Below are 72,089 nucleotides of genomic sequence, written 5' to 3'. Positions count from 1 at the left end.
AGTCAGTAGCTCGATGAATTCAAGTAGATACTGGCATTAAGTCAGTAATGGTTATTAAAGAAAAATACGGATTGACTTTATGAAAGGGAAGGAAAAAAAAATAAAAATGGATAGAGAGAAAAATTGACATTAATAGAACTGGAAATATTCGCTATGTTTTACGTCGATAGCGCGGCGACTCAGGAGTGTAAGTACTCATGGTGGTTCTTTCGAGGATGAATCCTCGATCAAACTTTTAATTATCCTTGATTTCCATGGCCACTTATCAATCCATCTCTCATATCCGTCACTTTTTCTTCTTTTTCTTCTGCGAGGTAGTTTATCCTCCTGAACTTGTGGTGGTGGTTCTGGCTCTATTCTGGGAGCTAGCTTTTCAGGTTTAGGTTCAATTTTTGAAAACACCACCTCAAAGTCTGGTTTGCCCCTTTTTATACTAATTAGTTCCCTAATTTCATGGGCTTCAAATTCTCTCTTCTTGTTCAGGGTGGCAAATAAAGGTGCATTGGTGTGGATATTTTCTGATAGCTCCTCATTTCTTTCGGATTTGGGGTCTACCTTAACTTCCACAGACCTTCGCGGGAAAGGAATTGGTGATTTATAGGGAGGAGGGACAACACATAGCTCTTCCTTCTCTACCTTTTTGACAACCTCCCTTTCGGGTGGTGTTTGTGGAACTTTCTCAATCTCTAGTTTTTTCTCACCTGAACCCTCCTCATTATCACTATCCTTAGGATTTTCGGTAAATCTTTCACTGGTGGTTGTTACCATATCCGCATGTTTCTCAGGGAAAGGTCCTAGAGGTGTCTGCGCAAGTAGGGAGATTTGAGTTTCCAATGCCTCGTTGTGAGTGACGAGGGACTCGACCACAATGTTCAGTTGCGTAAGGGTTTCATTAGTATAGAGACTTTGTTTTCTAAATTCTTCATTCTGAAGAGTTTGTGTAGCCACAAAGCGTTCCATCATAGATTCTATCCTTGAGTGAGTTTGCGTCTCAATGAAATCCTCCATTAATATTTCCAGGTTGGATTTATAGGAATCTTGCGATTCCTCAAAATACTGGGAGTGATAATCGTAGAGAAAGTTTGGGTGATACATAGTAATAGGAAAAAAAATTGCCTTAGTCTCTACAACGTAACAGAAGAGTTACGATATCGACTAAATAAAAGTCCCCGGCAACGGCGCCAAAAACTTGATCGCGACTTTATGAGTCGAATTTAGGGTACAAACTGCAAGTGCACAGTTCTATCGCGTAGTTTTAAAAGATATCGATCCCACAGGGACTTATGAATCGATATACCGTTATCTAAGGTTACTTCGTAAAGCTAAGGTGAATAATGTTTGATTGTTTGGGGGAAAGCTAAAAACTAAACTAAGATCTAGATTAAATATTAATAAAGCGGATATCGGTATGTAGTTCGTCGTAATTAGGGAATCAATCCTTTGTCGGTCTCTTGGTTTTAAAATAAATCTTTTCAGTTGACTTTATTGATTAAAAGTTTTATCTCAAACTCTCGCTCTGTTGAATAAACCATGATTTTATGTTAATGTAGCTGTCACTTATAATTAAGTCAAAAAACCATTTTTTGAAAGCAATACAGTCCATAGAAACTCTTTTCAAGAAAACACTGACCGTTTAAACACCCTTATCTCAAACTCTCGCTCTGTTGACTTAGGTTATATAATTAAATTCGAATGCTTAACTCTCGTCCTCACATTCAATCTTTAAAAATACTTTTTGGAAAAGATCGGAATTTAATTAACTCTAAAACTTGCTCTCGCCCTGATCTAGAATTAATGTCTAATTTACACTGTCCAGTTAAAACCTCAAACTCTAACTCTATTGATTTTAACTTCTTTATGTCTTTTACTTTCATAAAAACCTTTGTTATTAAACCTGTAAATTGAGACCGTAAAAAGAGTGATTTTAATTTTAAACTTAATTTAACCGACTTAGTCTTGATTCCTTATTCCGCTTACTTTACATACCGATATCTAAGCGAATTAGCCAGACATGCTAAACAAACTAAAATACTTATCATGCATAAACAGACTCATCCCAGGCAGATAATATAAATAAATAATAAAACAAAGCATTAAATAATAATTAAAGAACCTGAATGAGTTAAACAATAGTCTTGAACACTCCACCACAAGCCGGTAGGATTTGTTCTTGGATTCTTCAATTAAACAACAAATTAAAACGAAGGAAATAAAGCTAGATTCTAACGTAAGGTTAGATCCGGTAAAAAGGTGCACAATAGTTTCCGGTGTAGAAACTATTGTGCGAAAAGAATTAACTAAATGCTAAAAAGGAAAAAGGAAAATAGAAATTGCAAGGGAGATAGTGTAGAACTCGTAAAAATAATAAAGAAACAATACTACTTAAGTTGCTGGAAAAGAAAATGTGCAAAAGCGAAAACGGCAAAGGAAAAAATGTGGAAAAGCTTCGGGACCCTCTTTTTGGTTTTGCAAGTGGCTATTTATATATGCTTGAGTAACCGCTTCCGCTGCCAAAAAGGTCTTCAACGTGCATAAAAGCATGGCGTGGATATAGGGCTCAACACTCCCTCAACGCTCAACGTCTCTGAGGCGTTCCTTGCGCCAAAAATGTAGGGGAATGGTGTGACGTTCGTCACACCATGTGTGACGTCCGTCACAGGAGTGTGCAAGGCGTGACGCTCGTCACGCCCTCTGTGACGTCTGTCACATGCACGGCACCTGCGTTTTGTGCTTTGGGCTGGGCTTTGACATTTGGTTCATTTTCTCTCTTTTTTGCACCTCCTTTTCTTCCATTTTTACTTGTGCTTCAAATAAACCACCTGAGACAAATAGGAAGAAAATACCGCGTAATATCTAATAAAATGAAATAAATTGAAATAAGTAATAATATAATTTAATTAAATTGAGTCCAAAAATATGATATAATTTCATGTTATCATCAAGCCTCTCTCTCGAAGTCTTTCTACCTCAAAATCGCTCATCAACGAACCCTCTCACGCTCTCAAACTCAATCAATCATTCTCTATCAAACTCAAAGAATCTCTCTCTCTCAACTCTCACGATATCTCCATCAACAAGCATATGAAAAGGATAAAAGGAAGAAAGAGAAGTTCTTACAAAGTGTCACGGCGGTGGTGAAAGGCGTGAAGAAGCTGGCCTCCCAATCCAGGTAATCGATTTTGGGATTTTAAGGTTTTGTTTGAGATTTTCCGCCTCCAAGTTTTTCTCGTCGTTAATTCCTCCTCTTACTGATTTGCTCTCCCTCTCTATTTATGTTCTCCTGATTAGGGTTTCCAAGGGGGTCTTTGATGTTCAAAAGAGTATCTCTGTAAAATTCTTTTTGATGTGCTCAGTTGGGTTGACCTCTTTGATGTTAGGTTCGAAAATGGTAATCTGAGCCTACTTACTTTCTTGCTCTGTTTTGACTTCATGCCAATTTGGGATATTTCTTGAATTTTTACTGCTTGGACTAATTAACTTGTGTTTTTTGTTTTACCGGAGTGAAGATTGGAGCATTGGTTTGATTTTCTCATTCCCGCTGAGTCCGCGATAGCAGCAGCAACATAAAGTTGGTTGGTGGGAATTTCACGAATGTAGTCGTTTGCGACATTCAACAGGTGAGAAATCTGTTCCTTCCATTGATATAACTCTTGCGTTGTGAACTTTGATTTTCTGCTACTGTTGGTTCTGGTTTGGATTTTCACAGGGAAATAGGACCAGGAGTGCAACTGTTACAAGTATTGGTGGTCACAACCGCTTCTGATATTGATCCAGGGATGTTTCGATTTAGAGGTCTGATGTAGTTTTAGGAAAAGCTGAGACGAGATTAAGATAGAAGATGTTAAGAGGTTTATTTTGATGGAATTATGGTTTGTTTTAGCTCAGCTCTGTTGCCTCCGGTTCCGGCGCGACAAAGCAAGGTTCTGGCGAGTGGACTGCTTGTGGATGTGTGTTTCTTGCAGGTCACAGGTTCCTTTACTTGGTTACCAAACTGGAATCCATTGTTGCTTGCAAGTTGTTCAATCCCTGCCTTGTATCACCATCAGTTAGTGGATACAAGTACGTAGTACTAGAAGCATAATGACCATCATTGTCGGTAACAATACGACTCCTTTGCAAAATCAAACCAACAATAGATGCACTTAAACTCTTTAGCTTCTCATTAACCTCCTTTCTAGTTCAAATACTCTTTCACATAATCATATTATGGACTTCCGCAGGAACAGAAGCAGACATGTAGAGGTACCATTTTGAGCACATTTCACGAGTTTTCATAGGCATAATCCAAGGCAAAACCAATACAACTATAACAGTAGTAAATGTCAGAGTGGCATAAAAAACTTGAACTGAAAAGGTGGCATCCTGAAATCTCCAGATGAAAGCATCTTGAAGCCTCCAATCACAATTTTGTAATCCGTTAATCTGTCAAAGAACAAGTCCCTGGACAAAACTGTAGTACTCGGGATGCTCAAGTCTACAACTCTCAATTGGTGCAAATGTTTTAACTGAGAAAGAAATGAAATTTGACTTTGGTTTGGTGCAGATTTGGCTTTGCAACAAGTTGGTGCAGCAGGGTAAATGCAGTAGGATGGTTAATTGGAAAAGCAAGATTCCAAAGGTTCAAGGCATAACCAAGCATGAAGAAACAAGTCCACATGGTTAAATCAAAGAGCATATGGAAATGGATAATGGAATGAGAGTTATGGCCAGCCATTTAGTGATTAGGGATGACCAATGGCATAGGGTTGACTTTGGTCAAAGTTGACCAAAAAGTCAACTGTTGACCAAAGTCAACAATTGGTTAAAATTCAATTTTATTTGCATTTTTCTTGTAAATGGGCAAATGATTGATGATTGTGGTGAAAATTAGGGCTTTTGGATTTTGGATTGACTTTGGTCAAAGTTGACCGAAAAGTCAACTATTGACCAAAATCAACATTTGCTCAAAAATGTCAAGACTTGTATTTTCTTGTGTAGAATCAAATGTAATGGTTTAAAATGACATGAAATGGATTGAAATGGTTTGAAAAATGATTTGAAATTTGGTTTTACCATTGGTTTATTTATGACTTGGATGCCTGACTTTGAAAAAGAAAATAACTTGACTGACAATATAGGTTAACAAGGCCATGAAATGAGGGCACAAGATTAGGGTTTGAAAGGAATATTCATGAATCAAGTGGCATGATTGGCAATTGGCTTGTGACACAAGAAGGTTGGTTGTTTGGATGACCAAGACCATATGAGTATTAACAATCACATGAACAACACCATGACTTTGGACCAAGACCAATCCTCATATAAGACCAAAGTAAGGTTAGGCCAAACATGCTAAACAAAAATAAAAACATAAAAAATTCAGGACCAAAATCGGGGTATGACAGTTGCCCCTATTTAAGCGTCTTCAACTAGAGAATATGAAGCAGGACGTTCTTCATATGATCATAGTGGGAGATGGTTAAATACTAAGAAGACCCGGATTTTGATCCTGAATCCCTATGAAATAATTAACAATGCCTGTCAGAATCGGCAAAGAAGCAATCTCAAAAGAAGAATCCGTCTGGTACAATGAAAATCGGCCTGAGTACCGAAACAGAAAGTTGACCTGGATACCAAAATAAATGGTAACACAGGAATACCCATGGCCTGAACGCCGCACATTAGTCTGAACACTAAGCATCGGAATATGAGAGTATCAATGTTGGTCTGATCACCGGAAATCTGGTCTGAACACCACTTCGATCTGAAAATCGGAAAACTGGCCTGAATGCCACAAGTACTTCGACTTGATCGTCGGAAACTTCTTCGATCTGAAAATCGGAAACTGGCCTGAATGCCACAAGTACTTCGACCTGATTGTCGGAAACTTCTTCGATCTGAATATCGGAAAAAACTGGCCTGAATGCCACAAGTACTTCGACCTGATTGTCGGAAACTTCTTCGATCTGAAAATCGGAAAAACTGGCCTGAATGCTACAAGTACTTCGACCTGATTGTCGGAAACTTCTTCGATCTGAATATCAGAAACTGGCCTGAATGCCACAAGTACTTCGACCTGATTGTCGGAAACTTCTTCGATCTGAATATCGGAAAAAACTGGCATGAATGCCACAAGTACTTCGACCTGATTGTCGGAAACTTCTTCGATCTGAAAATCGGAAAAACTGGCCTGAATGCCACAAGTACTTCGACCTGATTGTCGGAAACTTCTTCGATCTGAAAATCGGAAAAACTGGCCTGAATGCCACAAGTACTTCGACCTGATTGTCGGAAACTTCTTCGATCTGAATATCGGAAAAACTGGCCTGAATGCCACTTCAATCTGGATACCGGAAACTTCATGCCTATCAGCCTCGGCAGAAATAGGGAAAATGATAATTGAGGCGGCACGTGGGCCAATGGCCCATGCTAGGGATAATAAGTCATGAACAAACTTTCAGTCTGAGCACCGGAAACAAACTTCTGGCTTATCACTTGGGATACCGAGAATGTTTTATGCTTACATGCGTATGTTTGAATTTTGCGATGGCGTAATGCTCCATGAAAATGGAAATGCTACGCGATTTGGGAGGATGCAATGCAATATGATTCTACATGCAGGGATGCGAAATGCTGGGGAAAATGCCAAGCTGAAGCAAGGAATCCTGTTGGGGAAATGATCACAATCTTCTGGACCCTGACACTATTGTTGGAGATGCACATCATAATGAACTATGTGGGGAAATGACCGGCCACGCGGTGTTCTGGCAATGACGAGATACCGAGACTCTGACTGGGGAGAGAATGGCGCTGCAAACCTGTTATTGGGGGAAGCGATAGTGGTTCTGGCAACCATAATCTACGAGAGATGACTCAGCAGGGGGGAGCAAACACCGATACGCTACCGAGGTTATGCTTCCAGGAAAGAGATCATCGATCTGGGATTGAAATCCTCGATCTGGCATCGAACTCTGAGGAGCAACTGCTTCTGCTGGGAAGATACAGTCTGGTACTGTCAACTTCGCTGGGGAATGTATAGTCTGGCACTGTCAACTCTACTGGGGAGTGTATGTCCTGAAACAAACGCTTGGGGAAGTACAGTGGTGAGAACCTGCTGGGGATTGAAGAATCCAACACTCTGATCAGCTCTACAAGGATAAGACACCGGATTCGTCTGTTGGCGACTTCACTGGGGAAGATATTCACGATCATCTGCAGGGGATTTTAAGGAAATGCCCCGAGGGTATCTGTTCTGAATAGACGATCCAAAGCACTTAAAATTTACAGCAATTTTAAATGTTTATTAAGCATGTACCTGTAAAGCCCTTATGTGTCATGATGCAATGTTTATCAAAAATTCGGACGTCATTTTTGCAAACAAAACAGTAAAATAAAAATGAAAACAGAGATATACTGAATAACATGATTTTATTGATTGAATGGCCTCTGAATAGGCATTTACATCAGGAAGCAATCCCTGGAAAGAGGTAATCGCAAAACAAGAATTAATCTAATGGCAATGTGAAATGGATTTCTATTGGGTTCCAATTCTGCTATGACTTGCCCGTCTTCAAGATCTTCCAGATGATCAGCCTTCTGAAAAGGTGATTAGATTGTTTTCTTCCTTTTGAAAGTTTCCAGTCATCGGCATGAGATGAGATTCAGAACTAACTCAGAACGCAGTCATTCGCTTAATCCCTAACTTTTACCTGGATCGCCCTTTCGGGTTTTCAATCCACCGGGATACCCATTTTTGCCTAAGTTGCCTTTTCAGGTTTTCAACTTACCGGGTGTACAATCTTTTCATTTTTAATCCCTAATTTTTGCCCAACCTTTTTCCTTTTCTTGGTTCGTCGGGATGCCCATTTTTTGCCTGGACTATTCTTTTTATTGTCCAGCGGGTCTATTTTATGCGAAGTATTTTTTAACTGCGTCTGAGTTCACAGGGGAAGTGAAGTCTTCACCATCCATTGTTGCAAGCATTAAGGCCCCAACATCAAAAACTTTGGTGACAATATAAGGTCCCTCATAGTTAGGAGTCCACTTGCCCCTGTGATCTGTTTGAGGAGGAAGGATCCTTTTCAACACTAAATCTCCAACTTGGAAACATCGAGGACGCACTTTCCGATCAAAGGCTCTCTTCATCCGACTTTGATACAACTGCCCATGACAAACGGCCGCCATTCGCTTCTCTTAGATAAGACTCAACTTGTTGAACCTTGTTCGGATCCATTCAGCTTCGTCTAGCTTGACATCTAATAGGACCCTTAGAGAAGGAATCTCCACTTCAACAGGTAGGACTGCTTCCATACCATACACAAGGGAGTAAGGGGTTGCCCCGGTCGACGTGCGTACTGAAGTGCGGTACCCATGCAAGGCGAAGGGTAGCATCTCATGCCAATCTCTGTACGTGACGACCATTTTCTGCACAATCTTCTTTATGTTCTTATTTGCCGCCTCAACAGCGCCGTTCATCTTAAGGCGATAGGGGGAAGAATTATGATGCTGAATGTTGAAGTTCTGGCACAACTCCTTCATCATTTTGTTATTGAGATTGGAACCATTATCAATAATGATTCTCTCGGGAATCCCATGGCGACAAATGATTTCCTTCTTAATGAAACGGGCAACCACATGTCTGGTGACATTCGCGAACGATGCTGCTTCGACCCATTTGGTGAAATAGTCGATGGCAACAAGGATGAAGCGATGCCCATTGGAAGCAGTCGGCTCAATCTTGCAAACGGCCACGGCGAAGACATCACATTCAGAGGATTCGGCGGTACATGCACCTTATCAGCATAAATCTGGCATTTATGGCACTTCCGAGCATACTTGAAACAATTTGATTCCATGGTCATCCAGTAATAACCCGCCCTTAACAATTTCTTAGCCATTGCATGTCCGCCGGCATGAGTACCGAAGGAACCTTCATGAACTTCCTGCATTAACATGTCCGCCTCGTGTTTGTCCACGCATCTGAGCAAAACCATGTCGAAGTTCCTCTTATACAACACATCGTCTTTGTTCAAGAAGAAACTGCCTACCAATCTTCTCAAAGTCTTTCTGTCATTGTTGGATGCCCCTGCAGGGTACTCTTGATTCTTCAGAAATCACTTGATATCGTGATACCAGGGCTTGTCATCAACCATTAGTTCAGCGGCAAACACATACGCGGCCCTATCAAGACGCATAACATCGATCCTAGGAGCATGGTTCCACCGAACCACCTTTATCATGGAGGATAGAGTAGCAAGAGCATCTGCCATCTGGTTCTCATCACGAGGTATATGATACAGCTTTACTGTTGTGAAGAAAGTCAACAATCTTCTCGTGTAATCTCTGTAGGGGACCAGAGTGGGCTGGAGAGTATTCCAATCACCATTCACTTGATTGATCACTAGAGCTGAATCTCCGAAGATGTCCAGAGTCTTGATTCTCAAATCAATGGCTTGCTTAATACCCAAGATACAAGCCTCGTACTCAGCTTCATTATTGGTGCACTCGAAGGTCAGACGAGCGGTGAAAGGCATGTGGGCACCTTTCGGAGTGGTAATGACAGCGCCAATTCCACTTCCTTTGGCGTTGACGGCCCCATCAAACGTTAAAATTCACTTTTCATCTGGATCAGGTCCCTCCCCAACAACTGGCTCTTCGCAGTCTTTCATCTTGAGGAACATGATGTCTTCATCTGGAAAATCAAACTTCATTGGCTCATAATCATCAATCGGTTGCTGAGCAAGATAGTCTGACAGAATACTCCCTTTGATGGCTTTCTGGGATGTATACTGGATATCATACTCTGTCAGTACCATTTGCCAACGAGCATCCCTTCCGGTGAGAGTTGGCTTCTCGAATATATACTTGACTGGATCCATCTTGGAGATCAGTAAGGTTGTGTGAGTCAGCATGTATTGTCTCAATCGCTTAGCAGCCCATGCAAGTGCACAACATGTCTTTTCAAGCATTGAGTATCTCGACTCGCACTCTGTGAATTTTTTACTCAGGTAGTAGATGGCATGCTCTTTTCTACCTGTCTCGTCGTGTTGACCGAGAACACAACCCATGGAATTGTCGAGTACTGTCAAGTACATAATCAGCGGCCTCCCTGGGACTGGAGGCATGAGGATAGGGGGATTCTGCAAATACTCTTTTATCTTTTCAAAAGCCCTTTGACAATCGTCATTCCACCTGATAGCCTGATCTTTCCTCAGCAATTTGAAAATTGGCTCACACCTGGGTGTTAGGTGAGAGATGAACCTTGCAATGTAGTTCAACCTCCCTAAGAAACCACGGACTTGCTTCTTCGTTCTTGGCTCAGGCATTTCCTGTATTGCTTTCACTTTGTCAGGATCCACCTCAATCCCTTTTCCGCTAACAATAAAACCCAGCAATTTTCCAGATCTCACCCCAAAAGTGCACTTGTTCGGATTAAGCCTCAACTTGAATTTCCTTAACCGTTCAAACAATTTTTGCAGATTCACCAAATGTTTTTCTTCTGTCTGAGATTTGGCAATCATATCGTCCACATAAACCTCGATTTCATGATGAATCATATCATGGAACAGAGTCACCATAGCTCGTTGATATGTTGCCCCAGCGTTTTTCAGACCAAACGGCATCACCTTATAGCAGAAGGTGCCCCATGGGGTTATGAAAGTTTTCTTCTCCATGTCTTCTGGTGCCATCTTGATTTGGTTATAGCCAGAAAAGCCATCCATGAAGGAGAATACCGAGAACTGAGCTGTGTTATCCACCAAAACGTCGATGTGAGGTAATGGGAAATCATCTTTAGGACTGGCTCTATTCAGATCCCGGTAGTCGACACACATCCGTACCTTTCTATCCTTCTTAGGTACTGGAACGACATTTGCGACCCATGGCGGATAATTGGTAACCGCTAGAAACCCTGCATCCAACTGTTTCTGCACTTCTTCCTTTATCTTTACAGCCATCTCTGGTCTTGTTCTTCTGAGCTTCTGCTTGACCGGAGGACAACCCTCTTTGAGAGGTAAATGGTGTACCACAATGTCTGTGTCAAGCCCTGGCATATCCTGATAAGACCAAGCGAAGACGTCAACATACTCTTGCAACAGTTCAATCAACCCCTTCTTTACATCGTCTTCCAAAGCAACCCCTATCTTGATTTCTCTCTTGGCGTCCTCGGTGCCGAGATTAATCACTTCAGTAGCCTCTTGATGTGGTTGAATGACCCTTTCCTCTTGCTTTAACAGCCTGGCAAGTTCTTCAGGGAGTTCACAGTCTTCATCACCCTCTTCTTCAGCTTGGAAGATTGGGTTTTCGAAGTCGAAGCGAGCCATAGAAGAATCGTTATCAATAGGATCTGGTGATGTGCATCTGCATGAGGGATGGTATGTGCTTATGAGTGTGAACAGTGAGTGAAAACTAAACAAAACATTGCCAAATATTTTTATTCTTTTGAAATTTTGAAAACTGCAAAAAATAGAAAGACAGTGAACAAAATATTTGAATGCAAAAGACGTCCTTCATTTATGATAAACAATGCAGGTATCCACATAGATGAGCCCTACAATGAGTCATTACGCCCTAGGCGGAACGTAAGACTTGTACATGCATGAATAAACAAAGAAAAATTACTCCTCTAGAAGAGTGACTTGGACAATTTCCTCGGAAGACCAATTGTTGATGACTTCAGGGATCCTCGGACGCACCCAGTTGTCGATGTCGGAATCACTATCTCCATTTTCATCGTTGATCGCAGAGATCTGGCCATATTGGATGACGCCAGCACTGGAGAAAGTAATCGGCCCCTGACGAGTCTGAAGTGCTGAAGTTGTAGAAGTCAACGCTGGTTGATACCCAATCCCGAACTTGTCGTCCTTCATTGGTAATTCCAACAGACGTCCCCAACCGGGAGCAACACCTGAATCCACCAAGGCTTACGCCTGCTTGAAAGATTGTAAGGGCAAAGTGTCAGACAACATACAATCGCAAGTTTCGATGATGACAAATGACCACCATGCATGTCTACAAACAAATGCAACACATCACCTATCATATCCTTTCCTATGCTTATCTAAATCTGTTATAATTCTTAAAAACATATGTGGACAAAGTGTGATCATGACGAAATGCATGAAAATCACAAAATACGAATTTTTGCAGGTTTGCAGGCTTTGAGTCGACCGCAAGGGTCAGCGCATAAGCCTCGGGTCAGCTCATGGAACCTTTGAGTCGACCATAAGGGTCAGCTCAAAGCTCACGAGTCATTGCATGATGCTTTGAGTCAACCACAGGTCAGCTCATGGAACCTTTGAGTCGACCATAAGGGTCAGCTCAAAGCTCACGGGTCAGCGCATGATGCTTTGAGTCAACCACAGGTCAGCTCATGGAAGCTTTGAGTCGACCATAAGGGTCAGCTCAAAGCTCACGGGTCAGCGCATGATGCTTTGAGTCAACCACAGGTCAGGTCATGGAAGCTTTGAGTCGACCATAAGGGTCAGCTCAAAGCTCACAGGTCAGCACACGCCGACCTATGGTCGACCGCTCGCGCGTAAACTCAGTTTTCTGAGTTATTTCCACTGTTTGAAATTCTGTTATGTTTGATCGGTTTTGTCAGTTACTATATATACAAGTCAAAACACTTGTATCAACTAACATTTGCTAATTGAGTTCAAGTGTTCAAGGAAACAAGAAAGTGTGAAAAAGGTGTCCAAGACTCATCATCTTCATCTTCAACATTTCACAACTCATCATCTGCAAACAACTACTTTTGATGTGGTTCGTGATCGAGCAAAGGTGATAAGGTTCGAAGCTGTGATCGAAGAATCCAGTTCGGGTTGATTCTTGTGGCAGGTTCTTTCTTGAATAAAACCATTAGGGTTTTGTCCTCCAATACGGGTTTGTGTTTGGGGGTTTTTGGACGAATCGTTCTTCAACATTCAGCCGAGCGAAGGTGATTGAGAAGAGGGAAGTCTTCATCAGTCTAGTAGCGGATTCGGTGGCATTAAATTGAAGGATTCGGGTTCGACTCGTTGTGTTTGAGATCAGCCGGGCCGAGGGTTTGAAGAACGGAAGATTCTTCAACAAAGGGGCTGGAATCGGAGGTCTAGCATCAACGATCGAAGGTCTTGATTCATCTTGAATCAAGGAGCAAGGATAGGAAGCATCATTCAACACATTGGAAGTTCTGTTGTTTACGTGCTTTGCAATCCTTGTATAAACGATTAAATTTCACAGGTGATATCTAATTAATCATCTCAATTCTATTTTTAGAATTGAGGGCAGACGTACCCCGAAGCGAGGACGGCGGGGGAACTGCCTCATCAAATCTCTGTCTTCGTTAATTTTCTGCATAATCTGTTTTTCAGCTTAAAAATTAAGTGATTTTAGTTTAAGCAATTTTCCCAAACTTTGATATAAGTTGAGTAAGAAACTAAAACTGTTGTTTGAATACAAAGTACAGTAGTTTATTGTACTAGATAAAATTGAACTACTTACTCAACTCAAATATCTCTTGGAGTGTATGCACACCAAGTGTTTGTGAATTTGCATAAGCCAAAGTTGTCTTAAGTTTACATTCAGTTTAATTTGGTATTTTGTATCATTGGAACTAGGCTTGCTAGTTAGTGAAATATATCAATTGAGTGTGGAAATAGTGTAGTAATTAGTATTTCATTTTATCTCTACTCCATTAGCTTAACGCATATCCGGTTTTCCAATAACGGTTCGTTTTAGACTAAATTTTCCTCGGCTGCTTCCGCACTTAAAAACAATTTTTAAAACCAATTTTCTTTTAAATTGGTAGCGCCGACTCAAGATTTTAATTGGGATCTATTCAACCCCCCCTTCTAGATCCGTGCCATAGTCTAACAAAGATGAGATAGGGGCACCTGCATTAACCTCTTCCACCGGAGCTGCATCCTTGATCTGAACTGACTCAAAGGCCTGACAGAGAGTCTCATGGATTTCACCTTCTACTTCTACATACTTGAAAGTAGACAGGTTACTTACCAGGATGTCCTCCTCACCACAGACAGTGATAACTCTTCCATTGACCGGGAATTTAACCTTCTGATGTAAAGTTGAAGAGACTGCCCCAGCATTGTGACATGTTATGGGATATGCAAATGCACTGACATGTTTATCAATTCCAAAGGGCATTCTACCCCCTTGATTCCAGTCTCACATTTGATAAACAGTGTAAGAAGAAAACCCCGATTAGAATCAAGAAGAAGATATGAACCCCTGGGAATAGATAAACATGTGTTAAGTGATATGAATGCAAAATGATGTGATGCAATGCAGTGACATGGGAATCAGGACTGCTGTATCTGCTTGAACATCTGTCGGGTTGCACTGTCTGAAGAAAAACCCACTGAAGAATATAATACAAGATCAAAGCTCTGCTCCAGAAAACCGGGTTGGTTGGAGGTTAAGGTTCCCTGAATTTAGCCCGCCCCTTACTGGTAGGTTCTAAGAACAGAAGTTTGTCAGCTTTAGCTCTTCAGTCAAGAATAATACGTTTACCACTGAAGGTTTGGCATTATTACGGGATAAAAGACCTCTGCTGACTCCCCTCAACAGGATATCCTAAAGCAAGTTCCCAGTCTCGGGGTCCTCGGATTGAGCAGCGAGAATGCGCCCACCAGAGCTAACATAAACGCGTCTCGGAGGAGAGGCCTCGACTGAGTTCTCGGGAAATGGTCACCAGAGTCGACGATTTCTAAATGAACGTTTGTCGTTATGGAACACCCATAGGAAAAAACATATCCAAAGAAACCTCGTCTGGATGTGGGTCTTCATGAATGACTTAACGCAGCAACATGCCACGCAAGCCTCATGACTATCCACTCTAAAACCTATATGTACGCTCAAGCCTGGGTAGTGGGCTTATCTCTCATAAAACATCCCACCCCAACAAACAAACAACCCGCGGAACCCACAGATACAACAAACATATGTACATGAATGCAATAAGGTAAAGCAGGTAAATGCTGAAAATAAATAACTGTACAAAAGAATAAACATCCAACAAACAAGAAACCTACAAAAGCTAGGAGGGACTCGCTTAGGGAAACCAGAGATTTTGGGTTTGTTTCCCAGTGGAGTCACCAGCTGTCGCAACCTGAAAAATACAGTATGCGAAAAAACAACCGGCGAAGAAAGAATGACAGAAGAGTCGCCACCGTGCGTTATTTATCCCAAAAGAGGGAAAGGAAACGCTCGAAGTAAACCTAAAGAGAGGAAAGGAAAAGACAAGGTCTCGCAACCAAATCTTGGGTTCGGGAGTCGATTATGCGAAGGGAAGGTATTAGCACCCCTACGCATCCGTAGTACTCTACGGGATCCACTCTTGTTGTTCTTGTCTAAAGGGTGTATGTTTATCTAATGTACTATTCACTAAAAGGGTCAAGAGAAAAATGACTCGCACAGATATCGCATCCATTGCATACGTATCTCATCTGAATATGAGAATCAGAGTCTTCGTAGCTCGGCTACCTATGGGTGAAGGATAAGTGTGCTCGCTAAGACATCGCGTCTTATGCCTACGTATCTCATCTGGAATAAGAATCAGAGCAAAACGTAGTTCAAATAACTACGGGAATAAGGGTCTCGATTGCAACTAGGGCAAGAGAAAGGGAATGTCTCGATCGCAACGAGGGCGAGAGAAAGGATCGCAACAAGGGCGAAAGCAAACAAGGATTAGTTGTTAGTCGTTAGTCAAACTCGGCAAGACATCGCATCTTGTGCCTACGTATCTCATCTGAACATGAGAATCAGAGTTGCCGTAGTTCGGCTACATAGGGATTGCCATCTGAATATGGACTTACAAAAGGAGGACACCAGTTGTGTCAAAGGAGAGTAGGCGATGTGTTCACGTCCTAGCAGTAGGTGTCGCAGCTCGCTGAATCGAGTCTTAGGCAGTTACCTCTTTGCAATAGAATGGACTACATGCCACAAGATCGGAGACGCTCGGAAAGGTCTAGAAGTGGGGGAAGCTCTGCCCTAGAGTTGTCATGCAATATGTATTTAAGTGTTTAGGATTTACAAATGGGAATATCTACCTAATGTTAGCATGCAAAGAATATGGGAATTCTACCTATGTTATCATACAAAAGGGTTCTATCTAATGGGTGCTACCTAATCAGAACAAGAATTGACGAGTGGAGCAAGGAGAAGTGTTAGGGATAAGGGTAGATGGCGATGCATGAAGCAATCGACTTACAAGGTTGATGGCGATGCATAAAGCAATCGACTTACAAAAGGGTGGATGAATACGTGCTGGTTCTGTTAGGTTTTGAAAAATGATTACTCGACGTTGGATCGAGGTTTTGATCTTGCTTTGAAATGGTTATCGAATGTTCATTTTAATTCTTGTATTAACAGATGAATAAAGAATGAAAGAATAAATATTATACATTTCATGGGAGAGGGATACATTTGTTATGAATGGGGGTTGTCAAAAATCATGAAATAATTAAATCGGGCCCAAACAACAAAATGACTCGAAATATGAGTGTAAGTGCAAGAGAACCGGCTCATTGTAAGAAAGCCCAAGAGTAAACTATGTGAGGTTGATGGCGATGCTTAAAAAGCAATCGACTTACAAGGGTATGGAAAATGGGCTCGACATTGAATCGAGAAAAATATGATTTTTATAGTTTTAAAATGGTTTTGAATGAATGATGAAATTAAAAGAAAACAAATTTGCATAATTAACAAATGAAACTATGAGTATAATAAAGGCATAAACATAAAAAGAAATGAAAATGCTAAAAGAAAAGTAAAATACTAAAAATGCTACATATGAGTATTGAACCCACTCCACTCAAGACTATGGAAACCACCCCTCTCCACCAGGCCACTTATGACTAGTTATTATTTTGGTGCTAGTTTGGATAAATAAACTAAGATAGAATAAAAATTAGAATAAAAACTAAAATAAATAAAAAGTCTGTTGGACTACCAGTAGTTAAACCCAGCCGCCTGGCTGTTGGGTTTACAATGGGGTATAAGTTGAAAACATAAAAACAATTATTAACTGATATCTTGGGAATTTTAAGCAAAATCTTTAATATTTTCAAAAACCTATTCTATTTAAAATGAATTAAAGAAAAGAAAAAAATAAATTGGAAAAGATACAGATTGCCCTCAACCTCACTCTCTCCCCAATCTCACAAACTCGCTCTTTCCACCCAACGAAATCCTCTTACGAACTCGCTTCTCTCGTCCCTCTTACGAAATCGCTCGCAGTCATCTCTCAAGCCTCTCTCTCGAAGTCTTTCTACCTCAAAATCGCTCATCAACGAATCCTCTCACGCTCTCAAACTCAATCAATCATTCTCTATCAAACTCAATAAATCTCTCTCTCTCAACTCTCACGATATCTCCATCAACAAGCATATGAAAAGGATAAAAGGAAGAAAGAGAAGTTCTTACAAAGTGTCACAGCGGTGGTGAAAGGCGTGAAGAAGCTGGCCTCCCAATCCAGGTAATCGATTTTGGGATTTTAAGGTTTTGTTTGAGATTTTCCGCCTCCAAGTTTTTCTCGTCGTTAATTCCTCCCTCTTACTGTATTAGGGTTTCCAAGGGGGTCTTTGATGTTCAAAAGAGTATCTCTGTAAAATTCTTTTTGATGTGCTCAGTTGGGTTGACCTCTTTGATGTTAGGTTCGAAAATGGTAATCTGAGCCTACGTACTTTCTTGCTCTGTTTTGACTTCCTGCCAATTTGGGATATTTCTTGAATTTTTACTGCTTGGACTAATTAACTTGTGTTTTTTGTTTTACCGCAGTGAAGATTGGAGCATTAGTTTGATTTTCTCATTCCCGCTGAGTCCGCGATAGCAGCAGCAACATAAAGTTGGTTGGTGGGAATTTCACGAATGTAGTCGTTTGCGACATTCAACAGGTGAGAAATTTGTTCCTTCCATTGATATAACTCTTGCGTTGTGAACTTTGATTTTCTGCTACTGTTGGTTCTGGTTTGGATTTTCACAGGGAAACAGGACCAGGAGTGCAACTGTTACAAGTATTGGTGGTCACAACCGCTTCTGATATTGATCCAGGGATGTTTCGATTTAGAGGTCTGATGTAGTTTTAGGAAAAGCTGAGACGAGATTAAGATAGAAGATGTTAAGAGGTTTATTTTGATGGAATTATGGTTCGTTTTAGCTCAGCTCTGTTGCCTCCGGTTCCGGCGCGACAAATCAAGGTTCTGGCGAGTGGACTGCTTGTGGATGTGTGTTTCTTGCAGGTCACAGGTTCCTTTACTTGGTTACCAAACTGGAATCCATTGTTGCTTGCAAGTTGTTCAATCCCTGCCTTGTATCACCATCAGTTAGTGGATACAAGTACGTAGTACTAGAAGCATAATGACCATCATTGTCGGTAACAATACGACTCCTTTACAAAATCAAACCAACAATAGGTGCACTTAAACTCTTTAGCTTCTCATTAACCTCCTTTCTAGTTCAAATACTCTTTCACATAATCATATTATGGACTTCCGCAGGAACAGAAGCAGACATGTAGAGGTTCCATTTTGAGCACATTTCACGAGTTTTCATAGGCATAATCCAAGGCAAAACCAATACAACTGTAACAGTAGTAAATGTCAGAGTGGCATAAAAAACTTGAACTGAAAAGGTGGCATCCTGAAATCTCCAGATGAAAGCATCTTGAAGTCTCCAATCACAATTTTGTAATCCGTTAATCTGTCAAAGAACAAGTCCCTGGGCAAAACTGTAGTACTCGGGATGCTCAAGTCTACAACTCTCAATTGGTGGAAATGTTTTAACTGAGAAAGAAATGAAATTTGACTTTGGTTTGGTGCAGATTTGGCTTTGCAACAAGTTGGTGCAGCAGGATAAATGCAGTAGGATGGTTAATTGGAAAAGCAAGATTCCAAAGGTTCAAGGCATAACCAAGCATGAAGAAACAAGTCCACATGGTTAAATCAAAGAGCATATGGAAATGGATAATGGAATGAGAGTTATGGCCATCCATTTAGTGATTAGGGATGACCAATGGCATAGGGTTGACTTTGGTCAAAGTTGACCAAAAAGTCAACTGTTGACCAAAGTCAACAATTGGTTAAAATTCAATTTTATTTGCATTTTTCTTGTAAATGGGCAAATGATTGATGATTGTGGTGAAAATTAGGGCTTTTGGATTTTGGATTGACTTTGGTCAAAGTTGACCGAAAAGTCAACTATTGACCAAAATCAACATTTGCTCAAAAATGTCAAGACTTGTATTTTCTTGTGTAGAATCAAATGTAATGGTTTAAAATGACATGAAATGGATTGAAATGGTTTGAAAAATGATTTGAAATTTGGTTTTACCATTGGTTTATTTATGACTTGGATGCCTGACTTTGAAAAAGAAAATAACTTGACTGACAATATAGGTTAACAAGGCCATGAAATGAGGGCACAAGATTAGGGTTTGAAAGGGATATTCATGAATCAAGTGGCATGATTGGCAATTGGCTTGTGACACAAGAAGGTTGGTTGTTTGGATGACCAAGACCATATGAGTATTAACAATCACATGAACAACACCATGACTTTGGACCAAGACCAATCCTCATATAAGACCAAAGTAAGGTTAGGCCAAACATGCTAAACAAAAATAAAAACATAAAAAATTCAGGACCAAAATCGGGGTATGACACCTGGCTTGGTAGCCCCCAGATGTAGGTGAGTTGGACCGAACTGGGTAAACAATTGCTTGTGTCTATTGCATTACTATTCTTTATCTTTATCCTGTTTGCATTATTCAGATATTAGTGTCGTGACATTACCTTCGACATCTCATATTTGATACCAGAATTTCACTTAACATATGAAAAACTAGGGTGGCCTAATCTTTTATGCCATAACATAACTTGATTTGAAATAGGAGATGAGTTTGTACTGTTTGAACCGAAAAACATTATATTGCCAAACTGAATTCCATCAAGGTAGTATAGTCCATTCATCTCTCTAGCAGTTCAAATCGTCTTCCCCGAGATCTGGTCCTGAAAAACACAAGTAAATGGACGAAAAAGAACAGAACAATTAGTGTCCTTAGACAATTTATAAACAAATAGAAGATTACAAGCGAATTTAGGAACATGTAAAACAGATTGCAAAGTGATTTGCTCTGAAATTTTTATGTTTCCTTTTCCTGCAATACTTGAATAACTACCATCAACTATCCTAACTTTTTCAAAACCTGAACTAGGAAAATAGGAATTGAATAGATGAGAGCAATTAGTCATGTGTCCAGATGCCCCTGAATCTATTATCCAAGGGTTAGAGTGGTTGTGGGCAGATAGTGCCCAAGAATCCTTACCTGTTTGTGCCACAGTACCAGTAGGAATATTAAGAGATGAATTGAACTTTAGAAACATAAGAAGGTTATCCATTTGCTCCTTCGTACATGGAGACGAATAAGCCTCATTGGCCATAGGCATAGGACGGTCACCAAACTTGCCAGCCTTGCCATGGTTTGGTCATCCATGTAGTTTATAGCAAGTTTCCCGAGTGTGGCGATTGCGCCCATAATAGTCACAAAATAAATGAGTCTTGTCTCCACCTCGTTGATTAGGAAGTGGTTTACGATTGACATGGGGAATTGCCAAGGAAGCTCTTTCAACTGGTGGAGGGACATCTGCTATATTTTTTCCAAGCATCACTTGTCGACGGCTCTCTTCACGACGTACTTCTGAAAAGACTTCACCAATTGGAGGGATAGGATTTCTGCCTAGAATTTTGTCACGAACCTCATCAAAATCAACATTTAGACCTGCAAGGAACTTGAAAACACGACTAAGATCCACCATCTTCTTGTAATGTTTGCTATCGGCTGGTGATATCCACTTGTACTCATTGAAAAGGTCCAAATCTTGCCAAATACGTTTGAGACAATTGAAGTATTTGGTGACTGAATCTTCGCCTTGCCGAATTTCTCCCAGTTTGATAGTTAATTCGTAGATTTGAGATTTATTTTCCAAATCAGAGTACATTTGGGAGACACCTTCTCAAAGTTCTTTTGCAGTATCATAACAGAGATAATTTGCACCTATCTCTTCATCCATGGAGTTGACTAACCATGTCATGACCATGGAATTTTTAGCATCCCATGTATCATAATCTGCACCTGCCTTGTCTGGTTGTTTTTTGTCACCAGTGATGTAGCCAATCTTTCCTCTCCCCCTGAGATACATACGAACGGATTGCGACCATCGAAGATAATTAGCACCGTTCAGCCGAATTGTTGTGATCTGAACAGGGTGGTTTTCATGGTACATCCGGACTGTTTTAGGTTTGGATGAGGAATGTTTGGGTGAAAGTGAGGACACGGTATCAGACATTGTGTGGGATGGAAAAGAAAAGGACAAACAGAGCGTAAGCAAAAACAAAAAACCCTAAAGAATTCTTTTTTTGCTCTGATACCATATAGATATATGTTTTTCTATTTTTGTATATTATGAAACACAATACATATGAGGTATTTATAGACTATGAATTACAGTAGGAAATAGGGGTAATTATTCTCCCTATAAATTCTAATCCTAAATGAGGTAAGAATATAATAATACAGTTAATTACTATTTAATTATAATTTAAATCCAACCATAATGAGTTGTACGGCATAATCTGTTTTGATTTTGTGCTAATATTCAACAAAAACTATAATTACTTCTTACTCCATGGTTTAATTTAAACTTAAAAAAGAAACATAAACTATTAATACCACTTCTAATTAACACACAAGAAATTTGCTTTAATTTAAAAAGAAATGACACAATTAAGGACCTAAAACAAAAATCATGGCACCCTTATTAGAAATTTCTCTAAAAGGATAAAGGCAAAGCTCTAAACATATAATGTCAAACTTGATGAAATTACAAACCAAATCTAAATATCCATGCCAACAAGCACTTCATGTGAAACAAGTATAATGAACACATGTGGACATGTAATAAAAAAAGGTATAAGCACAAATTTATGAATGAATATAGTGTATGATTGTATATGCATCAATGCACAATGATATGGTTTTAAATAGGAAACCTAATGGGAAATCATGACTATGGATATCTAATGAAAAATAATAATTAAAAAAATGCAAGATTGATCAAAATAAATAAATCAAACAAATTGACTATTAATTATGAATTATGTACAAAACATTAAACCCTTTATGACTAAATGGTCATCAATTCAGACAATGAGATGCAGATGAATGAATGTTTACAGGTGAATGACTTTAGGTGGGGCAAAATTTAGGATACGACAGTTGCCCCTATTTAAAAATGTTCACTTGATATCATGAGTAACGATATTCCTCATGAATTCAAGGTGAAGGGTATTTAAATACAGAAGACCTGGAATTTCCCCCTGGATGCGAATGACGTGTCATTCTATGAGATGAAGGATCTCTTTTTGGTTTGTCGGGGATATGATAAACCCTAGCATGACTTTTATGATGGATGATGAACAAACATGTTTGAAATGATGGAAATACGGTAGCGGTGGTTCATAGAAAATGTCAAAGGCAATGGATGATGACTCATTGGGAATGACAATTTGTTGGGGAAAAGACAATGGGGAACACTCAAAGTACAATTTAATCAATAGGTTCAGACATGACTTAACACTTTAGAATGTATATGACAGTTTTTGGAGATTTCTCATAATAAATATTCAAAGTATGTTTTATCAAACAGGTTCAGACATGACCTATCCCTTAAGAATGCTTATGACACTTCTGGGGATTTTTTATAAGAAATACATCCAATCAAAGACTTTGGAGATTTCTAACATGAATTTTATCCAAAATAAGAATAGATGGGAATATTCTTACAAGAATATTATCCATACATCATACTAGAGTTTTATTACTGGAAAATCATCCACACAAACTAGATTAGGAGTCTTCTTACGAGAGGATCATCCACACAAAAGAGTACAATGATTCTTTACAGAGAAATCAATTAAAACCAATTATTAATGGAGTTATCTTTTAACTACAATGACATCCAAGCTTCTCGTAATTCCTTAAAATGACGAGTCATACATAACTTTATAGGAACCATCAGGAGAGATAGGGTAATCAAACTCTCTGTATATGCCAACGATGATTGGACTTGGACCGTAAGCAATGGATTTCAACCAGCTTATAACAGATTGGTGACTGTTTCAACTAGATTTTAAATGATGTTGGCGATAGCCAAACTTCAAGTACCAATTACGATTGGATTTTCAAACAGAGTTCCAGTTATAACTGGACCTTTTTTAGAGAAAAGCCAACAACAATTAGATTTTAAGAACAGAGCATCAGTTACTACTTGACTTTAAATAGACACCGATGACAATGGGATTTTGAAAGACATTAGTAAAAATTGAGTTTTTGATGATAATGCTAATAATAATTGAATTCTGGAGACTTCAATGATAATTGAGCTCTTGAAACGATACTAGTGACAACTAGATTTTAAGGGTACCAAATAACAATTGGATTTCTAAAAAGATACCAGTGACAACTGAACTTGACATACCAATGACAATCGAATTAAAGATAACACCAGTGACAACTGAACTCTTCAGGATTCTCATTATGATTGTACATTAGACGGAGCGCCAGCGACAACTAGACTTTGGGTCAAGGGATAACAATCAACGACGAGACCAAAGAACAACACAAATTTGTGAAAAGTACTCTTTAAAATATGCATGATTTGACTTTTGCTTTTATGCATGATATATGAATGACCATGATATGCAATGCTTACGTTAGGCAAGTTGGGAGTTAGTAGGGACTGTTTACAGAGGTCCTGATTCCTTAACACCAATAACTCAAACAAACGCATGTAGTAGGAGAATTCAAAGGAGACTCTATCAAGAGACAAATACAACTAGACATTGGGATCCTTTTAGAGGATTAATAGGTTGTGCTCCATGGATATTCTTATTGGTGATCTAGGAGTGCTTTTACAACCTTGAGACTTTTAGGAAAAACATATGATTTCTCTTGATTTTCACATATACCAAAGAAATTTTGTTTCTTTTCAATACGTTTTTAATTCTTTTCAAATTTCAAAATTTCATTATTGACAAATAAATGAAACTTTGCATAACAAATAAAAATATAGAAGAACACTATTAACAATGATTGATAGATAAAACTTGTATTTTATTAAGAATTGTAGCACGCAAATGACGTAACTCCATGGAATGTTACAATTTTGAAAATGGCAATAAGGAAAGGTTTACATTGAATCCAGTGACCATTATTATCCTTAATAAACATGATTCCCCAAAACCTTGCTTCTAAAGGGAGTAACTGGACTGATCTTCCACCTCTAATTCTTTTGTATCGATCGGTAACATCTGATATAGTTTATGCCTTTTGCCCCAAACTTTTTCCTGGATCTCCCTTTCGGATTTTCACTCCACCGGGACGCTTTTTTTTACCTAAGTCTCCCTTTCGGGTTTTCAACTTAGTGAGCCATCATTTTATTTACCCCTAACTTTTGCCTGGATCACCCTTTCGGGTTTTCGATCCACCCGAATACCCTTTTTTTGCCTAAGTCGTCCTTTAGGGTTTTCAACTTAGCGAGTTTTTATTAGGAATAGTATTTTTTAAATGCATCAAAGTTTACGGGGTGTGAGAGCTTTTCATCATCCATAGTTGTAAGAATCAAGGCACCTCTGGAGAAGGCTTTCTTTATAACATATGAGCCTTCATAATTGGGAGTCCATTTCCCACGTGAGTCCTTGTGTACTGGCAAGATCTTCTTAAGCACGAGGTCTTCTTCTCTGAATTCCCGAACACGTACTTTCTTATCAAAATCCCTCTTGAGTCATTTCTGGTACAAATTCCCATGGCACCGAGAGGTCATTCGCTTCTCATCTATGAGGTTTAACTGATCAAATATGTTTTAGATCCATTCAACCTCTTATAGCTTGGTCTCCATCAAGATTCTCATTGAAGGTATCTCCACTTCGATTAGGAGAACTGTTTCCATCCCATATACTAAAGAAAATGGAGTTGCCCTGTTGAAGTGCGAACGAAAGTCCGACATCCATGCAGTGCGAAGGGTGACATTTCGTGCCAATCCTTGTAGGTTTTCACCATTTTCTGCAAGATCTTCTTGATGTTTTTATTAGCAGATTCAACAGCTCCATTCATCTTTGGACAATATGGTGAAGAGTTATGGCACTCAATCTTGAACCTTTCGCATAATTCTTTCATTGCCTTATTGTCCAGATTCGTCCTATTGTCTGTGATGATCCAGCTTAGAACTCCATAGAGGCAAATAATCTTTTTCTTGAGGAACCGTGCAACCACTTGTTTTGTCACATTAGCATAAGAGAATACTTCTACCCATTTGGTAAAGTAATCAATGACAACCAGGATGAAGCGGTGACCATTTGAAGGTTTTGGCTCAATGGTGCCAATCATGTCGATGCTCCACATTGAGAACGACCAAGGTGATGTCAAAAAATTTAGTAGGGTCGGAGGCACGTGTACCTTGTCAGCGTAGATTTGGAATTTATGACATTTTCTAGCATAATTGAAGCAATCGGATTCCATGGTCAACCAGTAGTAACCAGCTCTCAAAATTTTCTTGGCCATGACATGCCCATTGGCATGAGTTCCAAAGGATCTTTCAAGAATATCCTTGATTAGTAGATCTGATTCGTGTCCATCCGCACATCTGAGGAGAATCATGGCGTGGTTTCTCTTATATAACACATCATTGCTTAATAAGAATTTGGATGCTAACTTCTTCAATGTTTTATTGTCAAGGGTTGTTGCATCTGCTGGATATTCTTGGCTTTGCAAAAAGCACTTGATGTCGTGAAACCAAGGTTTACCATTAGCTTCCTCTTCAACCAACTGACAGTAGGCAGACTCAACTTTCCACTCTATCTGAATTAGGGGAACTTCATTGAGGAATCTGACTTGGTACATTAAAGCCAACATAGATAAAGCGCCAACTATTTGATTCTCATCTCTTGGGATATAGCGGAAAGTGATTCCGTCAAAGTATTTTATCAACTCCACGACATAGGCATAATATGGAATTAACTTGGTATCACGGGTTTCTGATTCGCCTTTGACTTGGTATATCACCAAGGCCGAGTCTCCATATACTTTGAGGATTTTGATTCAGAGGTCAATTGTTGCTTCAATGCCTAGGATACACGCCTCATATTCTGCTATACTGTTTGTGCAATAAAAACAACCCCTTGCCATGAAAGGAGTGTATCCACCATTTGGATTTAAAAGAAAAACTCCCACACCAAGCCCCATGTAATTGGAGGAACCATCAAACATGATTTTCCACCGAGATCTGGGTTCAGGGCCTTCATAAGGTCCTGGGATGTCACAACTTTTTACTACCATAATGTCTTCATCAAGGAAGTTAAATTTCAATGACTAGTAGTCTTCAATAGGTTGGTGTGTTAGGTAATCATACAACACGTTTCCTTTAATGGCTTTTTGGGATGCATACTAGATGTCATACTCAGACAGTAACATCTGCCAACGGGCGAGTCTTCTAATTAAAGCAGGCTTTTCAAAGATATACTTCATTGGATCCATTTTTGAGATCAACAAAGTAGTGTGACAAATCATTTACTGCCTTAGACGGCGAGCGGCCCATGCTAAAGCATAACATGTTTTCTCCAAGAGTGAATATCGACTTTCATAATCGATAAACTTCTTGCTCAGATAGTAGATGTCATGTTCTTTTCGGTCAGTTTCATCATGTTGTCCCAACACGCATCCCATTGACTTTTCAAGCACATTTAAATACATAAAGAGTGGTTTTCCCTGGACAGGTGGAATTAGAATAGGGGGCTCTTGCAGGTATTGTCCGATCTTCTTAAAAGCTCTTTGACAGTCAGAGTTCCATTCAATTGCTTGATCTTTTCGAAGCAACTTGAGTATGGGCTCACACGCAGCAGTCATATGAGATATAAACCTAGAGATATAGTTCAATCGTCCAAGGAATCCTCTAACTTATTTCTCAGTACGGGGAGCAGGCATTTCTTGTATTGCTCTAACCTTATCTGGATGTACCTTAATTCCTCGTTGACTAACGATGAAACCAAACAGCTTTCCAGACCGAACAGCAAAGGTGCATTTAGCGGGATTCAGTCATAGTCGGAATTTTCGAAGACGCTCAAATAGCTTTTGAAAATGATCTATATGATCCTCTTCACTTTAGGATTTTGCGATCATATCATCGACATAAACCTCAATTTCCTTATGCATCATATCATGGAAAAGAGTGACCATTGCTCTTTGGTAAGTTGCCCCAACATTTTTTAGACCGAATGGCATTACCTTGTAGCAAAATATTCCCCAAGGGGTGATGAATGTGGTCTTTTCCATGTCTTCTGGAGCCATCTTAATTTGATTATAACCCAAGAATCCATCCACGAAGAAGAAGACTGTGAACTTAGTAGTGTTGTCTACCAGAGTGTCAATATGCGGCAAGGGAAAATCGTTCTTTGGACTAGCCTTGTTTAGATCCCTGTAATCAACACACATCCTAACTTTTCCATCCTTTTTAGGTACTGGTACGATATTAGCTACCCATTTAAGGTACTTCGCAACTGCTAGAAAACCAACATCAAATTGGCGTTTCACCTCGTCACAAATCTTTAGATCCATGTCAGGTCTTGCTCTTCGGAGCTTCTGCTTCACCGACGGGAAATTTGGATGTAGTGGCAGCTTGTGGACAATAATATTAGTATCTAAACCTGGCATATCCTGGTACGACCATGCAAATACATCTACATATTCTTGTAGCAACTTGATCAATCTGTCTTTGATGATTTCCCCAAGTGTAGTCCCAACTTTGACCTCTTTCTTCTCTTCTTTGGTGCCAAGGTTAATTGTCTCCACCTATTCTTGATGCAGCTGAAGGGCCTTGGACTCTTGCTCGAGCAGCCTTGCCATTTCTTCGGGGAAGTCACAATCTTCCTCACTATCCTCTTCCGCTTGGTAGATGAGGAATTCAAAGTTATAGGAAGTAGTAGGATCATCGAATTCAACTGGTTTATTGATTATTCTGCATGTTTTTTAAATGATGGTTTTTTAGAAAAGTGGAAATAAAACGCAAAAGAAAGAAAAATATTTCGTAGTTTTTAAAAGGATTTCCATTTTAAGCAAAGAAAAATAAATAAATGTACGATAAGAATTTGAACAAAATGCTCTTTATTTGTCATAATGATTTTGAAATTTAAAGTGGCCCTACAAATGATCCGTTAGCCTTGGGCAGAGCTAAGGATTTTGAAAAACAAAAGAAAACACAATTACTTTGACATGAGAAAAACTTCTGGAATCTCAGTTGCCTCCCAATTTGTTAAGGCTGTTTCATAATGGTATATTAGATTCGATGCTTCTCCATCTTCAGTGTCATCTTCAACTGCACCAACTTGATCCCCATGGATAAAACCTGTGCTTAGGAAGACTTCTTAAATGCTCCGTATGCGGTCTTTTGTATGGACCAAGGCTTCTTCGTTAGAAGAAGACTTGTGCCCCAGACCGAAATGATCTTTTCTCTTGCTGACATCAATGACTTGACCCCAACCTATAGGACCTCCACTTTCAACTATTGACTTCACGCTCTTCAAAGAGGCCAACGACAAAATGACTTTCTCAACAGGATTCTTCACTTCCGTAAGTGTGGCATTGACTGTTTCAAGTGCTTGGAAAGAAGTCTCCAAGGCATCTTCATCAACCTCAATATAACGGAAAGAGGAGAGTTGACTAATGATGAAATCTTCTTTCCTGAGACAATGACGAGCTTGTTGTTGACGACAAACTTCATTTTCTGATGCAAAGTAGAAGTCATTGCCCCAATAGCATGTATCCATGGACGTCCCAAAAGGAATCTACAAGTGGGATTAATGTCCATGACTTGGAAATTGATGGGGAATACATGCGGTCTGATTTGGATTGGTAGCTCTACCTCCCTGTCATACGGTGAACTGACTTCGTGTGTTTTTCTTTGGAAAGCAAATGTCGCGGTTAGCAAGAGTCGCCACCGACTTTTCTTTTATCCAATAAGGAAAGGTGGAAAAGAACAGGAAAGACCTTAATTAGATTTTGGGTTCGGGAGGTACATTATACAAAGGGAAGGTGTTAGAACCCTTTGTATCCATGGTTATCCATGGGCTCTTAATTGCTTGATCAGTTATATTATTTTTCTTGTCTGAAAAAGTGTTCGTGAATTGTTTAGAAAATGTCTTGAAAAAGAGAATTTGACTTTGTAATGATTCTCGTATGAATGTATACAAAGTGGTTATCTCGTTTAGTTTTGAAAATGGTTTAGAAAAATATAACTCAATAATGATTCTAGTATGAATGTATACCAAGTGGTGATTTTCTAGTATTTGTGAAGTGTGAAAAGTATTTTTAAATTGTGAGTAAGCAATTAAGAGTTATACCTACCCAAGGTCTTGATGGGCATTTCCTATCCTTGTGAGGGTAAAACCGTCCTTATTATTGAGAAATAAGTAGTTTTATCCTTTGGATGTAAAAGGGTCATCGTAGGGTTGTCGATTGGTCATTGAAAGCAACGGTTGTAAGGATACCTTAGCATTCGAAGGGATTATCATCATTTAACCGTAGGCTACACCGAAGGGTCATCGAGGGACAAAATCATATATTCGAAGGCAACATCCGAGGGGCTATGATTTATTTTAGAGGGACATGATGATTTAATCGAAGGGTCTTGGCTAAGGGTATCCCCACATTCGCGGGACATGACCGTAATACCGTAAGGCAACAAAGAGAGGTCCAAGATCACATATTCAAAGGCAATATTTTGCAATTAAGTATTTAAGATGAATTTCCACATTATGATCAATTAGGATGAATCTCCACATTAAAATTAATTAAATAATTAGGATGAATCTCCACATTAGAATTAATTAAGAAATTAGGATGAATCTTCACATTAAAATTAAGTAATTCAGAATCCATCTCCATAAGGGTATCCCACAAATAAAGTGGAATACCTAGTCGGCCGTTTCTTTGGGAATATGTAAGCCTTTACACAATTCAGCACACGGGTTAGAACATCGAGATAAAGTGCAATTGAAAATTGCACCACAAAATAAACACAGCAGTCATAAGGTCAGGCCAAATAATGCAGAATTATAATAGATCTTGATTAGATAAACATAAGGCAGAACAGAAAAGAAACAAAACAGCCACTGTCCCGTTCGCTCCTTCTTCGCCTAGCGAAGGCTTAGCGAGTGCTCGCTACAGGCTCGCTTAGCGATGTGCTAGCGAGCGACTACGGGTTTTGAGTTTGATAGCAGCATGATCTCCGGAACCCTGAACTTCATGGCATTTAATTACAGGAATAGCATGGACAAACATTCAGGATATTCAGGCATACTTAAATTCACATGTGAAATCAAATTACATATCCGAAAATTTAATCATGATGCCTTATGTATGTAGAGATTACCGATTAAAAGCATAAAACAGTAGTGATGCGCAAACCTGTTTGCAACTGAGCTGCGATGTTGAAGGGACTGACCACTCTTGGTATCAGATGGAGTTGGGGCGGAGGTAACTTCGGTGCGGATGAGCGGCCTTCAGGGTTTCTTTACTCGGAATTCTCTGAGTTAGTCTCCAGGGTTTCTATGCCAGGGTTTCTGTCCGTCTTCGTCTCCCTCTTTTCGTGACTGAAGTGTCGGTATTTATAGTGATTGTGGTGACCTAATGGGCTCAGAATGAAGCCCGAAAATTCTGATATACCGCAAGCTTCGCTAGGCGAAGGAGTTGCTCGCCTAGCGAGCAAGCTAGTTTGGGCCTTTTTCTGGATTGGGTCTGTAGTGAGCTGGGCTTTTGTTCCTTTAAGGTCAGTGCCTTGCAGAATAAGTTGGAGTGCTTCGAGAAATGTTTTGCAAGATAAATGGGCAAATTTTGGGGTATGACAGCTGCCCCTGTTCAATATTCTTGAACCGAGAGAGTTAGGATGGCAAGTATGCCATTCGTGGTCTGGAGGTGGAAGATTATTGAACACTAGAATGCCCCAAAAATTTGCACTTGTCAATTAGTCTTGATGGAGATGGGCTTAAAGATGCCATCCAGGAAGTTTGATGATGAGAGCTTTAGATTGTGTCGTACGTTAGACAATATCTGAAGACATGGGTGTCATACCGGGTCATACGCTGGACCATATAGTGAGTCATCCATTAGGCTGTCGACTTCGCCGGGGAGTCAGAGTGTGTTATACGTTGCTGGGGATAAGGGATCATAATGGATCATACGCTAGACCGTATCTGAATAGCAGAGTGAGTTGTTCATAAGGCGGATGACTTCGCTGGGGATGAAAGATCAGAATGGATCGTTCGCTAGATCGTATCTGAGTTGAAGATCCAAATGGGTCGTACATTAGACCGTATTGGAGTTGCAGAATGAACTGTACGTTAGGCTGTATCTGAAGAAGAAAGTAGTCGTACGCTAGACTACATCCCGGAATGTACCGTACGCTAGGCAGTATCTGAGGATTTGAAGGTCAGAATGGATCGTACGTTAGATCGTATCTGAGTTGCAGAATGAGCCGTACGTTAGGCTGTATCTGAAGAAGAAAGTAGTCGTACGCTAGACTACACCTCGGAATGTACCGTACGCTAGGCAGTATCTGAGGATTTGAGGATCCGAATGGGTCGTACGCTAGACCGTATTGGAGTTGCAGAATGTCGGGATGGATCGTACGTTAGATCGTATCTGAGTTGAAGGAGTCATATGTTGAGCTGAATCAGAGTGAGCCGTACGCTAGGCTATATCTGATAGTATTTGTATATGTTGTATTTGCAATGAATATCTGGGGTGGGCTTAATGATGCCACCATTGGGCGGATATCAGAGCGCTTGCCAGAGTGAATACTCATATGGATTGTATCTGAGAGATGTAGTTGAATCTTGAATGTAATTGATAAAGATGTCCGTCTGGATGGACCTTTGTTTTGACTATATCAGGAGGATAATTAACTGAAAAATAAAGCCAATGCCATGTCACGATGCATGAGATGTTTTATGCTTATAAATGCGAACAATGTATGCATGCGTATGTTGTGAAATGATGTAATGAATGAATTATGCGTCTGAAAAGTTTTTTTTCGGCGACCCCCCTGGGGAAAATAAATCCCCATCTTCTGGTTGGAGATACTTGTATTGACGACCCTTCCTCAGCTGGGGTATTTGATTTCTATCTGATGGTAGAAATATTCAACAGAAGCCTGGCTGGAGGATGGAAGAGATGACCAGTCTGTCTGGTGATTCTGACCTCTTCTGGGAAATAGCTGGTTTTGCCGGGGAATAATGCCAATTCCTTCTGGGGAATAACAGGCTTGCCGGGGGAATAGAATTAGCAACCGGATTCATCGGAACGCATGGTTAGACCTTATCCTCGATCCCGAAGTCTTGTAGTAATCGTTATTGTCTATTTTATGCATGTATTTTGGTAAACATCGATCATATTCAAACGCATGTATCAATTCAAATTAAATCAATGGATGTTTATGCAAACAAAACAGAAAAAGTAAAACAAAAGCATCTTTTTGGAAATAACATTGTATTGATTTTGAAAGAGGGCCTATAAACAGGCAATTTGTGTACAAGGAGACAGAAATCCTAGTAAGAGGAAATTGCCAAGAAACGAAAAGAAAGCTATGCAAAAAAAGTCCTATTGATTTTAATTCCACTACTGCCATTATGTTTTCAAGCATCTCATCTCCTACTGTCGGATAAAAATGATTGGCTTGTTCAGTCCCTTTGACTTGGGTGAAGCTGGCCGAGAACGGGACATAGTCATACGCTTTCAATCCCTAATTTTTGCCTGGACCGCCTTTTCAGGTTTTCAGTCCACCAGGATACCCTTTTTTGCCCAAGCCGCCTTTTCAGGTTTTCGACTCGTCGGGTGTACATTTTTATATGTTTATCCCTAATTTTTGCCCGAACCCCTTTTGGTTCGCCGGGATGCCCTTACTTTTGCCTAGGTACGTCGACCTAGCGGGTCTCTTTTATGCGTAGTATTTTTTGACTATGTCTGCGTTCACGGGACGTGGGAAGTCTTCGCCATCCATCATAGCAAGTATCATGGCTCCACCAGAGAATACCTTCTTAACTACAAATGGCCCTTCGTATGTGGGGGTCCATTTGCCTCTGGGATCACCTTGTGGTAGAATGATACGCTTGATCACCAAGTCGCCGTTTTGATACACCTGTCTCTTGACCTTTTTGTTGAATGCCTGGGTCATGCGCTTCTGATATAATTGCCCATGACAAACAGCCGCAAGTCTCTTTTCATCAATTAAATTTATCTGATCGAGTCGAGTCTGAATCCATTCATCCTCGTCTAAACCTGCCTCTTTCATGATTCTTAGAGAGGGAATCTGAACTTCCACCGGTAAGACGGCTTCCATTTCGTAGACTAAAGAGAAAGGAGTTCCCCCTGTCGAAGTGCGTACTGAAGTGCGATAACCATGAAGAGCAAATGGTAACATCTCATGCCAGTCTCTGTACGTTACTGTCATCTTTTGTATGATCTTCTTGATATTCTTATTAGCAGCCTCCACGGCGCCGTTCATCTTTGGCCGGTACGGAGAAGAGTTATGGTGTTTTATCTTGAACTGCGTACAGAGTTCAGTAATCATCTTATTGTTCAAATTGGTGCCATTGTCCGTGATAACTCTTTCAGGGATGCCATATCGACAAATGAGATTATTTTTGATGAACCGTGCCACCACATTCTTAGTGACAGAAGCAAATGAGGCTGCCTCTACCCACTTTGTAAAATAATCAATAGCCACGAGGATGAAACAATGTCCGTTGGAAGCAGTAGGTTTAATCTCTCCAATCATATCAATGCCCCACATTGCAAAAGGCCAAGGGGATGTCAACACGTTTAAAGGGGCAGGAGGCACATGTACTTTATCCGCATAGATCTGGCACTTGTGACAAGTTCTGGAGTGATGGTGGCAATCAACTTCCATGGTAGACCAATAATACCCTGATCTCAGAATCTTCTTGGCCATTGTATGTCCACTAGAGTGAGTCCCAAAAATACCGTCATGCATGTCTTCCATAATCTTTTCTTCTTCCTTTTTATCCACACAACGAAGCAAAGTCGAATCATGATTACGTTTGTATAATATTCCATTACTCAAAAAGAATCTAGCGGAAAACTTCCTCAGAAATTTTCTGTCATTGATGGACGCCCCTTCAGGGTATTCCTGAGCTTCTAAATATCTTTTTACTTCGTGGAACCAAGGTTTCTCTTCTACTTCAGCAGCGTTAAGTTCATAACAATATGCTGGTTCATCTAGTCATTTAATGGTGATCCTGGGAGCTTCATTGTCCCATCTGACTCTGAACATAGATGACATGGTGGCCAAGGCGTCTGCCAACTGATTCTCTTCTCGTGGGATATGTTCGAATGTAATCTCTTCAAAGTATGGGATTAATGTCAACACCCGCTCTCGATAAGGGATGAGATTCGGATGTTTAGTGTCCCATTCTCCTTTGATCTGACTGATTACTAATGCTGAGTCTCCGTACACACTCAAAAACTTGATTCTCAGGTCTATAGCAGCTCTGAGTCCCAAAATACATGCTTCATACTCGGCCATATTGTTGGTACAATCAAAACATAGTCTAGCAGTGAAAGGCGTATGGCAACCCTTGGGGGAAATGATTACAACACCAACACCATTGCCCAATGCATTAGAAGATCCATCAAAAACCATAGTCCATCGGGATCCCAGTTCGGGTCCTTCATCCGGTCCAGGTTCTTCATAATCAGTAACAAGCATGACATCCTCATCTGGGAACTCAAAATTCATAGATTGGTAATCATCCACTGCTTGATGAGCCAGATGATCGGCTAACACGCTTCCTTTGATTGCTTTCTGAGTAGTGTATTGGATATCATACTCTGTTAAAAAAATCTGCCATCTTGCTATTCTTCCGGAGAGGGCAGGTTTCTCAAATATGTATTTGATAGGATCCATCTTAGAAATCAACAAAGTGGTATGATTCAACATATACTGTCTTAGTCGGCGAGCAGCCCAGGCCAAAGCACAGCAAGTTCTCTCGAGCAGTGAGTATCTTGTTTCACAGTCGGTAAACTTTTTGCTAAGGTAGTATATGGCATGCTCTTTTCGACCAGACTCGTCATGTTGCCCCAACACACACCCCATTGAATTTTCTAACATAGTCAAATACATGATTAGAGGTCTTCCTTCAACTGGTGGTATCAGGATCGGAGGTTCCTGGAGATACTTCTTGATTTTGTCAAAAGCTTCTTGACATTCGTCATTCCACATCATCTCTTGATTCTTCCTCAGTAGTTTGAAGATGGGTTTGCAGGTAGCAGTTAAATGGGAGATAAACCGGGCGATGTAATTCAAACGTCCCAAGAAACCTCTGACTTCCTTATCTGTACGGGGCACTGGCATTTCTTGAATAGCTCTCACCTTAGCCGGGTCAACCTCAATTCCTTTACCACCGACAATAAATCCCAAGAGTTTATCGGATCTTACTCCAAAGGTGCATTTGTTCGGGTTCAATCTCAGCTTGTATTTCTTCAACCTCTCAAACAATTTGTACAAATGATCGAGATGTTCTTCTTCAGTATGAGATCTGGCTATCATGTCATCCACATATACTTCTATTTCATGATGAATCATATCATGGAACAAAACCACCATAGCACGCTGGTACGTTGCCCCGGCGTTCTTTAAATCGAATGGCATTACTTTGTAACAGAAAGTGCCCCATTGCGTCATAAACGTAGTTTTCTCCATGTCTTCAGGTGCCATCTTAATCTGGTTATAACCCGAGAATCCAGCCATGAAGGAGAATACTTTGTGTTGAGCGGTATTGTCTACCAGAACATCAATGTGCGGGAGTGGAAAGTCATCTTTGGGACTCGCTTTATTCAAATCTCTGTAATCGACGCACATTCGCACCTTACCATCCTTCTTCGGTACCGGTACCACATTAGCAACCCATTGAGGATAAGAAGTAACAGCCAGAAAACCTGCATCAAATTGTTTCGTAACTTCGGCTTTGATTTTCTCAGACATTTCAGGACGCATGCGGCGAACCTTTTGCTTAACAGGACGACAATCTTCCTTCGTTGGCAAACGATGCACTACTATATCAGTATCCAATCCTGGAATGTCTTCATAAGACCAAGCAAAAATCTCTACATAGTCATGTAACATCTGAATCAATCTTTCTTTAATATTGTTTTCCAAGCCTGCTCCTATTTTGACTTCTCTCTTGTCCACTTCAGTACCCAGGTTTACAATTTCGATTGACTCTTCATGCGGCTGTATAGTCCTTTCTTCTTGCAGTAACAGTCTGGCAAGTTCTCCAGGTACTTCACAATCTTCCTCACTTCCATCCTCGGCTTGGTAGATCGGATTTTCAAAGTCATAATGAACAGTAGTAGAACTATTATCAACAGGATCCAGAGTGGGTATGGATCTGCAATTCGTTACGTGAGTGTGTGTAAGAAAACATAGCTTTTTGGAGGATGACAGGAAAGATAAAGAGCGCAATATTTGAATGCAAAAAGTCCATTGATTTACTGAATGTGAATATGCTTATGAAAATGACAAAACCCTTAACAAATTAGCTATTGTGCCTCAGGCATAGACACAATGCTTTAAGAAGTTCAATTGTAAAACTAAAAAAATTTTGCAACAATAAAACAGACAATAACAATTACTCCTGACTAAAGGAAATCGAGATAGTGTCTTCAGCCTTCCAATTATTGAGTCCGTCACCAATTGTTGGGAAAATCCAGCTATCCAGGTCGCAATCGCTATCAGCATCTTCTACAACATTAATTTGATCTTTGACCATCTTTTTAGAGTTAAATCCCAGACCAGACGTGTCAGACTTGTATGGTACGTTGATCAGTTGACCCCAACCAGTACGACCACCATTTTCAACCACGGCGTGAGCGTCCTTCAGAGAAATCATGGCAGGAGGAGCACGGATAACCTCGGGCACACAGGAAGTCGGCTTAAGGACAGGATTAGTCGGAGGAACTACTTCAAATGACTGAGAAGGAGTCTCAAAGAATTCACCATCCATCTCGACGTATCTGAAGGCCTGCACACTACTGACAATATATTCTTTTTCTCCACACACAGTGACAATCTTGCCCTCTATTGGATGCCTCAACTTTTGATGGAGAGACGAGGCTACAGCACTTGCCCCATGAATCCAAGGGCGTCCCAGCAAGCAGGAATAGGCCGGACGAATGTTCATTACATGAAAGATAATGTTGAAGACTTGAGGTCCTATCTTGATAGGGAGAACCACTTCACCATGGACAACACTCTTCGCACCATCGTAAGCACGCACCACAATGTCACTAGGCTTCAGTTCAATGCTTTTACAGTCAAGTTTATCGAGCACGGCTTTCGATAGTACATTCAAAGAAGAGCCATTATCGATCAACACGTGAGACAAGGTGATCCCCTTACACTCAATGGAGATATGCAGAGCTTTATTGTGATTCTTTCCTACTGGTGTCAGATCAGCATCGGAAAAGCCTAAGCCATTGTCAATAGTCAGGTTAGCAACATAGTTTTCGAACTGATCGACGGAGGTCTTCTGAGGTACATGAGCAGTCTTCAATAATTTTATCAACGCTTTGGCATGAGATTCAGAAGATAATAACAAGGATAACATCGAGATCTTAGGCGGAGTATGCCCCAGCTGTTCTACCACATCAAAATCACTCTTGCGGATGATTTTCAGCATTTCTTCCATTTCTTGTTTGGCAACATCTTCAGTAGTAACTTCGACGGGTGTCCCTGACTGAGAAGGGTTAACTGGTTCCTTTCCTCGGGTTTCAGGGGCGGGAGGTGAGATTTCTGGAGAGAAGATCCTTCCACTTCGAGTAACTTTACTAGTCCCAACAATGTCATTAGGATTAGCAGCATTACCAACTTGCTTTACGCCATGGATGTAAACATCACCTCCATAATTCCACGGAATGGCTTTGCTTGAGGAATACGGTACTGGGCCAGGTGCAGTAATGATTAGGGGAGCTACCTTGGGCTCAGCAGTAATCTTCACAGGTGCTCTGGTATCGGTAATCTTCACTGGAACTTTGGACCTAGCAATCACAGATATTTCTTCAGTAGGGTTTTCCATCTTAGGAACCTTTTCGAAGAGAATTGTGCGATCATCCATCAGCCGTTGAATACCATTTCTCAACTTCAAGCAATCATTAGGTTGGAGTATACAGAGATCGCAATTTTCAGCACAACCTGGAAATAAACCAGTTTGCAATAAATTCTTCTTGATGATCAGGAGAGGAGATGTTAAATCAGCCACATTAGAAATGTGAGAGTTGTCATCCACAGCATTAACAGTCTTGTCATGGTTAGGCATAGGTGCAGTGATGACATTAGGAGTCCCTGGAGGATCAAATTCAATTTCTCCCGCGTCGATCATATCCTGAATCTTATTCTTCAACGACCAACAATCGTTTGTATCATGCCCGGGGCTATCGGAGTGATATGCACACCTGGCATTGGGATTATAACGAGAAGAAGTAGTGTTGGGACTCGTAGGAGGATCTCTGAGAGTAATTAAATTTGCCTTTAGCATACCCTGCAGTGCTTGCGCTAAAGTCATATTGATCTTGGTAAACTGCCTCCTTGGCCTGTCTTGTCTGTGCTGGAAGTTTTGAGATGGCGGTGCTGCAATCGTAACTGCTCCAATGGTATGGTCACGATTTTTCTTGTTACGACCCTTTTGACCGTACACAGCATTTGATTCGTTCCTCCCCTGGTAGGACCTTTTGGTGCTTGCAGAGGTAGTTGCCTGTATCTTTCCACTTCGAATGCCGCTTTCAACACGTTCCCCTGTCAATATAAGCTCAGTGAAAACCGATGAAGAACTTCCCAGTAGATGGCTGTAGAATGGACCAGTCAGTGTGCCCATGAACATGTCCACTAATTCTCGATCAGTCATAGGGGGTTTGACTCTGCCAGCCAAATCTCTCCATTTTTGAGCATATTCTTTGAAGCTTTCTTTAGATCCCATAGTCATATTCTGCAACTGTAGCCGAGTAGGCGCCAATTCAGAATTATACTGGTAGTGTTTGTAGAAAGTTGTCGCTAAATCAGTCCAGGTGCGGATGTTAGAGCTTTCGAGCTGATAATACCATTCCAACTGTGTGCCAGATAGACTCTCTTGGAAGAAATGGATCCATAGCTTCCTATCAGTGGTATACGGCTGAATCTTTCTCACATAAGCTCTCAGATGCATCTGAGGACAAGACGCACCATCGTACTTAGTGAAAGTGGGGATCTTGAATTTGCGAGGAATGACCACATCAGAGACCAGTCCCAAGCTTTCGAAATCCAGACCGGGCGCCTTCTGACCCTCCATAGCTAGCATACGTTCTTCCAGCAACTTGTACTTATCCTCTTTTGGAGAGTACTGTTCATCTTCATAATCCTCATCGTCGTCCTCAGAGTTGAAGAGATCAACATCCTCTTCTCTTGAATCATTTTCTGTCTCCTCTTCTTGATCCTTCGGAAGTCTAATCTTGACTCCCGCAGCCTGTCCTTTACGCCTTCTTCCCGGGTTAATGTAACTCACAGGTTTCTGGTCTTTCTTCTTCTCGAGCAAGAGAGCCTTCAGTTCTTCCTGCCCCTTGGATAAGCTCAGCATCATCTCCTGGAATTGAGCATTCTGAGCCTGGAGATCTTTGACAGTTTGTTCGAGAGCCATTTTTCTGTTTAGAAGGAAGACCGTGAGAATATTGATCTTTTAGGATACCTGTTATGCAATGTTATGTTATGCTATGCAATGTATGAAATGTTTTCAAGGACTTTTGGAATTTAACTTTGCGTAAACCACCAAAAGGAGGGGAACTTTTATTAATAATTTCTTTAATCAATGTTCATTACAAAAAGGAAATAATAAAAATACAATGAAAGCTCAAGTCTCCCAGGGACGGCTTCTTTTTGGGCGAAGATATGTATTGAGTCTTCGTTCCTCATTAAGCTGGCTGGTGAGCTCTAATACTTTCTTCCTTTCTGCAACGAACTGAGTCTCAAAAGTATCTCTTTCCTCTCTTAACTGGATCTAGGATCTCTTCAACTCTTCAACATCGGTAGGCATATCTGGATAAGGAATGATCTGAGAAGTACCTCCTTCAACTTCTGGGTCAACAATCAGCGGTCCGACTGCAAGATATGGCATGGCAAGTTCACGAGCTCTGGCGCGTACCCATCTGAGATAAGGTTCCATGGGAATAGTGTTCTTCTGTCCTAAAGTGCTTCTTTTCACCATGCCCCAGGCTCGTACAAATCTCTGACGGAGACCTTGGGAATCGGTGTCATAATCAAACACATTGCCTTGAATAATTCTTTCATGTGGACCCTCTCTTCGAGCATACCCCAACTGGCGTAGGGCTAAAGCTGGGTTATAAGTAATACCTCCTCTTATCCCCAGGAGTGGTACGTTAGAGAATTCTCCACAACGGTCAATAATGATGACATTTTCTTTGAGATGAGGACACCAACGGATGTCTGAATGGGAGAGCGACATTATCCTTTGAGACCATTTCAGATTTTGCTCATTCTTCAAGACTGATTGAGGAAGGTGTGAAATAAACCACCTAGACAATAGAGGTATGCAGCACATGAGAGTCCCTTGCCTTTTCATAGTACGAGTGTGAAGGGAATGCAAAATGTCTCCAAGCAAGGTGGGCACCGGGTTATGAGTGAGAAATATCTTAATGGCATTCATGTCTATGAATTGGTCTGGATTAGGGAATAACACCAAACCATAGATTAGCAATGCTAGAACATCTTCAAAAGCATGGACATTCATAACTTTTAGGAATTCTCGGGCCTTGTTTATTAGAAATTTGGCAAGTAAACCCTTAACTCCACTTCTTGTTACCCAATTAGTTTCAATGTCAGACTTTGTCATGTGTAAAGCTGCGGCAACTTCTTCAGACTTCGGAATCTTTTCTAAACCACTGAAAGGTGTTTGATCAAGGATAGGTATCCCAAGCATCCTGGAGAATTCTTCTAATGTGGGTACCAGCTGATAATCTGGGAAGGTGAAGCAATGATGTTTGGGATCGAAGAACTGGAATAGGACTCTCATCATATCCTCTCTGAAACCAGTGGTAACCAAATTGAGGAGAGAACCATGTTTTTTGACGAACTGAGTCTGATCAGGAAGGTCTGACACTAAATCCTTGAGTTGAGGAGAGATGGCTACAAAATTGATCCGGATGGTCTTCCTGGAAGCCATAACCTGTTTAACATAGCAAAGCTAAATCCCTAAGTCCTTGAAATGGTTAGTACAATGTTATGATGTTATGATGTTATGATGTTATGATGTTAAATAAATAACAAGCACAAACAAGTCACACAACAATCATTCTTAGGTTTTAAGGCTTGCATGAGTTCCATAGGTAGGTACCCTCCCCACTGAAGTTTGGTTGGTTCAACCTGTCCTAGAATAGTAACCGGGTTCTAGAAGGATCTCCAATCATTGACCTTCCTTTAAGTCCACTTCAGTGCAACACCAAGTGGTTGACCGAAGCTTCCCTAAAGTCCAATCTCAAAGAGTGTAGTATCGAGTCTCAACCAACCCCAGTCGGAACCGAAGTCGGTTATCTCACTACTTTCTAATGGCTAGGATGAGTCAATTAGGGTTCTAAAGGTCTGGTTAATGCTTTGATGACACCACGCGGAAGCCAAATTTTTCCTCAAGTAAACATGAGGAACATCAGGACATCCAAAGTGTCACATTAACCGTAGCCATCATTTTGACCATTCCAGTATACGCCGGATAGTCGCGATGATCTATTGCTACTTACCTAAGGTACACTAGATCCGGGTGTAGGATCTTTCACTCAAGCATAAAATACCCAAGCAATCCCTTAAAAGTAAATCAGACAATAAGTGATCTTGTTTTTAAGGTAACCTCTCTTTTTAAGGGTCCCCAGCAGAGTCGTCAGTTCTGTCATACGGTGAACTGACTTCGTGTGTTTTGCTTTGGAAAGCAAATGTCGCGGTTAGCAAGAGTCGCCACCGACTTTTCTTTTATCCAATAAGGAAAGGTGGAAAAGAACAGGAAAGACCTTAATTATATTTTGGGTTCGGGAGGTACATTATACAAAGGGAAGGTGTTAGAACCCTTTGTATCCATGGTTATCCATGGGCTCTTAATTGCTTGATCACTTATATTATTTTTCTTGTCTGAAAAAGTGTTCGTGAATTGTTTAGAAAATGTTTTGAAAAAGAGAATTTAACTTTGTAATGATTCTCGTATGAATGTATACAAAGTGGTTATCTCGTTTAGTTTTGAAAATGGTTTAGAAAAATATAACTCAGTAATGATTCTAGTATGAATGTATACCAAGTGGTGATTTTCTAGTATTTGTGAAGTGTGAAAAGTATTTTTAAATTGTGAGTAAGCAATTAAGAGTTATACCTACCCAAGGTCTTGATGGGTATTTCCTATCCTTGTGAGGGTAAAAATGTCCTTATTATTGAGAAATAAGTAGATTTATCCTTTGGATGTAAAAGGGTCATCGTAGGGTTGTCGATTGGTCATTGAAAGCAACGGTTGTAAGGATACCTTAGCATTCGAAGGGACTATCATCATTTAACCGTAGGCTACACTGAAGGGTCATCGAGGGACAAAATCATATATTCGAAGGCAACATCCGAGGGGCTATGATTTATTTTAGAGGGACATGATGATTTAATCGAAGGGTCTTGGCTAAGGGTATCCCCACATTCGCGGGACATGACCGTAATACCGTAAGGCAACAAAGAGAGGTCCAAGATCACATATTCAAAGGCAATATTTTGCAATTAAGTATTTAAGATGAATTTCCACATTATGATCAATTAGGATGAATCTCCACATTAAAATTAATTAAATAATTAGGATGAATCTCCACATTAGAATTAATTAAGCAATTAGGATGAATCTTCACATTAAAATTAAGTAATTCAGAATCCATCTCCATAAGGGTATCCCACAAATAAAGTGGAATACCTAGCCGGCCGTTTCTTCGGGAATATGTAAGCCTTTACACAATTCAGCACACGGGTTAGAACATCGAGATAAAGTGCAATTGAAAATTGCACCACAAAATAAACACAGCAGTCATAAGGTCAGGCCAAATAATGCAGAATTATAATAGATCTTGATTAGATAAACATAAGGCAGAACAGAAAAGAAACAAAACAGCCACTGTCCCGTTCGCTCCTTCTTCGCCTAGCGAAGGCTTAGCGAGTGCTCGTTACAGGCTCGCTTAGCGATGTGCTAGCGAGCGGCTACGGGTTTTGAGTTTGATAGCAGCATGATCTCCGGAACCCTGAACTTTATGGCATTTAATTACAGGAATAGCATGGACAAACATTCAGGATATTCAGGCATACTTAAATTCACATGTGAAATCAAATTACATATCCGAAAATTTAATCATGATGCCTTATGTATGTAGAGATTACCGATTAAAAGCATAAAACAGTAGTGATGCGCAAACCTGTTTGCAACTGAGCTGCGATGTTGAAGGGACTGACCACTCTTGGTATCGGATGGAGTTGGGGCGGAGGTAACTTCGGTGCGGATGAGCGGCCTTCAGGGTTTCTTTACTCGGAATTCTCTGAGTTAGTCTCCAGGGTTTCTATGCCAGGGTTTATGTCCGTCTTCGTCTCCCTCTTTTCGTGACTGAAGTGTCGGTATTTATAGTGATTGTGGTGACCTAATGGGCTCAGAATGAAGCCCGAAAATTCTGATATACCGCAAGCTTCGCTAGGCGAAGGAGTTGCTCGCCTAGCGAGCAAGCTAGTTTGGGCCTTTTTCTGGATTGGGTCTGTAGTGAGCTGGGTTTTTGTTCCTTTAAGGTCAGTGCCTTGCAGAATAAGTTGGAGTGCTTCGAGAAATGTTTTGCAAGATAAATGGGCAAATTTTGGGGTATGACACTCCCCAACTACTATTCTCCGGGAACCGTCAAATGCTTTTACCACAAGTGCATTGGGTTTCATCTCTGGCCCTTGGTAAGGTAATTTAGCAAGCGCCCTTTTTGGTAGGACATCGAGGGACGACCCAGTGTCAACTAAGACTCTAGCCAAAGCATCTTCTTGGCATTTTATGGATACATGCAAGGCACGGTTGTGATTTTGTCCTTCCTTGGGTAGCTCCTCATTGGTGAAGCCTAGAGTGTTGCAAGCTGTGATATTGGTGACCACCCTATCGAATTGGCCAACCGTTATATCCTGAGTAGCATGATCCTGGGAAAGCACTTTCAATAGAGCCTCCCTATGAGCTTGGGAGTTCAGAAGCAAGGATATGATAAATATTTTTGATGGTGTTTGATGCAGCTGGTCGACTATCTTGTAGTCGCTTTTCTTTATCATTTTCAAGAATTCAATCGCTTCACCTGATTGCATCGCCGACTGTACCCCTCCAGATTCTGGGACAGGAACTGCAGTTGTAGCTTCCTTTATCGATTCTTGAGGGATTATATTGAAATTGGGAGTATAAATCCGACCACTATGTTGGTCATTCTGCTCATCCCTGTAATGTTCGTGATATTGGCATCAAAATCCTCCAAGCTTTTATCACCTTCAACATTTTTGGGTTTTTCATCTACCACTCCATCTACCAAAGTTATGTAATATTTATAAGGCACGACCTTGGTGCTTTCGAAGGGAAAGGGAGTAGGCATACAGACTACCACAGGTGATGGATGAACAACATTTTTTCTTTGATAAGTTATCTCAACAGGTTCTGGTAGATTGAAAAAGGGTTCAATTACTGAAATTTCCTTGTTTGTTGTAGGACCAAAAACCTGTAAAACACCTTGATCCATCAAGTTTTGAATATCAGCTCGTACCAATTTACACCCTTTTGGATAAATGACACATTCTTCATAATTATCGTGACAGGTATTAATCAAACTAACTCCCGCCAATCTTGCATGGAGTGCTAGAAACGGAGTTTTAACATCTTCAACATTTTTGATTATACAAACATCAGATACATCCTCAATGGAATTAATAACACTATGCGCCGGCAGAGGGTTACTTTTTACGTTGGGCCCAACATCTAAGAATGAAAGGATCTTCTTCTCAACCAACTCTTGCACTATATGCTTCAAAGCATAGCATCCTTCCAGATTGTGCCCATGGGTGCCCTCATGGAAAGAACAATGGGCATCTTGATTGTACCATGGAGGCAAAGGATTTGGTGGAGGACCCAAAGGTCTGGGAGTCACCAACCCTTTCTGCAACAATGATGGATACAACTCAGTGTACGTCATAGGGATTAAAGCGAAATGAGGTCTACCTCTTTGTATCCTATTCTAATTTGGAAGATTTTGCGGACGAGGGGCTTATAGCCTTGGTTGTTGATAAAGGGGTGCCATAGGTTCTCATTGGTATACTGGTGCTTGTTGAACAGATTGATAGATAGGAGGTTGTGATTGGTTGAAAGTCGGTATAACTGCTGCCACATACGGTTGTTGAATGTACTGCACTAGATAAGTTGGTTGTTGCTGAGAAAATTGCTGTTGCTGCTGCTTCTTCCATGAGTGACTCCTTCTTTGATTGGTTCACACTGCATTTGTTTCACCCTCTTTCTTTCTTTGAAAACCTCCAGAAAACCTTTTGACATTGTTACCGAATGTTTTAGTGGTGGTTATCATTTTTCCATTCTTCAATCCAAGCTCGACTTTTATGCCCACAACAACCAAGTCAGAGAAACTGGCTGATACACTACTCACCATCCTTTCATAGAACACGTGCATCCATGAACCAATCTGATATGTCCTTTTCAACAAGAGGTGGTTCGACTTATGAGGCCTCCTCCCTCCATCGTTGTGCATATTCCTTAAAAGACTTGTTATCTTTCTGGGACATGCTGAGCAATTGCCTCCTATCCGGGGCCATATCCATGTTATACTTGTAATGTTGGATGAAACCATCAGATAAGTCTTGGAAACAGCGAATTCTATTTTGATCAAGGCTTAAGTACCATTTAGAGGGAGAACCCCTTAAGCTGTCTTGGAAGCAATGTATCATAGGTTTATCGTCTTCAACGTGCGCAACCATTTTCCGATAGTACATAATGAGGTGACTTTTAGGGCACGAGTGGCCCTCGTACTTATCGAAATTCGGGGTCTTGAATTTCGCGGGAAAAACGAGACTAGACACTAGGCATATCTCCTTAGCAGTAGCATTAAAGACTTGGTCACCTTCCATAGGCCTTAACCTTTTCTCAAGAATCTGAGAATTCTCCTTCATTCCTCTTATGTCTTCATGCCTTTCATCATCTTCGTCTAAAAAATCCACAGCATGTTGTTGATCTTTAAAATAAGGTCGCACATGTGCATGGACAAGGGGTGGTGCAACTGTATGGACAACGGGATGAGCTTCATTGATAGTTGGTAGAGGAATCGTCTGCTGAGTGGATTGTACAATGCCAGGGGATACTTCAACTGGAGGTGTGATGCAGGGAGGTAAACCGAAGACTTGCCAAGTAGTAGGCATTGTCCTTAAGGGTTGGGGTTCAATCATAGAGCCGATGATTTCTGAAACGACCTTCGTTTGGGTGTCCAACTTGGCCTTAATGACTTGTAGTATCTCCATGACTTGACCCATGTTTCGACGTAGGTCCTCAAGTTCTAATCTTACAATCTCCAGTTCTTGTTCTTGACCTGCCATTCTTTGACGAGCGCTGGCTCTGGTGTTGTAGTGGTGTTGGGGACTCAGTGTGGAACTCGAAGAAGACACAAAAATGAGTTTTTTGTTTGAAGAATAGCATGGATGCATGTATGGGTGCATTTTATGCAAAGCTCTTAGTTGTCTTTGTTATTTATTCCAGCAATGTTAGAACATATTGAATAAGAATAAAAGCATAATAATTGAGACCCAAAATGACAACTTCCAGTAATTTAAAAATCAAATTCGAATACAAAATGATTTAACTTCAAGTACAAATGATTCGAATTCATATACAAAATGTTGATTCTAAGTGTTGGCAGCAATTTTGGTAAAACAAAGAGTGTTCACAAGATGTCATGTGTGATGTCTTAACATAAGATATCCTATGTACCTGCTGGAGTTAAAGAACATATGCAAGCGGGATTGTTTCAGAATGTCACATACAATGACAAGGCTTCTGATATTGGTTGTACCTGCTGGAGCTTATATGGAAGACATGTTCATGCAGGATTGTTTCAGATGACATACACAATGTCATGGTATCTGATATGGCTGTACCTGCTATAAAAGGAAATTGGATTATGCAGGATTTTTCTAGGATGTCAGACCCGATGTCATGACATCCTGTACATAGAACATTCAGTATGAATGTCTGGTGTTTTGTGATTGCACAATTAATGGCAATCATTGGTTGATTGAAGATATGGCTAGCTGGCGCATACAATCAGGGATTACAACCAGATTTAATTATTTTCCAAGGAGATCTATACAGCTGTTATAAAAAGATTTGATTGGAAAATAGATTTAGGGTTTCAAGATGTCCAAGCCCAGCAGATTGCTTCTATAAAAAGGGGCTTAAAAAACCTGTTTGAACACACAACCAAGACTGAGCGAAATTTAGAGAGAGAGCTAGGGTTTGTGTCTGTAGGTGATTCAAGTCATCCATTGATGATTGAATTAGACTGATTTGTCTTCTTGATCAAAGCTTTGAAGCAAGATCAAAAGTGTGTCTTCTTGATTGAAACTGTGAAGTAAAATCAAGACTTTGTAATTGAAAAGTATTTTCTTTTCACAAGGATTGTTGTTTAAAATCACGGGTGTGTGATTGTAAGGGAAGTGAGTGGGTTCTCATATCTAAGAGTGCTTAGGTAGAAGTTGCACGGGTAGAGATTAGGTGAGAAAGACTGTAACTTGTTGAAGTGTACGGATAGTCTTTGAACTAATTCTATTTTAGTGAATTTCCTTCCTGGCTTGGTAGCCCCCAGACGTAGGTGAGTTGCACCAAACTGGGTTAACAATTACTTGTGTGATTTGCTTTACAATTCTGTTTAATTATCCATTGTGTATTAATAGATATTAGTGTTGTGACATTACCTTCGACATCTTATATCTGATACCAGAATTTCAATTGGTATCAGAGCAGGCATCCTGCTCTGGCTCTGGGTGAGATCTAGGGAGAATACTTTCTGGTACAATGGAGAGGGATGGAGGATCTGTTCATAGGCCACCAATTTTGGATGGTTCTAACTATGACTATTGGAATCCAATAATGGTAGCCTTTTTAAAATCCCTTGATAACAAGGCTTGGAAAGCTGTCTTGACAGACTGGGTGCATCCTGTAGTTACTAAAGAAGGAGAAGTCTCTGCTGAGAAAAAGCCTGAAGAACAATGGTCCAAGGAGGAGGATGGCCTAGCCCTTGGAAATTCTAAAGCTTTGAATGCCATCTTCAATGGAGTGGACAAGAATATTTTTAGGCTGATAAATAACTGTGAAGTAGCCAAAAAGGCTTGGGACATTCTCAAGACCACTCATGAAGGCACATCTAGGGTAAAGATGTCTAGACTTCAGCTGCTCACCTCCAAGTTTGAAAACTTAAGAATGAAAGAAGATGAAAATATTCATGAATTTTACATGAGCATTCTTGAAATTGCCAATGCCTCTGGAGCTTTGGGCGAGAAGATGTCAGATGAAAAGCTGGTAAGAAAAATATTAAGATCACTCCCCAAGAGATTTGCTATGAAAGTCACAGCCATAGAAGAATCTCAAGACATCTCAAATATGAGAGTGGATGAGCTAATTGGACCCCTCCAAACATTTGAGATGGGAATATGTGATGGAGCTGAAAAGAAGGCCAAAAGCATAGCATTTATGTCAAACACCGAAGAGGAAGATAAGGAAGGTGGTCACGACATTGATGAAGACCTGGCAAATGAGATAGCAATGCTGGGAAGACAGTTCAACAGACTAATGAAAAAGGTAGATGTCCGAGCTAAGGGCAATGTCAAAAACATCACATCTGACATCAATAAATCCAACAACTTTGGTAAGAACACAAAGTCTGAAGAAAATCCCAAAGAAGTTCAGTGCTATGAGTGTAATGGATATGGTCATATTAAAACCGAATGTGGGACCTACCTCAAGAAACAAAAGAGGAGTCTTGTAGCCTCTTGGTCTGATGGAAGTGAAACTGAAGAAGCCACAAATCATGTGAATGCTTTGACAGGAAGATGGGGGTCTGAGGAAGAGTCAATTGATGATGAAAGAACCTTTGAAGAGCTAGACACTACCTACAAAGAGTGGTGCCACAGAAGGGCAGGAGTGTGCAGACAAGTTGAAAGACAGAAGCAAGTGATAGCTCAGCTAAAAAATGAGAAGAAAGAGTATATGGAAACCATCTCAAAATTGGAAATTGAGGCTGTATTCTTGAATTCCAAACTAGATGAGATGACTAAGTATGTAAAAATGCTTAACAATGGATCTGCCACCCTAGACAAGATTCTCCAGACTGGGCAAATAACTGGAAACAAATCTGGCATTGGATTCAAGGCTGAGTGCAGTTGCAAATCAAAATCCAAACCTAAGAGCAGCCATGTTAAAAGCAAACCTGAGATGTCACATCAGCAGAAAGGGAACCATCAAAGATGGAAATGCCAATACTGTGGAAAATTTGGCCACCTGAAGCCCTTCTGTTATAAGCTATATGGATATCCTGGTCCTGTTCAGTCTCAACACCAATCTAGGTCCAAACATCACAAGACTATCAGCAGAAAGCAATGGGCTCTTAAGACAAAGGTCACAAAAACTGAATGTCTGATTACTAACAAAGAAAATAAAGTAATCATGAAGGGAGTTAGGTCCAAAGACAACTGCTACATGTGGAGCTCTCAAGAAACTGGATACTCGTCAATGTGTACCTTAGCTAAAGAAGAAGAAGTGAAGATATGGCATCAAAGATTGGGCCATCTGCACCTGAAAGGTATGAAGAGAATCATATCAGTAGAAGCAGTTAGAGGGATTCCCAACTTAAAGATTGATGAGGGAAAAATCTGTGGAGAATATCAGATTGGAAAACAAACAAGGATGTCACACCAGAAGCTCAGACATGACACAACTACCAAAGTCCTGGAACTACTTCATATGGACTTGATGGGACCCATGCAGGTAGAAAGCCTTGGTGGGAAGAAATATGCATATGTGGTGGTGGATGATTTCTCCAGATACACCTGGATCAATTTTATAAGAGAAAACTCTGATGTGTTTGAAGCCTTTAAGGAGCTGTGTCTGAAACTTCAAAGGGAAAAAGAAAGTCCTGTTATCAAAATTAGAAGTGATCATGGAAAGGAGTTTGAGAACAGCAAATTTGCTGAATTCTGTTATTCAGAAGGAATTCATCATGAGTTCTCATCTCCCATCACTCCCCAGCAAAATGGTGTGGTGGAAAGAAAAAATAGGACTCTGCAAGAATCAGCCAGACCTATGATTCATGCTAACAAGTTACCCTATCATTTTTGGGTTGAAGCCATGAACACAGCCTGCTATGTCCACAACAAAGTGACATTAAAGAAAGGGACTCCCACAACTCTGTATGAAGTCTGGAAAGGAAGAAAACCTACAGTAAAATACTTCCATGTATTTGGTAGCAAATGCTATATCTTGGCTGATCGTGAGCAAAGAAGGAAGATGGATCCCAAAAGTGATGAAGGAATATTTTTGGGCTACTCAACAAACAACAGAGCCTACAGGGTCTTCAATTCTAGAACCAATGTGTTGATGGAATCCATTAATTTAGTGGTTGATGATCAACAGACTGATGTCATAGACGATGTCGAGACATCTCTGAATGATTCTCCAGCTGACTCCTCAGACAAGAATAAGGAAGAAGAACCACATCAAGCTGAACCTGAAGATGACAAAATCAACAAGGGACCCTCTATAAGAATTCAGAAGGATCATCCCAAAGACCTTATCATAGGAGACCCAGATAAAGGAGTCACTACTAGATCAAGAGAAGTAATCTCACATGGCTGCTTTGTGTCAAAGATTGAACCTAGAAATATCAAGGAAACCTTGACTGATGAGTTCTGGATCAATGCCATGCAAGAAGAGTTAGGTCAATTCAAAAGGAATGAAGTATGGGAATTGGTTCCTAGACCTGAAGCAGTAAATGTCATAGGTACAAAGTGGGTATATAAGAATAAATCTGATGAACAAGGGGTTGTTACTAAAAACAAAGCTAGATTGGTAGCTCAAGGATATACTCAAGTTGAAGGAGTTGACTTTGATGAAACTTTTGCTCCTGTAGCTCGCCTTGAGTCCATTAGGTTACTGCTTGGAGTGGCATGTATTCTGAAATTCAAACTGTTTCAGATGGATGTAAAAAGTGCCTTTCTAAATGGCTACCTAAATGAAGAAGTATATGTTGAACAACCTAAAGGCTTCACAGATCCAAACCTTCCAAAACATGTGTACAGATTGAAGAAAACCCTTTATGGGTTAAAACAAGCTCTCAGGGCTTGGTATGAGAGGCTCACAGTGTTCCTCACTGAAAATGGATACAAGAAAGAAGGTATTGACAAAACTCTATTTGTGAAGAATGAAGGAGGGAAGCTCATGGTGGCACAAATATATGTAGATGACATAGTATTTGGTGGAATGTCAGAGCAGATGGTTGAACACTTTGTTAGACAAATGCAATCTGAGTTTGAGATGAGCCTTGTTGGAGAACTGACTTACTTTCTTAGGGTACAAGTCAAACAGATGGAAGACTCTATCTTTTCATCTCAAAGCAAGTATGCCAAGAACATTGTGAAGAAGTTTGGCATGGAGAATGCAAGCCATAAAAGAACTCCTGCTCCTACACATGTAAAAATCTCCAAAGATGAAAATGGTGTCAGTGTAGATCAAAGTCTATACAGAAGCATGATAGGCAGTCTACTATATCTCACAGCAAGCAGACCTGATATTGCATTTGCTGTTGGTGTGTGTGCTAGATATCAAGCTGAACCAAAAGTCAGTCACATAAACCAAGTGAAGAGAATACTGAAATATGTCAATGGCACCAGTGGCTATGGGATGTTATATACTCATGGATCTGGATCTATGTTGACTGGATACTGTGATGCAGACTGGGCTGGAAGTGCTGATGATAGGAAGAGCACATCAGGAGGATGTTTCTTCTTAGGGAACAATCTAATTTCATGGTTCAGCAAGAAACAGAACTGTGTATCTCTATCCACTGCTGAAGTTGAGTACATAGCAGCGGGAAGTAGTTGTTCTCAACTGGTCTGGATGAAACAAATATTATCTGAATACAATGTCACACAAGAAGTCATGACATTATACTGTGATAACCTGAGTGCTATAAATATTTCCAAGAATCCTATTCAGCACAGCAGGACAAAGCACATTGATATCAGGCATCACTTCATCAGAGAACTTGTGGAAGAAAAGATCATAGCACTGGAGCATGTTCCTACAGAGAGGCAATTAGCTGACATATTCACAAAAGCCTTGGATGCCAATCAATTTGAATGTTTAAGAGGAAAATTGGGGATCTGTGTGTATGAGAATCTATAGCAATCAAAGGAGTCTGGGGATAGTTCTCACAAAAAGAGTATGGAGTTTTGTGAGGTATGGTGTAGCGAAAGATGTGATGGGTGTAAAGATTCTATGAGATTTATTTACCTTTGGTCAATTTTGACTAAAAAGGGGGAGAAGTATGTGGAGCAGGGGGAGTTGGTTGGAGCTGGGTACTGGCTAAGATGTATATGGCTAGTCAGAAGGACAGGCTATTATTGATATGGTGCACAGGTGCTGATATGTTGAAATAGATGTCAGTATGACATTCTGGCTGGTACAGGTGCTGGAGTTACAGTAGCTGTTATTTGATGAATGCACAGATTTAGGGGGAGAAGAAGTACCCTGGTGCATTGTGCATTTGTGTGTCTTACTAGTTGCATCCATAACTAGTAATTCTGTTGTTGTTGCACAGATTTAGGGGGAGGAGAAGTACCCTTGTGCATGTGTGTATTACTAGTAGCCATAGGTAGTAATTGTTTTTCTTCTGCTGCTGATTAAACTTCTGTTATGTTGTTTAACTGCTGATAGTTTGCCTTGTGAACAAAAAGGACAGATATATGTTTTAGCCAAAATTTGCCAAAGGGGGAGTTTGTTGATTCTAAGTGTTGGCAGCAATTTTGGTAAAACAAAGAGTGTTCACAAGATGTCATGTGTGATGTCTTAACATAAGATATCCTATGTACCTGCTGGAGTTAAAGAACATATGCAAGCAGGATTGTTTCAGAATGTCACATACAATGACAAGGCTTCTGATATTGGTTGTACCTGCTGGAGCTTATATGGAAGACATGTTCATGCAGGATTGTTTCAGATGACATACACAATGTCATGGTATCTGATATGGCTGTACCTGCTATAAAAGGAAATTGGATTATGCAGGATTTTTCTAGGATGTCAGACCCGATGTCATGACATCCTGTACACAGAATATTCAGTATGAATGTCTGGTGTTTTGTGATTGCATAATTAATGGCAATCATTGGTTGATTGAAGATATGGCTAGCTGGCGCATTCAATCAGGGATTACACCAGATTTGATTATTTTCCAAGGAGATCTATATAGCTGTTATAAAAAGATTTGATTGGAAAATAGATTTGGGGTTTCGAGATGTCCAAGCCCAGCAGATTGCTTCTATAAAAAGGGGCTTAGAAACCTGTTTGAACACACAAACAAGACTGAGCGAAATTTAGAGAGAGAGCTAGGGTTTGTGCCTGTAGGTGATTCAAGTCATCCATTGATGATTGAATTGGACTGATTTGTCTTCTTGATCAAAGCTTTGAAGCAAGATCAAAAGTGTGTCTTCTTGATTGAAACTGTGAAGTAAAATCAAGAGTTTGTAATTGAAAAGTATTTTCTTTTCACAAGGATTGTTTTTAAAATCACGGGTGTGTGATTGTAAGGGAAGTGAGTGGGTTCTCATATCTAAGAGTGCTTAGGTAGAAGTTGCACGGGTAGAGATTAGGTGAGAAAGACTGTAACTTGTTGAAGTGTACGGATAGTCTTTGAACTAATTCTATTTTAGTGAATTTCCTTCCTGGCTTGGTAGCCCTCAGACGTGGGTGAGTTGCACCGAACTGGGTTAACAATTGCTTGTGTGATTTGCTTTACAATTCTGTTTAATTATCAATTGTGTATTAATAGATATTAATGTCGTGACATTACCTTCGACATCTTATATCTGATACCAGAATTTCACAAAAGATTCAAAACACAGACAATTCAAATTCAAGTACAAGTAAACTTAAGTTCCATCTCAACCCATTTGATCATAGCAAGATCTATAGTGAGCTCCTTCACCATTTTCTTGCAAAACTTTACAAAATTGAAAACTTGAGGAGGTGTGTTTTTTGGACATATACACCAATCGACTTCTTGGAGTTTTTCTGGGAGTTTCAACATGTTGAGGTTAACAAATCTAGCCAAGTTGAGGAATTTGTCATTCCATTCAACATAGAGCTCTTGTAGTTTCTTGATGACACGCTGATCTTCATCTAGGGCCGCTCTAGCCTCTTTATACAGCCTTTTCCAATACACACAATCATTATTTAGGAGCAAGTAGACTGCACCACCTTCTTGGCTCTCCAAAACTACAAACCTCCTATTAGCTTCTTCCAACTGGTACTTGAGGTGGTGACAGTTTCTTTTAGCTTCTTCTTTCTGAAGTACCTCGCGAGACAACTTATCTTTGCACTTTTTGACAGTGTCCTTCAGTTCACGGATTTGTGCTTCAAAGTTGATCTAAATTTTCTTCTTTTCAACAAGAGACTTATCCAACATCCTTCCTAACTTACAAATTTTATATTCAACTTTCTTGAGCTCTTCCTTTCTGTTCTGGATCACTGATGTGGAACCTATAAGGATATGATTAAGATCGTCCTTCTGGTCTTCCAATAACCTGGCTCTCTAGTTACTATCTTCAAGTTCCTGGGCTTTCCCCTTACGTTCATCCTTCAAATTTTGATTTTCCATGACAACTCGGTTCATCTGAATCCGTAACTCAGTATTCTCCAATTCGAGCTCTTTAACCATATCATTGAGTTTCTCCATGTCCTCAGGAAGTATAGGTTTTAGCTCAGGAATCTTTGGGAAAGCTGAAGCATCAAAGATAAATGTTAAATGGATTACTTCAACTCTCTCTTTCACCCATCGAGTGTAAGGTTCTTTGACAAGAGTGTTCCCTTTTTCGAACTCTTTACCCTTTCTAACAATCTTCAACCAAGCCTTTAAGATCACTCTTACATCAGGATTAATTGCTTGGATGTCAAAGAGCACAAATGGTTGTAAGTCTTTTGCTTCAGAAGGACCATCCATGGAGTTGTCGTGTTGCATTCAGGATAACATAGGGTAATAATTGATGTAACCCTTAGTTCCTAAAAACGACACATTAGGAAATTCCCCACAACTAACAATGATGTCTGGGGTTTTCTACTCTCTGATATACCATCTGATGGAACTTGCAGTGAGAGAAGCTAGTCTTTGAGGATATTTAAGTTCTTTCGCCACAAAAGGCCATTTTTCGGGCATATGTTGCATGAACCAAGTATAAAGCAAAGGAGCACAACATAAAAAAGTTCCACCACTCTTTTCATGTCGAGCGTGAAGGGCATGGTAAATGTCAACTAAGAGAAATGGTACATGATTGCTGGAGAGAAAGACTTTTATGGCTACATGATCCACAAACTTTTCAATGTTTGGGAAGAGCACAATCCCATTTATCAATAGAGCCAACATAACATAAAATGCCTTCCAATTTCCTTCTTTCTTGAACTTCAGAGCTAATTCTTCCAAGAACCCCATGGAAAAAACTTTGAACCCCCCCCCCCCCTTCCCGACCCAATTGGCCAGAACAGTTGGGACATTGATACTTAGGGCTAAGGCTATCTTCTTTGGGTCCACTTCCTCTTCAAGCTTTAGAAATGGATTGAAATCTTTCAACTTTAGACTCACAGTTCTCTCAACTTCTTCCAAAGTAGGAGCTAGTTGGAAATCAACAAATGTGAAGCAACGTAGAGGCAAATCATAATATTGTGCCAAAGAGCTGATAATCCCATAGTCAACTTTCTTAGTCAGAAGGCTCAAAATTTTCCCGTAGTCTTTTCCGAAGTCATCACGCTTATTGAGATTTAAATCATAGATCAATCCTTTAAGACTGTCAAGCTTAGGTTCCTTGTACTTAAGTGAGAAAGTGTTTCTTCCCGGAGTTGTCATTTTCAAGTTCTCAATTCCTGAAACAAATAAGAGACAACTAAGAGTTTGCTTTTTATGATATTGATGCAATGTATATAGATGAATGTGATGCATTTTTTTGTATAAGTTTAATAGGCTCGAGGTATGGATAAGTCTGATTGCTTCGTATAGAACAGGGTTCTCACCAGGTATGATCTAGGGTTTCAAAAAAAAGTTCCTAGAGTCATGGATCCATTAGAATGTTTGTTGTCTGTGGCAACTTACTTGTCGGGCATCAACTCCATCCAAAGAATCTACTCCAAGTGAGGGCCTCGTGTCGACCCAACGAGAAATTCATCTTGTGGACCCACACTCCGCAACCATCTTTCCTAATTGGCCAAAGTATTAAGGTTCTACAAAAGGTCCTTAGAGTCATGGATCCAAATGGAAATATCAAAGCTTACTACAACTTACTTGTCAGGAGACAACATCCTCCCAAGGATCTACTCTAAGTAATGTTCTCGCACTGACCCAATGAGAAATTCATCTCGCGGACCCGCACTAGTCAACCACGTCCTATCTTATGTTTTTACTCGAGACTCGGGTAAAAAGTCTTTCCCACAAGGTTTGCAATCAGAGTATCCAAGTACCAAAGCATAATGGAACCAAAACAGCAGATTATATTAATATGATAATAAAGATAGCAAAAGCAATAAATAAAAGTCACACAAGTAAATAAACAAAGGCACATAAATGACCTAACTAGGCTTGACTCACTTAGGGAAACTTCTTAATCCCCAACAGAGTCGCCATCTATCGCACCTCGAAAAAATGAGAACACGACTTAGCGAAGCACAATCGCACGCTCGCATGATGGGCTAAACAAAGTCGCCACCGAACTTTATTTATTCCTAAAAAGGAAAGGGGAAATATCGATAAAACCCAAGAAAGAACGACAATTATTATGGTCGTCGCAACCAAATCAGGGTTGGGAGTCGATTACGCAAGGGGAAGATATTAGCATCCCTCACATCTGTTGTATTCAACGAGAACCATTAGGTTAATTATGTGCATTAGTGTTAGCTTTAAATGTTAGGCTTCTCAAGTTATTATGAGGGGAAGAATAATAGGATAAAAAGAAAAGAGAAGATGTTTTTGGATTTGAAAACGAAGGGGACTAAACCTAGGTTTTTTATTAATGGGCCTGACAAGATTTCACAATCCTGCTCCTACGTATCTCAATAGAGAACTCAAGGCTTACGTAGTTCTAGGTAGAAAAATGTTTCTTTGTTGGTCGATTTCAGCGAAAGCTACATTGTATTAATCGATGAAAAACATTATTTTACCCAAAACAGATGAGGAGCGGACGTATACCACACACCGAATGGATTTACAAATCAACATTCAGAAAAATGTCACTTATCTCGACTCAACAATTATGGACGAAGCATTTCTTTACATCATCTTAAGACAATATTTATTTCATTTATGAAAAGGTTTTTCTGATCAATCGCACGACGGCGAGAAAAAAGAGTTTGATTGGTTGGATGTATTTTGGGGCTCGAAAGACGAGTATTTATGACTTGCAAGCTCTTACAACTTGGGTCTAATACTCGGGACTATGCCTGGACTTTTCACCCAGGTAATCTTTTTCTTTCAATTTTATTGAGAAAAGATGTTTGAATATTTACAAGTGTTTTAGAGGGAAGATGAATACGTATGGCTTGCAAGCTCTTATAATTTGGGCCTAGTGTTCGGGATTACGACTAGACATTTCACCCAGGTAACCTTTTTCTTCCGATTTTATTATGAAAAGAGTTTGAACATTTCCAGGTGTTTTTGAAGAGAAGACAAACACTTATGGCTTGCAAGCTCTTACAACTTAGGCTTAGCATTCGGGATTACGACTGGACATTTCACCCAGGTAATCTTTTTCTTCCGATTTTATTGAGAAAAGATTTGAAAGAAACGTTAATGTAGAGGTTTGAAAAAAAATGGCCGAAGCATGGAAGTTTGAAATCAATGGAAGTTGAATGGATGCACTCAAAAAGATTTGATGTAAAAAGACCCCAAAATAAGTCGAGTATAAATAAATAAACAAGTTTTTTGTTTTTTGGCGCACTTAAAATAGGGGATACAAAATGATTAACCTAAACCAATAAGTTACGAAAAGAAAATGAAATAAAGAATGACAATTATATAAAAAAAATAGTGAAATCAAAATTTGCCAAGACCAAGGATCAAACTCATGGCTGTGAGACCCCAATTTTGACCCTAAGATCCCTCATGGCATCATAACATTGCATTTACATTGCCTCAAGGATCATAAGCATCTTCGCTCTTAACCTTTGGGTGGAAACCCTTTGTGAGTTGGTTTGAGATCACCAAGTATGCTTGAATTGTATATTATTGCTTTTCTCATATTTTTTTTACTAACCAAAAGCACAAAAATATGTCACTAACATCTTTTGTCTATAGCTTGAGCAGTCACAAGGTCTAAGGCTTCTAGGAGATCCTATGTGCATTGATATGATCAAAGGAAGATGAAAGCAAGAATGGCAATGGTTCCCAAATCTCTCATCCATCAAATATTCCTCCCAAGTATCTCAATTCATCATTTTGATCAAAGCAAATCAAATGCTTGAGGCTCTTTTCCCAAGGAAACCCTAATTCATCTGTTCATCAACTATGTCTTGCTCATGAAGCAACCTTAACCCATGATCAAATATAATCAAGGGAAGTCCTTTAATTCATCATTTCATGCATATTTGAACTTATTTGAGTGTCCTCAATCGTCATTTCATCAAGATATGAGGTGTGGACTTGAGAAGTTGATCAGTCAATTCATCTCATCATTTTGAATTATAGTGAGACCTAACTTTTGATGTGTTGGTCAAATGGAGATGACCCCAAGAGAAACAATGTTCTTAAGGACCATATGAACAACTTTCATGTTCATAAAAAATGGATTTTAAGCTTGTAAGGTCATCATCCATTCCAAGACATTATAGGTCATTTTGACTGAAACCCTAATTTTAGGTCAACTTCCCAAGAACATAACTCTTTCATTTTTCATGATTTTGAGGTGGGATCAAATGCATTGGAAAGCTTAAGGTGTCTGCTTCAAATGTTATGTTTAACAAAATTTCAAAATCTCAAAATAAATACATGTGATAATGCAAAACATTATAGGTCACTATGGACCAAATGCATTAAAAGATGAAAAAGCCCAACTTCAAGTGCCCATAACGTCTTCATAAAAAATCCAAATGATGTAAAATTTAAGTCCAAATTGATTTCCTTGAAAATATCTACAACTTTTATGTTGAAAATTGTGTCATTTGGAGCTTGCATCATTGAGAAAGAAGGGCTTGAACTTTGGCCAATTTTGAAAATCTCACATGTGCATGTTTTGCACCCTACACTTCATGTCCACTTTTAATCTATTTCCAAGGCCCAAATGAAGTTCTGATCAACATAACAAATGTTCCTTATGCAATAAGCTTTCCATCCATTACTCATAAGGTGGTGTTTCTATTTTTGACATAGCATTTTCGAAGACTTGAACATAATAGTGCAATTTTGGAAAATCATTTAACTTGCATTGCATGAGCTATTACCATCCAATCTGCACGTCCAATTTGCTTTCATCATGCACTAGCTACCAAATTCAAGTGGAATTGGGCCCTCCATGCGCCTGTACAAGCCCATGCATAGAGGCCCTTTTCATTCATGCAAGTTTTATTCATGCGCTTCAGCCATGCCATGCCTATAAATACAATGCATATGAGCTTCATTTCAGCAACCTGAAGGCGCCCCAAATGCTGCTAAACTGAAATCACAACCCTCACCAAAGGAGCTAGCTCACTTTTCTCTCAAATTTCAGATATGAATTTTGATTTCCTCGATTGAAATTTCAGATCTAAAAGTTCCTAGACCTCTTCACCTTGATCCATAGTGTGAGCTGCAAGCATTAGCATCCAAGAATTGTGACTCCAAGCCCTACAAACCATAGGTTCACATCAACTTTTATTTTCTTCGAATCAGCTTGCATAGTGCTTATTTCTTGTTGTTATTGTGTGATCTGAAGTCCTCTGCATAGAGGCAACATTACTGAGCTTTCAATTTTCAAAAATCATGAAGTTCATACGAACACCACAGATCTTCCATCTCTGATTTCTCTCAATGTAGAAATCTAGAGTGGATTTGGTTGGTACAGGGGTGATGTGCATCACCCCAGCTCTCGATTGATGCCTGGATCGTGTCTTTTGGTTAACATTTTTTCTCTGCAACTTTTGAACTTGGCCGGAGAAGACGGTGGCGCTGGCCACCGTCTGGTCTCCAGATTGGATCTGGATCGTCCATCCCATTTCCCAGATTCAATCTCACATGTCCATTGTTATGACTTTTTATTTGGCATGTGTCGCAACCTGAAAAATACAGTGCGCGAAAAAACAACCAGCGAAAGAAAATGACAGAAGAGTCGCCACCGTGCGTTATTCATCCCAAAGGAGGGAAAGGAAACGCTCGAAGTAAACCTGAAAAAAGAAAAGGACAAGACGGGGTCTCGCAACCAAATCTTGGGTTCGGGAGTCGGTTATGCGAAGGGAAGGTATTAGCACCCCTACGCATCCGTAGTATTCTACGGGATCCACTTTTGTAGTTCTTGTCTAAAGGGTGTGAGTTTATCTTGTGCTGTTTACCAAAAAAAAAGGGTTAAATAAAAATGACTCGCGCGGATGTCGCATCCACTGCATACGTATCTCATCTGAATATGAGAATCAGAGTCTTCGTAGCTCGGCTACCTATGGGTTGGGGGGATGTGTGCTCGCTAAGACATCACGTCTTATGCCTACGTATCTCATCTGGCCTGAGAATCAGAGCAAAACGTAGTTCGGCTAACTATGGGGTTATGGATTGGGTTTTGGACGAACGACGTCACTACGCAATCTACCGGATGCTCGACCTTTGGAGACTTACTCGCCTGTAGTAGAAGGAGTAAACGTGTTGCTTTGAGTTTTAGGGTTTGGGATGCTCGAGGGCAAAAAGGCGGTCCTTGATGAAGGAACCGCGCTACCTGCAGGGATACGAACACATACAAAACAAACATGTATAAAGTAAATGTGACAACAAGGGGCTCAGAAGTAAATAAACAAAAGAAAACAAATGCCTCCTATCGAGGTCTTCCAGCTAAGAAAGCGATAAAATACGGAAAAGAGGTAAAAGTACCACACGGATGAAGTTCCGAAGTAACAACAATTAAAGGAGTAAGAAACCCAGGGATCTCCCAAGCTAATGCCATCAAAGAAAAGTGAGTCAGTACAGGTAATCGGAATGAACCTCCAGGGGTTATCCCACAAATAAAATGGGAAACCACGCAAGTTATCCCTGCAAAAGTCATGTGAGCCCTCACAAAAACTCAACAAAAGGGTTAGTGAAACACCATAAGCATTTTTTTCATGGATAACAGTATGGTTTCAAAAACCTCAAACCCTATGGCATACACTTCAGAAATCATGTGATTAAACATTCAAGGCATAGGTTTCACCCATTCATAATACATCACTCATTTAGAACATTCAAATTGAAGGCGTAAAATAATGGGAATAGGGCAAACCTGATTGGAGGGCTTGATTGAAATTGAGTTGCACCCGTGAGGCCCTTCAGGGTTTGGAGGCTGCTCTGAGTTCTCTGTCAGGTTTCTCTTCAGGTTTTGTCCAGGGTTTTGTTCCAAGGAAACCTCAGAGTATTTTGCTTATCTTCCTTTTTCTCAAGTGAAGCCTTGGTATTTATAGACTGAATTTCATGGTTTTGTGGGCTCAAATGAGAGAGACCCAAGTCCAAATTTTTTTTTTATTATATTTTATTTATTTATTATTATTATTATTTATTTATTTATTTTGTATTTTCGTTTTTTTTTTTCGTTTTATTTTTATTTTTTTTTATTTTTTATTTTCGTTTTTTTTAATTTTTTATTTATTTATTTATTTATTTTTCGGATCTAATTCTGATTGACATGATGAAATGCAATATGAAATGAATGCATGAATGAGGAGGGCAAATTTTGGGGTGTTACAGCTGCCCCTATTCAATCATCAGCTAAACCGAGTAGGATGAAAGCGAACAGCTTATCAAACAAACGGGGTGAGCTGTGATTGAATACCAAAGATAGACCGAAAATTTGCGCTCCGAGAACACCACAAAAACGCGGAAATACACCGTGCTGTTTATTTTTCTTCCGATCCTCTGGCTTAATCTGGAGTTTCGATCCTCTGGCTGGATATTAATTTTGATCCTCGGGCTGGATACGATTTTGATCTTCTGGCTAGATCTTCTTCGATCTTCTGGCTAGATCTCCTTCGTTTCAATTCTCTGGCTGAATCTATTTCCTTTGATTCTCTGGCTGAATCTACTTCGATCTTCTGGCTAGATCTGAATTGTTTCGATTCTCTGGCTGAATCTATTTCGATCTTCTGGCTAGATCTGGATTGTTTTGATGATAAATTCTCATCATTAGGATCCCGCATCTGAGGCATGCGCTGGTTGACCCTCTTTTGAAATCTACACTCAACCTTCATATTAGATATGCAGCTTCGAGCATATTCCACTTTTGGGCTTCGTACATATTCTCCGGGCTAGAACATGTTGTAACGACTCCTCAATTGGGCTTGCTGGGGAAATAAAGCTTGTAGGCGACTTCACTGGGGAATCTTCAAATTGAGCCTTAGGCTGGCTTAATGGAACACGATTCTCAGGCTGAATCTTCGAAATGACCCTCAGGCTGGAATACTGGAACACGATTCTCAGGCTGAATCTTCGAAATGACCCTCAGGCTGGATCACTGGAACACGATTCTCAGGCTGAATCTTCAAAATGACCCTCAGGCTGGATCACTGGAACACGATTCTCAGGCTGAATCTTCAAAATGAACCTCAGGTCGGATCACTCACGCTTGATCCTCTGGCTGGATCTCATGACCTTGGTTGTAAAGTAATTCTTCAGTCTGCTTGGAAGAACCTGTTTATCAGCTTATGTGTATGCTTGATATGATATGCATGCAAATGCAAATGTTATGCATGGTGTAAAAAGAAATCTGCTTGGGGAAGCAAACTCCGGTAGGGAACAGATCGTTGTATCAATCCTTGAACGCTCTGTGGGGAATGATCCGTCTGCCGGGACCAATGAGCCACCAAAAATAAATCGGCCTTTTGAAAAGTTGACCTTGCGGGGGGAGTATCAACTATGGAAACTTTGTTCGGCGAGGCTCTGTGAGGAGAGTTTGTGGGGAAAACACTTCCTGGGGAAATGTCGTAGGAAACGGCCTTTGCTGGGGATATGAACTTGCTAATCGCCCTCAAGCTGGGGATTAGAACAAATCTGTTAGAAATAATCTGTTGGGGATGAGATGAACACTGGGAACACCACCCTCTTGTCCGTTGGGTATGCAACCACTCCGCTGTTGCTAGGAAGATACAGTCTGACACTGTCAACTCCGCTGGGGATATATAGTCTGGATACTGTCAACTCTACTGGGGATAGACAGTCTGGATACTGTCAACTCTACTGGGGAACATGCTCTGCTGAGGAGAGACTTTGTCAACCGCTTGGGGATGAGGATTCATGACTTGGCATCCGGTTCCTGTGACCTGCAACCAAAAATACACGTATGCCTCGGGGGAATTACTCGGCTTGAATTCACCGTTCAGGATTAAGCACATTCAAAGCAATTTTAAATGTTTTCCTGTGCAAATCATCTGCAAAAGCCACCATTATGTTCATATGCAATATGTTTTATCAAAAATTCGGACATTTTTGCAAACAAACTGATAAATGAAAAATAAAGAGGCTCTTTAACTGAATTATTCGACTCTTAACTGGGGAGAAAATTTGTGCCAGGAATAGGCGAGGGTATCAGGAAGCTGATCCCTGAAAAGAGGTGATCGCTATAAAAAGAGAACTATCCTAATGGCAATGGGGATACGGGGTCCCACCGAGTTTCGACTCTGCTATGACTCGTATGTCGTCAAGACGCTCTGCTCATCTTGCTTTCTGAAGTGGATGATTAGTCGATCTTTAACCTTCGAAGATTGCCGGATTGAATGAAACGGTGATATAACACTAATGAACTCAGATCACAGTCATTCGCTTATTCCCTAACTTTTGCCTGGATCGCCCCCTTTTCGGGGTTTCAATCCACCGGGATACCCATTTTTGCCTGAGCCGCCCTTTTGGGTTTTCGACTCACCGGGTGTACTCTTTTTTTATATCCCTAATTTTTGCCCGAACCTCTTTATTCTTTTTTTTTTGTTCGTCGGGATGCCCTCTTTTTGCCTGGACTATTCTTTTTATCGTCCAGCGGGTCTATTTTATGCGAAGTATTTTTTTAACTACGTCTGAGTTGACAGGGGATGGAATCTTCGCCATCATGGTTGTCAGCATCAAGCTCCGCCAGGAAAACTCTTTAACCACGTATGGACCCTCGTAGTTCGGTGTCCATTTGCCCCTGTGATCTGTGTTGGGAGGAAGAAATCTTTTGAGTACCAATTCACCGACTTGATACCCCCGAGGGCGCACTTTCTGACCAAATTCTTTCTTCATTCGTCTATGACCGAGATACGTCAATTCTGGGTACGTAGTTCCAGCATAGCACCTTAATCATCGAAGACAAGGTAAACAAAGCATCAGCAAATTGGTTTTCTTCAAAAGAAAGTTAACAATCTTCTCGTGTAGTCTCTGTAAGGAACCAGATGAGGCTGAGGTGTATACCATTTCCCGTTGGTTTAATTGATGACCAAAGCTGAATCCCCGTATACATCCAGGGTTTTAATCTGTATATTGACGGCTTCCTTAAGTCTTAGGATACAAGCTTCGTATTCGGCTTCATTGTTGGTGCAGGGAAAAGTTATTCTGGCACCAAATGGCATATGAACCCCCTTCCGGTGTGATCAACACTATACCAACTCCGTGACCATTGACGTGGACCGCCCCATCAAACATCATAACCCATTTGGATTCAGGGTCAGGCCCCTCCTCCGGGAGTGGTTCCTCTCAATCTTTCGATTTGAGAAACATGATGTCCTCATCAGGAAAGTCAAACCTCATAGGTTGGTAATCATCAATCGGTTGCTCTGCAAGATAGTCTGACAAAACACTTCCCTTTTTGTGAAGTGTATTGGATGTCATACTCTGTCAGTATCATTTGTCACCTAGTAACCTTTTCGGTAAGTGATGGCTTTTCAAAAATATACTTGACTGGATCCATTTTTGATATCAATAGAGTCGTGTGAGTCAACATATACTGTCTTAGTCGGCGAGCAGCCCATGCCAAAGCGCGGCAAGTTTTCTCGAGCAATGAGTATCTTTGTTCACAGTCGGTAAACTTTTGCTAAGGTAGTATATTGCATGCTCTTTTCGACCTGACTCGTCATGCTGACCGAGCACACAACCCATTGACCTTTCTAACACAATCAAGTACATGATCAATGGTCTTTCCTCTCGGCCTGTAGACTTGCCCCGATCTTGATCTCTTTCTTGTCGTCTGTGGTACCGATGTTGACGGTCTCAATCACCTCCTGATAAGGTGTAATAGCTCGGTCCTCCTGTTTCAACAATCTGGCTAACCCTTCAGGCAATTCACAATATTCCTCAGCCCCTTCTTCGGCTTGATAGATAGGATTGTCGAAGTCATACTTGGTCATAGCAGTGTCGTTAGCAGTGAGATCCGAGTGGTCGGCTCTGCATGATGGAGGATCATGCTTTACCTTAGAATGAGAGATTTTTTTTTGAAAGAAAGGAAAAACGAAAAAAGAAACATTGCCATTTTTTTTGTAAAAAGTAAAAAAAAAACTGAAAGAAAGAGAACACAAAATTGTTTGCAAAAGCCGTCCTTTATTGATGATAAAAATAATTGTGAAACGTAACTAAATGGATGGCCCTACAAATGAGCCGTTACACCTTGGGCAAAGTGTAAGACTTTATTATGCATGTAATAAAGGAAAACAATAAAAATCACTCTTTCAGCAGAGTAACCCGGACGGTTTTTTCAGACGACCAATTGTCGAGCTTTTCTCCCGGGACACACAGGCGAATCCAGCTATCTAAGTCACAGTCGCTGTCAGCCTTGTCTTCATCTGCAGCATTGACGATGTGGGGAGAAACCAAACCCCCGCTGGAGAGAGTACCGGTTTCATTCTTCTGAGATCCCGGAGCATACCCCAATCCAAACTTGTCTTCTTTGATGACTGGCTCCACAAATTTGCCCCAGCCTTGGGCATTACCAGCTTTAACCACTTCGATAGCTTGCTTGTATGAAGAGATAGAAGTCCCTACCTTCTCAAACTCAGGTGAAAAGACAGCTTCGGGCGCGACCTCATTGATGTTTGTAGTTTCGAAGCCCTGACACAGCATCTCATGCATCTCGCCATCCATCTCTACATACTTAAATGTAGACAGGTGGCTAACAAAAATATCCTCTTCACCACATACAGTGACGATCTGACCTTCTAGTTCATATTTGAGCTTCTGGTGGAGGGTAGAAGTAACAGCACCGGCAACATGAATCCAAGGCCGACCTAGCAGACAGCTGTAGGCAGGCTGGATATCCATCACATAAAAGGTGCTCTTGAACACCTGCGGTCCAATCTTAACTGGCAACTTAACTTCGCCAAAGACAGCTCTCTTAGAGCCATCAAAAGCCCTCACAACTAAGTTACTTGGCCTCAGGATGGTGTCATCGCAATCCAACTTCATTAAGGCTTTCTTTGGAAGAACATTCAGAGAAGAGCCTGTATCAACCAAAACATGGGAAAGCATCACCCCTTTGCACTCCATTGTGATATGCAAGGCTTTGTTGTGATTCCTGCCCTCAGACGTCAGGTCATTATCGGTGAAACCTAGCCCCCGGCTAGCGTTTACGTTGGAAACTACCGACTCCAGCTGGTTAACAGTTATCTCCGGTGGAACATAGGCCATATTCAGTACTTTCAACAAGGCTGCTCTGTGCGCCTCAGAGCACAGCAATAGTGAGAGAATGGAGATCTTTGAGGGTGTCTGATTTAGCTGGTCGACTACCTTGTAGTCACTTTTCTTGATAATCCTCATAAACTCATCCACTTCCTTCTCGAATGCGGTCTTAGGAGGATCTTCCTCAGTAGTAACCTCTTCGGCGGCCATCTGTTTCCCTTTAGCCTTGGCAGCTGCCTCGGCTTCAGTATTCGCGCGTAATGTTGATGGTGAAAATAGGCGTCCACTGCGAGTGAAGCCACCAACCCCTCCAACATTGTCTACAGCGGAGCTACCAATGTCAATGTCTTCTTTGTTAACTTTCTGCCCCTGGTAGTAGATATCAGCCCCATAGTGCCACGGGATAGCACTGTCTTTCTCATACGGAACGGGTCCTGGTGTTGTGATGGTGATCGGACCAACGAAAGTCGGTTGAGGGCTGTCAGAGTAAATTGCGACTGGTGCTGAACTTTCGATGTTCACCGCTGCTGGTTCTGTACTTTCTGGGAAATATATTATTCTTGGAGCGAGTCTCTCGGGAACATATATTTCTTCAGGAGTGAAATAAAACATCACCGTCGATACATCATTCTTCACCGGACGGGCCTGATCGAACTGAAGACAACCTTCATCTATCAGCTGCTGAATACCCCTTCTCAAATTGTCACATCCGTTTTCGGCAGCTTGACAATTTCTGCATTCTTCCCCACAGCCCGGGAAAATTTGTCCTTTCAGAAGTCGGTCTTTAACCACCGATAGCGAAGTCTTCACCTTAGTCACATCAGAAACCAAATTCAAAGTTTCCCCACTATCAACAGCATTAATCCTCTGCCCGCCGTGAGCCGGCATCGGGTTCTGGATAACATTAGGCACCGGAGCAAAATTGATAGTCTGGGCATCTCTCAAATCTTGTACCTTTAACTGGAGAGCCTTGCAATTATCTGTAGTATGGCCAGGTGCGTTGGAGTGAAAAGCGCATTTGGCGTTGACATCGTAACCTCTAGGCAAATTATTGGGATCGATTGGTGGGGCCAGAGTTCTCAATGTAACCAGATTCATGTCAATCAGCTTGGGAAGTAATACTGAATAAGGCATTGGGATTGGCTCGATGACCCGGTCCGTCTGCCTTGGACGTTGTTGATAGTGTCTCTGCTGACCCGGATTACCTCCTTGTTGTTGATTGTTGTACCTGGGTTGTTGTTGCGGATGATATTGCGGTTAAGGAACAGGTGTTGGAATAGTGACTGCGGCCACTTGATCTTGATAATAATTAGGGCGTCCTCTACCCCTGCCTCTGCTGGCATACACAACGCTTGCCTCGCCTTCTTTTCTTCGCTGACTGTTACCAGCAAACGATCTCTTGGGACCTGATGAGCTGGAAGCACTATTGTCTTGAATTCGGCCCATCTTCAACAGACTCTCGATTCTTTCTCCAGCAATTACTATCTCTGCAAAGCTGATTGACGGGCAAGCAGCCAATCTCTCAATATAATTGCCTTGAAGAGTGTTCATGAACATGTCCGCCATCTCCCTTTCAGACATAGGGGGTTGGACGGACGCAGCAATCTGTCTCCAACGCTGAGCATACTCTCTAAAGGTTTCCTTGGCAGTCTGAGACATACCTTGCAACAAGGTCCGATTTGGAGCCATGTCCAAGTTGTATTGATATTGCTTGACAAAAGCCTCTGCCAAGTCTTTCCAGCTCTTGATGGTAGTACGGGACAAATGAGCATACCATTCACGAGAAGCTCCAGTTAGACTGTCTTCAAAATAGTACATCCACAACTTTTCATCTTCCGTGTGAGCTCCCAACCTTCCCAGATAAGATTGGAGATGAGTGCGTGGGCAAGAAGCCCCGTTGTATTTCTCAAAAGTAGGGGGTTTGAACTTGTGAGGAATCCTTACTCCCTGAACCAGACCAAGATTTGTGACATCAAAGCCTAAGGAATTTTGAGACTCCAAAGATTTGAGCTTCTCAGCAAGCTCATCCATACGGCGAGTGGTCTCGAGGGCCTCGTCGTGCAAAGAAAATTGATCACACTGATAATCTTCAGTAACGGGGTGCCCGTTAATCCGAATTCCTTGATTCACATTGTACCTTCCGCCAATACCATTCCCAACATTCCCTGTGTTGCCAACATTACCCGGGTTTCCATCAGCATTTGCGTTACCCGCGTTACCAGTGTTCACAGGGTTATCAGCGTTCCCAGGGTTACTAGGGTTTCCCTCAGCATTTGGTATCTCCACCTCCGGATCGGGTCTCGGTTGCTCAACCAATTCCCTCAGCTTCGCTTGGCCTTCTGCCATACCAGTCATCAATGTCATAAACTGATCCATCCTTTCACGCATATCAGCCAGCTCTTTCTGTACTTGGTCCATCGCTAGCTGTGGACGATTTTCCTTTGTCGGGTATCTGTGAACTCGCTTGGGACCAATAACTGCCTGATACAGGGAACAAACATTAGACACTGCGGTGACACCTTCAAAACAGACAAGGGTTAATATGCATGGTATGCGATGCACTGCTTGTTCAGTTTTAAGGCACCCCCATTTTGAAAGGGAATACCCTGCAAATGAATAAGCATGAGATGTTGGATGCAAATATGCAGATGATGTTATGCAATGCAAAGGCATGTCAATCAGAATTGATGGATCCGCTTGAACATCTGTCAGGTTGCACTGCCTGGAGAGAAATTCACTGAGGAATATAATACAAGACCAAAACTCTGCTCCAGAAAACCGGGTTGGTTGGAGGTTAAGGTTTCCTGAATTTAGCCCACCCCTCACTGGTAGGTTCTAAGAACAGAAGTTCGTCAGCTTCAGCCCTTCAGTCGCGAATAATACGTTTACCACTGAAGGTTTGGCATTATTACGGGATAAAAGACCTCCACTGACTCCCCTCAACAGGACATCCTAAAGCAAGTTCCCAGTCTCGGGGTCCTCGGATTGATCAGCGAGAATGCGCCCACCAGAGCTAACATAATCACGTCTCGGAGGAGAGGCCTCGACTGAGTTCTCGGGAAATGGTCACCAGAGTCGACGATTTCTAAAGGAACACCATGTCGTTACGGAACATCCGTAGGACATAATATATCCAAAAGAAACCTCGTCTGGGTGTGGTTCTTCACGAACGACTTAACGTAGCAACATGCCACGCAAGCCTCATGATCATCCACTCTAAAACCTGTGTGTACACTCAAGCCTGGGTAATGGGCTTATCTCTCGTAGAACATCCCATCCCAACAAACAAACAACAGCTCCAACAGATACAACAGATAAATGCAAGCGGGTAAGCAAATAAATGTACAAAAGCATGAACACCCAATAAACAAGAAATCACACAAGCTAGGAGGGACTCGCTTAGGGAAGATGGACCAGCAAGAGGTCAACTGATCATTTCCCCAGCAGAGTCGCCAGCTGTCGCAACCTGAAAAATACAGTGCGCGAAAAAACAACCAGCGAAAGAAAATGACAGAAGAGTCGCCACCGTGCGTTATTCATCCCAAAGGAGGGAAAGGAAACGCTCGAAGTAAACCTGAAAAAAGAAAAGGACAAGACGGGGTCTCGCAACCAAATCTTGGGTTCGGGAGTCGGTTATGCGAACGTAAGGTATTAGCACCCCTACGCATCCGTAGTATTCTACGGGATCCACTTTTGTAGTTCTTGTCTAAAGGGTGTGAGTTTATCTTGTGCTGTTTACCAAAAAAAAAGGGTTAAATGAAAATGACTCACGCGGATGTCGCATCCACTGCATACGTATCTCATCTGAATATGAGAATCAGAGTCTTCGTAGCTCGGCTACCTATGGGTTGGGGGATGTGTGCTCGCTAAGACATCGCGTCTTATGCCTACGTATCTCATCTGGCCTGAGAATCAGAGCAAAACGTAGTTCGGCTAACTATGGGGTTATGGATTGAGTTTTGGACGAACGACGTCACTACGCAATCTACCGGATGCTCGACCTTTGGAGACTTACTCGCCTATAGTAGAAGGAGTAAACGTGTTGCTTTGAGTTTTAGGGTTTGGGATGCTCGAGGGCAAAAAGGCAGTCCTTGATGAAGGAACCGCGCTACCTGCAGGGATACGAACACATACAAAACAAACATGTATAAAGTAAATGTGCCAACAAGGGGCTCAGAAGTAAATAAACAAAAGAAAACAAATGCCTCCTATCGAGGTCTTCCAGCTAAGAAAGCGATAAAATGCGGAAAAGAGGTAAAAGTACCACACGGATGAAGATCCGAAGTAACAGCAATTAAAGGAGTAAGAAACCCAGGGATCTCCCAAGCTAATGCCATCAAAGAAAAGTGAGTCAGTACAGGTAATCGGAATGAACCTCCAGGGGTTATCCCACAAATAAAGTGGGAAACCACGCAAGTTATCCCTGCAAAAGTCATGTGAGCCCTCACAAAAACTCAACAAAAGGGTTAGTGAAACACCATAAGCATTTTTTTCATGGATAACAGTATGGTTTCAAAAACCTCAAACTCTGTGGCATACACTTCAGAAATCATGTGATTAAACATTCAAGGCATAGGTTTCACCCATTCATAATACATCACTCATTTAGAACATTCAAATTGAAGGCGTAAAATAATGGGAATAGGGCAAACCTGATTGGAGGGCTTGATTGAAATTGAGTTGCACCCGTGAGGCCCTTCAGGGTTTGGAGGCTGCTCTAAGTTCTCTGTCAGGTTTCTCTTCAGGTTTTGTCCAGGGTTTTGTTCCAAGGAAACCTCAGAGTATTTTGCTTCTCTTCCTTTTTCTCAAGTGAAGCCTTGGTATTTATAGACTGAATTTCATGGTTTTGTGGGCTCAAATG

The 72,089-nt window shown here is 40.7% G+C and overlaps 3 protein-coding genes across 3 annotated transcripts; all 3 read right to left on the bottom strand.

Annotated features, from left to right (window-relative positions):
* Nucleotides 1-28,449: 28,449 nt before the first annotated feature.
* Nucleotides 28,450-45,337, bottom strand: LOC127079511 (uncharacterized). Its single transcript, XM_051019898.1, has 3 exons — nucleotides 44,641-45,337; nucleotides 44,040-44,527; nucleotides 28,450-28,869 (listed from the first exon to the last, which is right to left on the bottom strand). Exons 1-3 carry the CDS (start codon nucleotides 45,335-45,337, stop codon nucleotides 28,450-28,452), a joined length of 1,605 nt encoding a protein of 534 aa, XP_050875855.1.
* Nucleotides 45,338-45,628: 291 nt separating this feature from the next.
* On the bottom strand, nucleotides 45,629-46,739 carry LOC127079510 (uncharacterized). The gene is made up of 2 exons (XM_051019896.1): nucleotides 46,051-46,739; nucleotides 45,629-45,803 (listed from the first exon to the last, which is right to left on the bottom strand). The coding sequence occupies exons 1-2, from the start codon at nucleotides 46,737-46,739 to the stop codon at nucleotides 45,629-45,631; spliced, it is 864 nt and encodes a 287-aa protein (XP_050875853.1).
* Nucleotides 46,740-55,525: 8,786 nt separating this feature from the next.
* On the bottom strand, nucleotides 55,526-56,308 carry LOC127079509 (uncharacterized). The gene has a single exon (XM_051019895.1). The coding sequence runs from the start codon at nucleotides 56,306-56,308 to the stop codon at nucleotides 55,526-55,528; it is 783 nt and encodes a 260-aa protein (XP_050875852.1).
* Nucleotides 56,309-72,089: the final 15,781 nt, after the last annotated feature.

Source organism: Lathyrus oleraceus, chromosome 5 (assembly GCF_024323335.1).
Source record: "Lathyrus oleraceus cultivar Zhongwan6 chromosome 5, CAAS_Psat_ZW6_1.0, whole genome shotgun sequence".
Lineage (NCBI taxonomy): Eukaryota > Viridiplantae > Streptophyta > Magnoliopsida > Fabales > Fabaceae > Lathyrus > Lathyrus oleraceus.
The sequence above is the reverse complement of the archived record's forward strand: the minus strand, read 5'-3'. Positions and strand labels throughout refer to the sequence as shown.

Excerpts from the sequence above, each read along its gene's own strand:
- LOC127079511 (XM_051019898.1), bottom strand. The coding sequence starts at position 45,337 with ATGACGTACACTGAGTTGTATCCATCATTGTTGCAGAAAGGGTTGGTG. Across the intron at positions 44,528-44,640 it reads AAAACCCAAAAATGTTGAAG|AATCGATAAAGGAAGCTACA; the intron begins GTGATAAAAGCT and ends TAATCCCTCAAG. Across the intron at positions 28,870-44,039 it reads TGAAACCCAATGCACTTGTG|ATTCCTTTTGGGACGTCCAT; the intron begins GTAAAAGCATTT and ends TCCCACTTGTAG.
- LOC127079510 (XM_051019896.1), bottom strand. The coding sequence starts at position 46,739 with ATGGCAGGTCAAGAACAAGAACTGGAGATTGTAAGATTAGAACTTGAG. Across the intron at positions 45,804-46,050 it reads AGGGGTTCTCCCTCTAAATG|GATGGTGAGTAGTGTATCAG; the intron begins GTACTTAAGCCT and ends GTTCTATGAAAG.
- LOC127079509 (XM_051019895.1), bottom strand. The coding sequence starts at position 56,308 with ATGACAACTCCGGGAAGAAACACTTTCTCACTTAAGTACAAGGAACCT.